General features: G+C 38.6%; 2 protein-coding genes across 2 annotated transcripts; both read right to left on the bottom strand.

Annotated features, from left to right (window-relative positions):
* Positions 1-20,865: 20,865 nt before the first annotated feature.
* Positions 20,866-24,950, bottom strand: LOC111909003 (protein argonaute 2). The gene is made up of 3 exons (XM_023904804.3): positions 23,989-24,950; positions 22,624-23,839; positions 20,866-22,537 (listed from the first exon to the last, which is right to left on the bottom strand). The coding sequence occupies exons 1-3, from the start codon at positions 24,803-24,805 to the stop codon at positions 21,112-21,114; spliced, it is 3,459 nt and encodes a 1,152-aa protein (XP_023760572.1). The 5' UTR covers positions 24,806-24,950; the 3' UTR covers positions 20,866-21,111.
* Positions 24,951-50,433: 25,483 nt separating this feature from the next.
* LOC111908980 (uncharacterized) lies at positions 50,434-50,901 on the bottom strand. The gene has a single exon (XM_023904775.1). The coding sequence runs from the start codon at positions 50,899-50,901 to the stop codon at positions 50,434-50,436; it is 468 nt and encodes a 155-aa protein (XP_023760543.1).
* Positions 50,902-72,089: the final 21,188 nt, after the last annotated feature.

The raw sequence follows: 72,089 nt of genomic DNA, 5'->3' as shown, positions 1-72,089 counted from the left end.
CATTCAATGCAGTTTTCACCACCTTGGACCTTGTGGGGAGATGCTGTGCTCAAACTGCAACAGAAAGGGGCACACCAGATGTTACTACAAGAGCCTAACAAGGCCGATCAACCAAGTTCCTAGCACCGGTGTGAACCAGGCTTGCTACGGTTGTGGCATGGTAGGTCACTACAGAAGGAACTGCCCAGAGGCAGCAAATGCTGGCACAGACGGAAGTATGCTACCGACCACCGCCGCAGGAGAGTCTACTCTGGACCCATGTTAATGTAATTTAGGCATTTCGTTGTAACAGACTTATGAACCGTCCCAAAACTAGTGCAACCAGAGTCTTATCTTTTGCGAGATCCCGTCCATTTAGGGATGCTCGTGTTGCGTATACTTGTCTTTTGTAGTATACCTTGTTCGCAGCAATAGTCTTGTAGTGAATCTTAAGTACAGTAACTCTGTTAAAGGTTGCACTGCTGTGTTTTGTCTGTAACGCCTTATGTTCAAATCTAATGTCTTTAGTTTCCATATGTTTCCGACTTTATCATACGACTCGAGTAAATTCGATCCTCGCAATACTAGCTTCATACGTACATCTCTTTCTCAGTAAATCGTCTTTTAGCGAAGCCGTCATATCAGAACACCGAAGTACTCATACAAGGAGTACCTTATAGTTCTTTTCCTTTCTGAAGGAATCCCCACGGTATCACTCGTACAATACGTCAAGTTCAATCCAAAGATTCATACGGTCGAGCTATCACTGAAGTATATATACATGAGAGTATTATAAAATCAAGGTTCTACAAGTTTAGAATTGATGATTCCACTTTAACTTCTTTTCCCTCAATGGGATGTGAGCTTAAAGAAGAATCAGTTATTCGACTACCTTTTCAATCTTAATTATATACGACTCGTATACACGAGATTGTGATCGTTGAACCAAGTATGAATTCTAATATGAACTTCAGGACGGAGACTGCCCAAGACTACGAGTAATTGCATTTGGCATGTGAACAAACTTAGAACCCAGTATGACTCTTATAACCAGATCGCCTTACAGTCTAAACACCTACAGAGATACAAGAAACAGCTCGAAAAACTCAGCGAACTACTCAGCAATAGAATTGGAAGACTAGGCTTCTCACCCTTGAGAACCCCGGTCTTATTCTTCCAATAGTCGACGGAGTGCATCATATGTACCTCGACGACCGAGGACTTCATTAAGATTTCCTTTAGAAATCGTTGTCTCTGCCTCGCATAGATGAGTTGATTGAGCAAACGCAGGGAAAGAATTACTTTCAGAAATGGATCTGAGATCCGAATATCACCAGTTCGAGTGTTAGGGAAGGATGTTATAAAGACTACCCTCTGAACTTGATACAGACACTTCGAGCCCGTAGTGATACCCCTCGGATAGAACCAATACGCCCATAATATTCATAAGTTAAATAAGTAGGGTACGTCTTTCTTACTGGGATCAGTTCGTCATTTCTCCATGTAATGACTTACTTATCTACCCACGTAGTAAAAAGGAATCCATGGAAACATTACCCTTGGAGATACTTTTCGCAAAGTTCTCTGATCTCGAGTTTTGGATTTAAAGAGTCAAATTTCCTGAGACACACTATTAGTGATGTGGAAATTCTTGAGCACTCTGGCAAATTATCCAAAACCGTTGGGAATTTTTCGGCACCGTAGTCACCGACAGAAAATTCGCCAAATCCTAGGTCTTACAGACCTACTATCCTAGTCCATTCAGAACTCCTCGCAAATTACAGAAACCCTTTCGACTTTGACCCAGCAAGGGGTGGCCCTTGACTGGGAAGTTAAGCGAGAGAAAGAACCTTTGGAATTCCAAGTGAGAGACCAAATTCTTTAGGAAACTTCACTCTGGGAATGGCTTAATACGCTTCGTAAAGCGTGGAAGGCTAAATCCAATATAGTTAGGACCTCCCAGATTCTTACCAGAATCAGTCCTGTATCTCACAGACTAGACCTACTCCGCGAACTCAGTAACGTACAAGTTACCCTTCGCATCTCGGTTTTTAAACCGTACCTTTCCGTTAGGACTCTCGTAAGACCTCTCGACGAGATTGAGATTAACGAGATCCTCGCTTTCGTATTAGAACCGTAGTGACCCTCAACAGAGAGGTCAAGCGGACGAAGCAACGCCGATGCCCATTAGTGAAGGTTCGTTGGAATACCAACTGAGAACCCGATTTCACTTGGGAGCGCGAGAACCAATCGATTACGAAATTCACCTAACGACTCGATCACTTCTACCTACTTCCTTGCCTAAATTCTAATTTCGGGACAAAATTCCCTTTAACAGGGGGATGATGTGACAACCCGAAATTTCCATTCTGAACAAACCATATCAAGCCAATAGAAGTTAGAACAGTTACAGAGAAATTCCAGACTTTGGGTATAAGTTTGAGTATTTCAGGTTTAACACTTAAGGAGATATCAGGAGAGTGGATGCACTTAGGTTTTGTGCAACACTGTTATTCCAATACTCTATGATATTAGAGTTCATTCCAGGAATAAAATATTTTCTGCCAAAAATCTCAGGACTATATATAGAAATCTGAGCCATATTCATTCATTAGTTACATTTCCAACTAGAGAAAAGCCATTTTCTCTCTCACGGATCTTCGGGTTTTTATCCCAAATCGTGAGTACCTCTCTCTAGTTGTATTATATAGCTTAGATTGTGCTTAATAACATCAAAATCATGTCAGAACAGCAATATTTGTGAGTTTACCGCCCAAGAACACCTTGGGGAGTAAACTCCTTTTTAAGGGCCAAATGGTGCCTAGTCCTTCCTTCAGCCATGAAACTAGTTTGGGCTTGTACACTAATGAGTTTAGGGATAGAAAACAACCTCAAAACACCAAGGAAATGGTAATCACGGCCCAAGATCTTCTTGGACCGTGAACACTAAATTTAGGGCCAAAAGTGTGCCCAATGTCCCTCCAAACTTTAAAACTAAACCTAGAGACTACCCATGGCTTGTTTAGACATCCAAAACATTGAGAATCAAGGGTTGAAAATGAGTTCACGGCCAAGGAAGTTCTTAGGCCGTGAACTCCATATTAGGGTGCCAAAATGCCCTAAAGACCTTCATTAAGCCAAGAGACAAACATAGCACTTTACCTTGATGTGTCTAGGACCCAAAACAATAAAAATATCAACACCCATGAGTGTTTATGGCTGCAAACACATGACCAAATGTTCCATGGGCCGTGAACTCAAGTTAGGGGTGTTTTGATGCCACAAACACTTCCAAAGGCTTAGGCTTGAAATTAGAACCATGAGTGTTTATGGCTGCAAACACATGACCAAATGTTCCATGGGCCGTGAACTCAAGTTAGGGGTGTTTTGATGCCACAAACACTTCCAAAGGCTTAGGCTTGAAATTAGAATGCTTCCTTATGACTTTTAGGACCCTCATAAACATAAATGGCCATGAGTTTATGGTAGTAAACTCATTTGGGCCGTGAACTCCTCAAAAACTCCAAAGATGGTGGTCTTTTTCATCCTAGGTTAGAGCTAATGTCCCTACATCATTCCATAGCCTTCAAACTTGGATTCCCACATGAGTAACCATGAGTTTACGGCCGTAAACTCCCTTGGGCCGTGAACTCATGGTAGTAAATGATGGGTTTTAGCAATAAGAACTTTCCTATATGCGCATGCAAAACCCTAATGCTTGGATCTAGGCTTTCTAATTAAACATGCTTTGAATCCAAGACTTCTAATGACTATTTAGGTGTAATAACAATATTGAAACAGATCTAGAATAATACCTTTGAATTCCTTGTTGATTTTGTTGTCTTGGAGCTTCTAGAGTCACAATTGCCACTCCTCTAATGGCTTACAAACACCAAATAGCAAGGAGGGTGATTTGGGAGAGAGGAGAGGGGAGGAAATCGGCCAGGGTTCTCTTACTTTTGATGAAGTGCCGATTTCCCTTTACCATAGGGTCTATTTATACTTGTAGACTCCTTAAGGGTTACAACCTAAACCCAATTGGATAATCTTCTCTTAAGGCTATCCAAATCCATTCCTTAGATAAGAAATGAACGATTCAAGCTATCCTTTAGCTTCTAAAATCCGTCCAATCCATATCTATATGGATTTACAATCTAAAGTTTAACTATCAAACAATTGACAGTTTATACCCTCTTATTTAATTAATCTCTTTAAGTCACCAAATTAATTCTATGACTTATATTAATCAAATAACAATATATTATTCTTTATATTATTCTCATAATATACTAATAATATTTACTCTCTCTTAATAAATCATCCTATCAAGTTGCTATGGTGAAGGCAACCCAAAAGGACCATGCACAACCGGTTCAATTACTTGCCTAATATAGTTGCAGCCTTAGACACTATTCCAACATTCTCCCACTTGGATAAGTCTAGTAACTATATGCACAAGTACAATTCAGTTTGCAATCGTAGCTCTCAAAGACGCTGTCAAACTCTGATCTAATCAATCTTGTCCTTTAGATAAGGGATCGTATAATCCTCTGTTAGATATCATGCTGACAATCCTATGGAATGGTTAGTCAAGCATTTAGGTTTCTCGATCTCTGATTTATTCGACATAGAACTTAATCGAACACATCAATTCAGTTCTGACCGGGCCCGACACATAAGTCAAATCAAATCATCGGGCGGCCGAGATATCGCTTTTACCTTCTTAGATAAAAGTTACAGATAAACTTCGACTTATATGCATTTACTTATTCATTAACCAACTATACACAACAATGCATTTTATAACACCGAGTTACTGATGCGTTTTCGCATTATCAATGTACAACCAATTAACAAATAACAAACCATATATCTAGGTTTTAAGACTATATGATATTATCGTCTTGCGATCACCCTTTTATATCTTATTCCATAAGGTGATTCCAGCAAGCGTGGGTTTGTTCCAATGCTCAAAACTAGTTCATAAGCACTCATGAACGTTGCAGCAACCCTTTCCTATGTCTAACACCATTTAGACAATCTACACACCAATTCATGACAATCTTCATTCATATCTACTTCCAACATATGAACGATTGTGGATAATTTGAACAATTCTATTATTCCTAATAATTTCAATTATTCTGGAAATCAAAACATGCAAAGTGAAACAATAGTTAAACAATTAACATAAGACAGTAACATTACTCATAAATAAAACTCCTTTATTTAATCATCAAATGTTAATTACATTTATCTATTACATGTTTCTAATACTATCTAATCTATGCTAATATCATCCTTCAGCCCAATACTCCTAGCATGCTGTAAGTGCTTAACCCTACTCAGTCCCTTCGTAAGCGGATCTGCTGTGTTATCTTCTGATGATATCCTCTTCACTACGAGTTGTCCTTCTTCTACACGATGTCTAATGAAGTGATATTTTCTGTCGATATGTCGTGATCTACCATGATCCCTCGGTTCCTTGGTCAAGGCAACCGCTCCTTCGTTATCACAGAAAATCTCCATGGGCTCCTTTATGGCAGGTACAACTCCAAGATCACCGATGAAGTTCTTCAGCCATATTGCCTCCTTCGACGCTTCGCTCGCTGCAATGTACTCTGATTCGCATATTGAATCAGCTACGGTTTCCTGCTTGGAACTTTTCCATGTCACTGCTCCTCCATTCAGGGTAAAGACCCAGCCCGACTGTGAACGGTAGTTGTCCCTGTCGGTTTGAAAGCTGGCGTCACTATACCCTCGCACCTTTAAGTCATCACTCCCTCCGAGGACTAAGAACCATTCCTTTGTCCTCCAAAGGTACTTAAGGATATTCTTCACCGCAATCCAATGTGCTCTGCCAGGATTCCCTTGATATCTGCTAACCATGCTCAAAGCAAAGGCTACATCAGGGCGAGTACAAGTCATAGCGTACATGATTGAGCCAACTGCGGAAGCGTATGGAACTCGGCTCATTTCTGCTATCTCAGCATCGGTACTCGGACTTTGAGTCTTACTCAACTTGGCATTACTTTGTATCGGTAATTCTCCCTTCTTTGAGTTTTCCATACTAAACGTTTTAGTACCTTCTCCAAGTAAGTGTTCTGACTAAGTCCAATTAGTCTCTTACTTCTTTCTCTTACTATCCTTATTCCCAAAATGTAAGAAGCCTCTCCGAGGTCCTTCATAGCGAAGCACTTCCCGAGCCAGGACTTAACCTCCTGCAGAGTCGGGATGTCGTTTCCTATGAGCAATATGTCATCGACATATAGAACGAGGAAGCTTACTATACTCCCACTGGCTTTGACATATACACAAGACTCATCTTCGCTTCGTACAAATCCAAACTCTTTGACTTTCTCATCGAAGCAAAGATTCCATCTGCGAGACGCTTGCTTAAGTCCATAAATGGACTTCTCAAGTTTACACACTCTATTCGGATGCTTTGGATCCACAAACCCCTCTAGCTAAGCCATGTAGACATCCTCAGCCAACTTTCCATTAAGGAAAGCGGTCTTGACATCCATTTGCCAAATCTCATAATCATGAAATGCGGCAATCGCTAGCATCACTCTAATAGATTTTATCTTCGCAACTGGTGAGAAGGTCTCATCATAGTCAACTCCAGGAGTTTGAGTAAAGCCCTTCGCAACCAATCGCGCTTTATATGTGTGTACGTTTCCATCCACGTCGGTCTTTTTCTTGAAGATCCATTTGCACCCAACGGTCTTACGTCCGGGCACATAATCAACCAAATTCCAAACTTGGTTATCATACATGGATTGGATCTCGCTATCCATTGCCTCTTTCCATTTTCGCAGACTCCGGGCCTGCCATGGCTTCCTTATAGCTATTAGGTTCATCAAGATTTATTAGTGTACCATCACTAATATACGTGTCCCCTTCGGTAGTAATATGAAAACCATAAAACTGGGGTAGAACTCTAACTCTATCGGAACGTCTAAGAGGTAAGGATTCGTCAATCGGTTCAACCAGAGTTTCCTCCTCGGGTTGAGTGCCAGCGGTAGAGGTTCCTTCATCTATCGACTCTTGAATCTCTTCAAGCTCGATTTACCTCCCACTGTCTCCTTGGCCTATGAGTTCTCGCTCTCGGAAAACTCCTCTCCTCGCAACAAAGACAACATTGTCCTTCGGTCTATAGAAGAGATATCCAAAGGATGTCTACGGGTAGCCGGTGAAAATACATCGCTCACTTCGGGGTTCGAGCTTGTCGTGAGTATCTCGTCTTACGAAAGCCTCGCAACCCCAAACCTTGATATGTGCCAACGAGGGAGCTTTCCCTGTCCACATCTCGTGAGGTGTTTTGGCAACCTTCTTAGTAGGGACTCGGTTAAGGATATGGGCGACAGTCTCTAAGGCATATCCCCAAAAAGAGATAGGTAGTGAAGCACGACTCATCATAGAGCGAACCATATCGAATAAGGTTCGATTACGCCTTTCTGCCACACCATTCAACTGCGGTGTCCTAGGAGGCGTCAATTGCGAAACTATTCCACACTCCTTGAGATAATCGTGGAATTCAAGACTTAGGTACTCTCCTCCTCGATCGGATCGAAGCATCTTGATTTTCCTGCCCAATTGATTCTCCACTTCATTCTTGAACTCTTTGAACTTTTCAAAAGTTTCTGACTTTTGCTTGATTAAATAGATATACCCATATCTACTATAATCATCGGTAAAAGTCACATAGAAGCGGTTCCCATCCTTCGTGGTTGATCTAAACGGTCCACATACATCGGTATGTATTAAGTCCAATAGACCCTCACCCCTTTCACACGTACTCGTGAAGGGTGACTTAGTCATCTTTCCAAGTAAACAAGACTCGTATGTGTCATCTTCCCTAAGGTCGAATGACTCCAACACTCCATCCTTTTGGAGTTGGGCTATGCGTTTCTTGTTGACATGTCCAAGACGACAATGCCACAAGGATGCTTTATCCATACTAGTGGAAGAATCTATGTTCAAAACATCATTTCCTAAGTTATCAACAATCATAACAGTTTCATAAATTTCATTACATGGTATAGCTTCAAAGTAAAAAACACCATTTAGATAAGCCAAAATAGAACCATTCTCATTATTAAAAGAAAATCTAAAACCTTGTCTATATAAACCATGAAATGAAATGATGTTTCTAGCCATTTCTGGCGAATAGCAACAATTGTTCAAATCTAAACATAAATTATTCCTAAGAACTAAAGAATACACTCCAATCTTGGTCACAGGCGACGATCTTTTGTTCCCCATGATTAGATTGATTCTTCCTTGCTCCACATCCCTACTTCTTCTTAGTCCCTGCACATTAGAACAAATGTGATAACCACAACCGGTATCAAGAACCCAAGAAATAGCATGGTTACAATCGTTAGATTTGATTGTATATATACATGCGAAAGATGGCTTGATCTTTCCTTCCTTGATGGCTTGCAGGTATTTCGGGCAGCTTCTCTTCCAATGTCCTATCTTGTGGCAGTGGTGGCACTCTGCCTCCTTCGGGTTAGGGCAGGGCTTAGCGGGATCAACTTTGGTCCCACTAGAAGAGGCACTATCTCGGGCTTTAACCTTGCGATAGTTCTTAGACGAAGCCTTCCTCTTCTTTCCCTTTCCTTGACCAATAGCCAAGACAGTAGCAGCGGGTGGATTGGGAGTTGGTGCAACAGACTTGTCTTTGAAGTTGCTCTCAGCGACCCTCAAGAGACCTTGGAGTTTGCTTAGGGTGAGCTCCTCTTTGTTCATGTGGTAGGTCATCCTAAATTGATTGTACATCGGAGGCAAAGAGTGAAGCACCATGTCGATCGCCAAGTCTTCCCCAAAGTCAACATTTAACTTGCGAAGGCGGTCGACATACCTTTGCATCTTTTGCAGGTGCACGGTAAGAGATTCTCCATAACCCATCTTAGCGGAAATCATGTTAGTGAAAATCTCATAACGCTCTTGTCTCGCGTTTTGGTGGTATCTCTCCAATAAGTCTTGATGCATCTCGTACGGGTACATGTCCTCGTAGGACTTTTGAAATTCGGAGTTCATGGTGGCTATCATGATGCAATGTACCTTCGTTGCATCTCACTCATGAGTTTCAAAAGCGGTAATTTCAGCCGGAGTAGCGATTTCAGGGTTGATCTTCTCGAGCTTCTCATCGAGGACATACTCCTTATCCTCATAGCGAGCAATGGTGCGAATGTATCTTATCCATTCGCTAAAGTTCGTTCCATCGAAGGTGACCTTTTGGCAAAGGCTCATCAACGTGAAAGAACTAGCAGCAGCGTTGTTTGCGTTCGACATCTACAAATAGAAAGGACAATGATAGATTAGAATATGAATCCCTAATTATCACCCAATAAGAAAAATTAGGGCTAGGATCCAACAATAACATTTACATATGAGAAAAGGGATGCCGTAATCTAACATGCAAATAAATTGAAGGTAAGTGAATGACCATTCACTAATTCTCCACCATAAAACCTAACTATTAGTTCTAAATGTATTGAGAATTCCTAGGTTCGGATGAGATTCATTGAAACTATTCAATGGCATGTTTAAATCTCGATATGCCCCTCTAGTTTGTGACTGGGATACCGAGGATCACAAAGCGGGTGTGAATTACCATGCAAATTCACATGGTGCCTTCATTGTAACGATCACCTATTCGATGTGTCGGTAAACCACACACGCTCCATCGAACTATGATAAACAATGAATCACCCTTTGCCACCTTTGCTTAGAACCAATTAGTGTGCCAGTAAACCACACACGCTCCACTAACTTCTTAGCAAGGATGCAAAGTGTAATTTCATGGGATTGCATCAATTCACTTTTCCTAAAGTAACTAAGATTGGGAAATTTTAAAATATGTGTAGTTACTTTGTATTTCCTATTATACTTTTAATGAGAGGATAAGGTTACCCTATCCTACCCGTTCGGATAACGACCCTCCACCGATCAAGCAAGCGGTGGGTGTGAGTGTACACCCATTAAGCATCATTTTACAGGCCGCAACCTTATACCCACCTTCTAGATCGGCTTCGTGAATGAGGCCTACTAACGGTAAGACTAGCATTTTAGTTATACATATATATATATATATATATATATATATATATATATATATATATATATATATATATTAATCTTGTAATATTATATTAGTATAGGGTTGTATTTTAAACATTTTAAAATCTAGGGTTTGAAATTTAAATTGTCTAAATTAAAACTTTTAATTACAAAATATAAATTTCAAAACTTGAGGACAAGTTTTAAACATTTAAAACATGGAGGATCAAATAAAAAATAATTTCAATTAACAATTAATTTCCTAATTATCTATATTTGATTTATTCAAGATTTCTTGCAAGATAATCACCAAAATAATCAAAATAATTAATTAATTATCATATAAGGAAATTAAATATTTTATTAGTTGATAAATATCTTTAATTAGATCAAGATAATAGTCATATATATCAAAAAATCATATTAGGGTTGATCTAATATGATTAAGGTAAGTTTCCATAAGATAATCATGAAGAAATCCCGAATCTGGCCATTCCTGACGCTTGGACTCGCCGAGTGCACAAAGGGACTCGTCGAGTCAGGCCAACTCGCCGAGTCCACTATGGAACTCGCCGAGTCGATGACTCAAAAACACAAAAGTCGAATTTTGCAGTTTAGTTTCAGACAATTAAGCAACAATTTAATGAAAACCAAGCTAGGCTCTGATACCACTGATGGGTTTTAGCCATAAGAACTTTCCTATGTGCGCATGCAAAACCCTAATGCTTGGATCTAGGCTTTCTAATTAAACATGCTTTGAATCCAAGACTTCTAATGACTATTTAGGTGTAATAACAATATTGAAACAGATCTAGAATCATACCTTTGAATTCCTTGTTGATTTTGTTGTCTTGGAGCTTCTAGAGTCACAATTGTCACTCCTCTAATGGCTTACAAACACCAAATAGCAAGGAGGATGATTTGGGAGAGAGGAGATGGGAGGAAATCGGCCAGGGTTCTCTTACTTTTGATGAAGTGCCGATTTCCCTTTGCCATAGGGTCTATTTATACTTGTAGACTCCTTAAGGGTTACAACCTAAACCCTAATTGGATAATCTTCTCTTAAGGCTATCCAAATCCATTCCTTAGATAAGCAATGAACGATTCAAGCTATCCTTTAGCTTCTAGAATCTGTCCAATCCATATCAATATGGATTTACAGTCTAGAGTTTAACTATCAAACAATTGACAGTTTATACCCTCTTATTTAATTAATCTCTTTAAGTCACCAAATTAATTCTATGACTTATATTAATCAAATAACAATATATTATTCTTTATATTATTCTCATAATATACTAATAATATTTACTCTCTCTTAATAAATCATCCTATCAAGTTGCTATGGTGAAGGCAACCCAAAAGGACCATGCACAACCGGGTCAATTACTTGCCTAATATAGTTGCAACCTTAGACACTATTCCAACAGTAAACTCATGTGAGTGCCTTTATACCTTCCTATGTTGAATCACATGTGATTCCAACACTTGGTCAAGTTGTTACCTAGTCCCGGAAGGTGTTTCCTTTCATATAGAGGTTATAAACACTATATTCATGTCAATATGTGTCCTTATATGTCATTTAGGACTTATTGTGTCTCGGGACTTCATTCGTGGAACTTCTCATCCCTACACGCATACCCGCTAGAACCACTCACAACAGGTGAGTTCATACCCCTTAATCAATGTTTTAAATGATTTTAAATGCTTTAATGGGGGGGGGGGATACAAGTAGAAAATAGTATGTTATTAAATCACTCTTATGTATTTTATAACTGTGTTTTCATCCAGCAGATTTCACATACTTCAGAATGTGATGCATGAAATGGTTTTCTATCTTAAAAATACTTTGTTATCAAATGTATTACTTTTGAAATGTTTATTAAATTGACATCAAGTCATTGTTAATTATTGTTCAAAACTCTTAGATGTCTTACAAAACCATTTTTACCTTCTTGAACAAAACTACACTTATACACATATGTTCTTATATATGTATTGATGTTATAGTTTTCATCCTTCATTCAGTTTCCCACACTCTTGTGTAGCAAGGGTGTATAAACCTACTTGAACAACCAATTACCTTCCAGTTACTATCATAGGGATAGTTAGAAGATACACAACGTTATTCCTATTACAAGGAATCACACAAGAGTCGGTTCATTCATGAGTCTATAACAGTACATTACATGATACACAAGTACATTTACATATGCTTACATGATACATGAGTACGTTTACATATGCCTACTTGATACATGAATACACTTACATGAATGCCTTACATGAGTACCATTACATAGATACATTTTCCTGTATACACTTACATGGATACTTGTACCTAGAGTTACGAGGATGATTTATTAGTACATTCTGTGTAAATTGTCCTGCCTATCCCAGTTCAAAGGGATATCTAGACGAGACTAACCATTCCGAATACCAGCTGATTAGCACCAGTGGTTGATGAACATCTACGGATGCCTACGGTTATTACTTATATTAGAATACAGCTACGGGACTAACCATTCCTCGAGCCTACTATTCGCTACAGAGGTTGATGAACATCTACGTATGTCTACGGTTAATACTTATATTAGGAAGTCGATTACGGGACTAACCCTTCCTCCGCCCTGCTGCTGCTACAGAGGACAATTGGACAATCTTCGGATGTTCATTAGGTTATACATTTCGCTTACCGCGATGTTGTGTTAGTCCTAGTACCAAAGGATAACACTTATATCATATCATTTTCCTATTTTACTTTATTTTGTGACACATTCACATAAACGATGAGTTAGACTAAGTACTATTTGTAATAGTCAAAAAGAAGGAAAAACTATCATTTTTATAACAGAACATTCAGGTCATGGTAGAAGACTATCATCTCATTTTCCTATTTTACTTTATTTTGTGATACATTCACATAAACGATGAGAGACTAAGTACTGTTTGTAATAGTCAAAAAGAAGGAAAAACCATCATTATCATAGCAAAACATTCGGGTCTTGGTAGAAGACTACATTTCATACTAGTAGGAAATAAGGGATTTTCTAGGGTTTTCATACTTATATCAATTGTTTCATTTAAAGATTTACAAGGCATTCATAATAGCTTTCCAAAACAAGACAATGACACTTAAATACTTATGAATTCACCAGCTTTAGGCTGATACTCTCTTTCAAAATAACTTGTATTCTCAGGTCACCAGTTAGACAGGTACGATGGCTAGGCCTTGAGAAGACGGAGCATAGACAAGACTCGTCTTATTTTGATTATTCATTTTATTGTTGTACAACATGAAAGAACACACATGTATTAAAACTTTACTTTAATGCAATGGATGATGTTGTTGCTTGTTTACTACTTTACATTGTTATGATACTTCACATGACGTCCTCCACCCCAGAACGTTTCCGCCATTCTTGGTTTTGGGGTGTGACAACAGGCGTTACAGGTGAGGTACATTGCATATTTAATAAGGAAATCCCATGGAAAAAGCATAAACCAATTTTAGGAATGAGATTTGAGAATCCAAAACAATTGAAGCACATGGTATTTAACTATGCAGTTGCTAGTACATATCAATTGTGCTTAAAAAAATGATACCAAGAGATTGTTAGTATTATGTTGTGATGGAACTTGTTCATTAAGACTTTGGACATCATGGATGAGTGATGAATAATATTTCCAAATAAAATCATTGAATCTTGATCACAATTATGCTAGGAATTTCCAGATAAATCATATCACAAAACATGTATGGGTATTTTGGGAAAAACTTACTTAAGCTTGGTTGTTTGCATGCACCACGCCCTTTTCTTTTATTAAAAAAAATCTTTTGTAAAACATTTCTCCTTATGAAAATCTATCAAATCCTCAGTCAGGCACACCCGAGAGTATGCTTGAATCCCTCAAACCAAGGCTCTGATACCAACTTGTAACGTCCCAAAACTCATAACCAAATATTTTTATTTTTATATAAATAGACCATCATCCAAACATGTTGTCAAACCATAAAGTATTAAAAGTATATCAATAAACATCTCAAAAGTACACCAGAGTTAAATAAGAAAAAAATCATGGTATATGCAATACGATCATCTCGATCCCTTCACCTTCAAACCGGAAGTACCCGAAACACCACACAACATACATACAATGGCCCCCACCCACCATCTAGCCCCGCTCGGCATCGGGCCCCGCTCGTAACAGATCTGTCAGTATTCATGCGATAGACCCCGCCTAGCATCGGGCCCCACCAGGTATACATACAAACACATACAATACATGAAAGAGTCACAAAAACATCTAGCCTATAACATAATCCAATGGGTCGGTATGGTGCCTTCGACCCACAAGTACTGTGAGATTACTCACCTCGCAAAGCAACTCAAAAGTCAACACGTCCTCAAAATCCCAAAACATGTGCTAGGCGCCACGTAGATAATTACACGAGGCACAACCTTAATCTACCTATTAGGACATTAATAGTTGAACAAAGTCCATAAATCAAAAGTCAACCCTCAAGGTCAATGGTCAAAGTCAACATTCAATGTCGACTCCAGCTGACAGCCATGATGTGGTCTTCCTTAGCCACCTCGTGGTCTGCTGACTACCAAACAGTCGGGAAAATCCCTGCAGCCATGTCGTGGTGACCTAGGACCATGCCGAGGTTGCGAGGTTTCCAACAGCTTAAGGCATTTAGTTGATTTCTCCGATTCCAAGAGCTCTAAAGCTCAGATCTGGTCCAAAATGTGACCTCAAGGATAAAGTTACTTACTTTATCCATTAGGACCACCCAAAAAGGTCCAAAACCTAAATTTCCATGTCCTAAAATGCTTAATAAGGAAAGAACTTAATCAATAAGCACTTATTCCACAAAGTACAAAGTCCATCCTTTCCAGAAGTGCTTCTAGCACCAAAACTAACTTAAAAGTTGGTGTTGTATAGACATGCATGTCCAATTCATGTCTTGAACCCATAGTAGGTCAAAAATGAGGGTTTTATGACCTAATCTCATGCATGGATCAAAACCCAACCAAACTCCAGATCCATGGCACAAAATACACCAAATGTCCTAGAGATTTATAAAGTTGCAAACTTTATGAAATCGCATCATCTCAACAAACAAGAACAAGAAGTTAATGGGACAAAACTAAAGATCTAGCAACCTAGCATGATAAAAATCGAGTCTTGGACATTTATAAACGTACAAAAGAGTGCTAGGGTGAAGAATGGAGACTTTCTTGCTTGATCTTTGCTTCTTTCTTCCTCCTTCTTCCTTCTTTGGCTTCAAGGAACACCAAAACTAGCTCAATAATGGAGGAAAGTGATCAGGGTTTCTTTGGGGATTGAGGGGACTGAGGGATAATGAGAATGAGCAAACCCTAGCCTCCTCATTCCTTTAAATAGTGAGAAAACCCAGAAAAATAGTGTTTGCATGCCATCCGCCACCACATTGTGGCGAATACTGCCATGTCGTAGTGACTCGAATACACGCGACCCATTTTCGCCTCACCATGTCGTGGTGGTGCCTCCACCACACTGTGGTAATCCCCAACATGATAGATTTAAATATGAAAAACATACTTCAAGATCCGGGCGTTACAACAACAAAAGTAAATGTAAGAATATGGTTTAATTATAGCATCCACACAAGTACGTGATATCTTAAAGAACTCACTAAGCTTTATGCTTACTCGTTTAAGTTTAAATATTTTATGGTTGTTCTGACAGCAAAAGGAAGAGCACATTTTGATTGCATCACATCTATGGATCTGTTTTGGAGTGTTCCGCTGATTTGATTTCACTATCTGAATTATTACTCTGGTTTTTTATTATGGTTTGATATGTTTGAACAAATGGTTGTTTTTGCGCATTTTTTTGGGAATGAGATTTGAATGATTACTCTTACTTAAAAATGAAAATTTTGGTTTGAAATTTTAGATGTTACACCAACCGGTTACAATGCAACTTTGAGGCACAATGAATTGGATGACAGGTGAACAATAAAAAATGCTAACCAAAACATTAAACGTGATCATTAGACACCCAAATGTAATGTGTAACCACAATCAACCGAAGAAGCGCCCACAACTAAACGATGCATCATAAAACAAGACCTCTAGAGGTTGTTATTCCAAAATAAAGCTCAATTAGTTGATCTACGTGGTCTTGAAACCCTGTCATTGCGACACATCAACAAAATTTTTCTTAAATTACGTAGATTGCGACACATCAACAAAAGTTTTCTTAAATTACGTAGGATATATATATATATATATATATATATATATATATATATATATATATATATATATATATATTGTGAAAAATTTATGAATGGTCTCATATAAGATAACCAAAATAATGAAAATGCAAAAAAGAAACTGACACTATCCGAGAAGGAATTGTTTGAAGGACAACTAATGCAAGCTGCTAAAGAGGTTTGGTGTAACGCTCTATTCCAAACTTACTCCTAGTCCGAGGCGGTGGCTCGAAGGTTGGTCATTATAGGGATTATGACTCTTGGGAAGGTAATATCTAGCCCCTTTTGGGTGCGGGTGATGTATTAGAAGTGATTCGGGTGTTCGGTTCGTATTTTGGAGCCTAGGGGTATTTCGGTAAAATGGCAGTTTGGGTTTTTATGGAAAATGGACTTTTGTTCGTAAGGTATTTAGGTAGATATGAGTTGATAGAAGTGTATGGATTCTCTTTATGTTTCCGTGGAAATAAGGATCGTCGGAATCGGGCTTGTAACGAAGAAGTTATGGCCTTCGGAAGTTTCATCGTTTTCAGGCTTAGCCGAGTACGCGGGGCATACACAAAGTGTATGCGGGGTGTACTAGTAAAGAGGGTAGTACACTGGGCGTACTGACCAGGATGGTCGCGAAGGTTCCCAGGAGTACGCTGGGCTTACCATATGTACGTTGGGCGTACTCCAGTCAGATCTGAACCCTATTTTAGGGTCTTGGACCCTATTTAAACTCCTTATCTCATAACCTAACCCTAATATCTTCAGCCTCCACCCCTCTAAACCCTAGAAATCGTCATATATCATCCATGGTGGCATTTTGAGCTTATGGAGTCCATTTTTGGGGTGTTTGACCCATTTTCAAGAAGATGAAGTTTGATGTAAAGATGGGAATCAAGGAGGAGCTTATGGATATGGCTTTTAGGACTCATTCACAACTTGATGAAGGTATAAAGCTTTAAACTTGACCATTGAATGATTAGATCTATTATGTTGAGTTTTTGGATCTTTTTGGTCCCAAGAATGGAGCTTTATGGTTCCAAATCCGTTTTTAGGCTTGGGGTTGCCACCCTTGATGCTATTTGAGTCCCTAAGGCAGAAAGTTGTCATCTTTATGGTCTTAATGGGTTCATGCTTGAGTTAGGGTCACTTTTATGGAAGTAGAATGCCATTTTTGGAGTTTGGGTTTGTTTGGGGAATGCAAAGTCACCAAGTCAGTGACTTTATGGGTTTAGACGTTAAGTATAGGTCAGATCTGTGATTGGACTTGTTGGATCAAGTATTAAGCACTTCATGGATGTTGTGCATGAGCTGTTTGTACGTTGGGTGTACTATGTAGTACACTACGCGTACAGTCTATTTGCTCAGTACTCTAAGTGTACAGAAGAGGTACGCTAGGCGTACGCTCTCAGGAGGACTTGGGCCTTAGTGAACTTCGGACCTTTGGGCCCTAATGGTTTTGGGCCTAAACTTGCGGTTTGTTGGATTTGAATGTATCTTGGGCTAATATTGGTATAGTTGGGCCTATTGGGCCTTGTGGCCCAATATAGAAATGGACTTCACATTTGTGGGCCTCGATTTGGGCCAATTCTTGGAGTAGGTTGTTGTGGGCCTTCGTGGGCCATTTGGGGTTAGGATTATTGACTAAGGAGAATATTGGGCTTTAGTATAAGGTCCATTGGAAAGGTCTGGGCCCAATTTGGAAAATTGGGCCATTGATGGTTTTATGGACATTATAATGTTGGACTTTTGTTTTGGGTTTGGGCCCTTAGTTTTGGATCATTTTGGGCCAGGGGTAAAATGGTCATTTTACCCCATGCATGGATTAAGGATTATGGTATGGACCCAATTGCTAATTGGGTATATTGATTGGTAGTGACAGCTCGGGTAGCTGGTGGGGCAGCAGCTAAGGATTTCTTCAGGAAGCTTCTGCCTTTGAGGCGAGTCTTCTCACCATACCCATGGGTCAAAGACACCAAGGCCGGCCCATTATGTAATTATGGTATATGTGTTAGTCATTCTGTGATTTGATATGCTATGTGATTGTGTGTTATTGCATGGAAGACCCCGGGGAGAGCCTGTGGCACAATGGTGTAAGACCTTGGGGGGAGCCCACGACATCCTTACAGGTTTATGTATGCATGGCTTATGTGTTATATGTAGATTTTATAGCTAGCAGGAAATGTGATACAGGTAGCTTTTATAGCAACAAGATATGTGATATGTGGTTTGTGTGTATGGTATGCTATGGGAAACTCACTAAGCTTCGTGGTTATAGGTTTTGTTTATGGTTTGGAAAGGAATGACTCGGATTGATCGCAATGCACACACCTATGATTTCCGCAGTGAATGATTTTGGGATGAACTCTGATAAATGTTTTACTTAATGACGATTTGAATTGTTTAGAATAAATGGTATCAATGTTTTAGCTATATTAAAAATGAAATTTTTACCCTTGATTTTTGGATCGTTATATTTGGATTCATATATAGGAATTATATGCTTTTCACTTATCTCTGCAGGTTAAAATAAGCTGCTAAAGGAACTACCATAGTTTATTTACGAGTAAAAGATATGTCTTGATGCTAGTTTAGAAGTCTTGAAGTCCTTGGTTTGGTCGGGACAATAAGTATCATTATGTTTGACGTAGTTTAGAAGTCTTTGATTTGGTTGGGACAATAAGTATCACTATGTTTAACACTATGACTGTCGGTCCATGCACTACTTCTAACGAGTTGTTCTAAGATTGTGAATGTTGATATTGGTTTTTATCCTTTTAAACATATTTTTTAAATTAAAAAAAAATAAGTTTTATATATTTTTAAATTAAAAAATATGCTAAAATGTACATTAATTTTTAGCGATCAATAAATAAATAAATAAATAAATAAAATAAGATATTTAAACTTTTAGTAATTTTAAAAATACTCTAATCTGGTTATATAAAAAATTTAGTTTTAATAAATAAAATTCGAGTTGCATAAAATTAACAATGAACCAATAAAAAAATGAAATTACTAGATTGTGTATAAAATATAATCTTAAGGGAGAGTAATGTTTAAGTATATTTGGCACAACACAGTTGAATATGTTTAGGCTGTGAAGTTTCACAAACTAAAATTTAGCTTCTAAGATAGTTTTAAAAAAATATATATTCAAACTAACTTTTCACCGAACTTATTAATTGGTTTATTTTTCCAAATATACCGTTTATTAATTATAAAAACCTTAATATTTTTTGTCTTTTGTCATTTTACATATTTCATATAACTAATTAACTAGTTTTATCAAAAATCATTTTTTATAACTACAGACTATTACTATTGGGAACTGATTTTTCTACTCCAAGTTTTTGATATTTCAACTGAAAAAATAATATATTGACAACTATACCCTTAATTTTAATTAGTAAAGAACTTCAAAAACAGAAATCTTGCTTTTGTTTCTAAAAAACGATAAGAACTCCAAAAAACACAGGATGAACATCCGCTTCTTCCCCCTTCGTCACTGCATCTACATCTTCAGTCGACTTGCTTCAATTGCTGCTTCCTCGGACCACTAAATAATATTTTTCTAATCTTTTCTCAATCACCCAGGATGATTATTTGATAGTTGACACCAAACATGGCCTTAAAGATTTGGTTTTTCATGCTATTGATATATCAGTCCTCCAATATACACCCTTAATCATGTCGAATTTTATAGACCAGTGGATTTTTAACCAGCGATTTCAATGGACTTAACATCTAGCTTCTTCACTTCTTCCTTGGGCATAGTAATCACGAGTACTCTGTTTTCCAACGTTGCTTTCACCAGATCCGTCTAGCATTCTCCGGCAACGTGAACCTTCTTGTGAACTTCCCACTGCTTCGTTTGAAACAATGTCATGTATTGTTTTTATCTTTTCTCTTTATATTTTTCTAGCCGTTGATTTGTAGAATCCCGCCACCTTGTACATCCACCTTGACTTCTTGTTTTTTGATCCCAGGAAGATCGGCCTTAAACACATGAACTTCTAGGTTTTCCTTTGAATCAACACATGTCCTTACCAAATGCTAATGAAATCAGTTAATTTTTGAAAGGATCTTAGATTTAAAACCGAAAAACGATAAAAGATGTTGATTCATCTCCCACGGAAAGAAACTCTGAATGATCTACACAGTCTACCGGCTCTTTTAAGTAGTATATATTTACAAAATAAAATAGGGGCACAATTGTCAATATATTATTTTTTCAGTGGAAGGATCACAAATCTCCGTGGAAATATCCGGCTCTTTTAAGTAGTATATATTTACAAAATAAAATAGGGGTACAATTGTCAATATATTATTTTTTCAGTGGAAGGATCACAAATCTCCGTGGAAATATCATCTTCCATTACTATTTGGCCCCACTACTGGATAGGATTTTCAGCGTTACTGGATCGGATCAGATTCAAATCAATTTCAATAAATAGAAACCCGTTTCAGATTATCTGGTTTTATGTGCACCTCTGAACCTAGATATAACATTTTATTTTTCGCTTCTCCACAAAACAAGAAAATCACCAAAAAGAAACACATAGCACAACGGTCAATCTGTGATTAATAGAAGCAAATAACCAACAATAATCGTTAGAAAGTGATAACGGTTTACTTGCAAATTTGCAATTACTAATCCTAATTGTCAACAACATAACTTCAACAGCGAATATAAAGAAACAACACTGAAAAGGCATGAAACGCATTAGATTCACGCACAAACTCCTTCACTATTTAAGTTTAGAAAAGGACATTTGACCTCCACAAGTATCGCCCCCTCAACACCCCTATATGAAAAACATAGAATCCCTAAGATGATCCTCAAGATTATAGAAAAACCGATCAAACGAAGACGATTCCGACCCACCCATTCCCGATTCGGATTCCGATTCCGCCGCCACCTCTTGAAACATCCGACCGCGATATGCCACAAGATCCGCGTAATACACCGGCGGAACCAGCGATACCGGTTTCGTACACCGCGCAAAGATAAAACACAAATGGTATATCAACTTTTGCATCTCATCGGATGTAAACCCGTTCTCATCCCAAATCACCGAGTAATGAGTCGGCTTACTCGTTCCCATTCCACCGAAATGAGAACAAAGATAGAAATCAAACTCAAATGGTTGGACAATTGTCGTGTCGACAACCGTCCCTGGTGGGACATTCCCGATTCCATTCCCGTTGTTCAAAAACAACCGCGTCGTATGCCGCTTTTGCGCCACCACAAACGTAATCGCGGGTCGGTAGTTTTCGGTATAAAGCGATTTCTTCATGTCGACCATTTCTTTATTCAAAACCATATCGAACTGTCCATCGCTAACACCGTCACGGAATACGACAATCCGGTTTGGTCTGATTCCATTCCGGTGTTCGTAAGTGTTGACGAGATCCAAACACAAGCTCCCGAAGTTAACGATCTCTTCTTTCCGGTGGTGCTGCGGGGAGACACGGGCGGCGTAACGCGTGGCAGCGGGCCAGTTTACGGAGCCGACAACGGCAGCAACAGATGGCGACGATTGGTTGGCGGCGGTAGGATGGTTTACGTCCGCTCCGATGAACATGAAATGATCTGAACCGTTGAAACGCGGGAACCGTTCGATTAATTCGACATTGCTACCTCCTAATTTTGCGTTTATCTTCATTCCTAAATTAGCAAGAAACTGATCGTTTGCTTTGTTGGCATTGAAGGATAAACAACATTGGGTTATGACACCGATTTGGGTCTCGGATACCCATTTGAGGTATTTGTATCCATCATGTTTTTCAGCCATTACACAAACAATCATTTGTAATCGTCTGTTGTCTCTTCTTCTACATTCATCCACGATTTCTTTAAGAAGACGATTGAGTGTGTTAACATCTGAAAACTCTCTCATTGTGGTTTGATGAACCATGATTGGTTCTTCCATTTGTATCCCTATACTTTCACATCTTTTCATTAACTTCCCAATGAAGTAGTTGACATTTAAACTGTTTCTTCGATCATCACGAGTGAAATCCATCACTGCCCATCTTTCTGCTGATTTTCCAACTACTAAAGTTTTTCCTTGAAGAAGATTCCAATGACATTTCATTCTATCAACCGTTGTTGCCATTGTTTTTCCATTTAAAGAACCGAGTTTCAGTTGTGGTGGGGCCATCACACGTCCATCCACTTCTGTCATGCTCATCCCAACTTCCACTTCAAAATTCTTAATTGCATTCGCACTACACATTACATAAAAATGTATAAAATATAAAAGAAACATCAAGAACATTAAAAAAGAAAAAGGGAAAAAGAGAAAAAGACATACCCGTTTTTGCCAGGTGCGTATTCATCATGAACCAAGTTGTGTATCTCTCTTTCTCTACAATTTGGATTGAGAAGAGATAACTCTTTTAGTTTTCTTGCAGCTTCTTTACCTAATTGTTCTTTTGGAAACCTTTTATCTTCAGACAAGATACAGAATTCAATCGGGACATAATTCGGTTTCTTACTATTTCCTAAATTTAAACAAGGAACCCCTTTGTGTTTTATCTCTTTACCCCATTTTTCTCTAAAGTAATCTGTAAGCATGATAACTTCAGGTTCTTTCTTCCCTTCAAGATCTTCAAGAACAAAAGAGAGATCCCGTGTAGCTTTTTCAGATAATCCACAAACAGTGTACTTTTGATTTGTCCTACGATGAATCACACCCACTTTCAATCCTTTCAATGCGCGTATAACTTGGTTCCCAAATCTTTCAATGTCATTTACTTCACGAATCCCTTGAATGCATTCTTTGAGAAAGTCAAAAACTGGCATTCTTTTACGAAAAGGGACAGCTGAGTAATCAAGACACATTACTAATCCATTTGAAGTGACTTTTAGGCTTTGTTGTGAGCCTCTGAATGCAGCAACACCACCATGAAGATCATCTTCTTTTCTATGGACTCTTGGGTATAAACCTCTTCCAACTGGAACCTTTTCCCGAAAAAGATTTGCTTTCATTACTACATCAAGAGCTTGCAATACATCACGAGGGATTTGTATAGCGTTTCCTTTCAAGAAATCTTGAAGCTTTGAAAGACCTAATTTGGTTCCATATCTGATTTTGCAGGTGTAAGATCGACCATGTAATTGGACATTGTAAGTTCCTTCAGGTAATGAAACTGAACTGTAGATGTTTTTTTCACCATCGTATGCAGTTTGGAGTAGGGGGAATTGATTAGGATTATCAGAACATAACTGCTCCTGAATCAATCGGAGGTCTGATTTTGGTATTGGTTTTTTCAGAGATCGAGAAGAAGAAGAAGACGACATCTCTGGTTTAATGTCGACATCATAACGTAATATAGCTTTTGATGGATCGAACTTCACAGGGAAATGATTAACAAGAAGCTTCACTGATTTCATGGCAAGTTTACCATGGTCAGGACGTTTAATGGGTACATACGCATATTCTTCATCATCCATCGGAGATGGTATACATTGTATCTCGCGATGGTGAACTTCTTCTACCTCGCGATGGTGAACTTCTTGAATCCGATCTGAAAATATATCGATCGAACCAAACATATTCATAGAAAGGAAACCAAATTAAACAATCGATTGTAACAGAGAAGAATTAACTAGAAGTGATTTCAGAGATAGGAAAAAGTTAACAAATGTAAAAACCCCCCAAAATTTTCGTACGTACCGGCGAGGCGGAGCTGAGTTTGAGTGATTGTCGGCGCCGGAGACCGAGACCGAGACCTGACCGGTTGACTATATTCAACAGGGCTCGCCCTTATTTCTCTATCGCGAGCAGAAAGATCGTGTACACGATCCGTATTCTGCCTATGGTAAGTAGGAGTTCTGTTCCTGTACAACTGCGAACCACCACCTCCTCCGCCGCTAGATTCTCTACGTCTACTGCCTCCGTATTGTTCCTGATGTCGATTGTTGTAAGGATGCGAGTAATTTCTATCTCGGCTACCACGACGAGAAAGGTAACCAGCATCAGCTCCACCGACATCTTGTGCGCCTCCATAATACCGGTCGCCACCATACCCGCCGCCTCTACCACCATCTTGTGCGCCTCTATAGTACCGGTCGCCACCATATCCGCCGCCTCTTCCACCATCCTGTGCGCCTCCATAGTACCGTTCGCCACCATATCCGCCGCCTCTTCCACCATCTTGTGCCCTTCCATGATACCGGTCTCTACCATATCCGCCGCCTCTACCACTCTCTTGTGGGCTTCCATGGTACCGGTCGCCACCATATCCGCTGTCTCTACCACCCTCTTGTGGGCTTCCATGGTACCGGTCGCCTCCATATCCGCTGTCTCTACCACCCTCTTGTGCGCTGCCATAGTACCGGTCGCCACCATATCCGCCTCTACTACCATCGTGTTCGCCTTCATAGTACCGATCGGCACCATATCCGCCTCTACCACCATCTTGTGGGTCATCATAGTACCGATCGACACGGTTACGGCTGTAACCACCGCGATTGTAGTCCCTCCGCTCCATTAAATCAGATGTATGTGAATTTTTAGGTTATACAATTTAGAAATGAGAAGACTACAGGGACTGTGAAAGTCTCACGATAACGAAGGGTAATTGACAGTTGTACCCTTTACCATGTGGTCAGGCAAAGAATCCAATCTACGATGTCTATCTTAGCAACTGTCATCAATGCCATAAATGGTGTATGAGGATAGGATATTTCTACAAGGTAAATTTTACATGTTTTAGGATAATATTTATGAGGATAGGATATTTCTACTTGGTAAATTTTACATAGCTAGATAGGTTTTTATTATATTTATTATATTGTTGTTTTAGAAAAAAAAATTAATATAATCTTCTTTATTGTTATTTACATATAGTTATTGTTATTTACATATAGTAATATGTATATGTAATTATTATTATTATTATTATTTTTTAAAACGATAATTAACAACCACTCAAAAAGTTTTTGTAACTTATGATACTTAATGGTATTTATGACATAATTGATTCATATATATATATATATATATATATATATATATATATATATATATATATATATATATATATATATATATTCTATTTGGTAAATTTTACATAGCTAGATAGATTTTTATTATAATTATATTGTTTTTATAGAAAAAAATTAATATAATCTTCTTTATTGTTTTTTATATATAGTAATATGTAATTATCATTTTTATTATTACTTTTTAAAACGATAATTAACAACAACTCAAAAGTTTTTGCAACTTATGATACTTAATGATATTTATGACATAATTGATATATATATATATATATATATATATATATATATATATATATATATATATATATATATATTGTATATATATATATATATATATATATATATATATATTGTAACATCCCAATTTTCAAGACCAAAAATTTTGTTTTTAATTAAGTAACTTATAAAATAGTTTACTGAAAAACATCATTGATTCATATCATTTCGTAAAACCATAGACACGTGTCTCAAAACCATGTCATAAAATAATAATAATGTCATAGTACAATCTCAAGAATCTCATAATGCGGAAATCATGTGTGTGTGATGTGCTGCTACCGTGTCGGCTCTTTCCTCTTCGAAGAAGAGGTACCTGAAAACTGTAAGCACAAAGCTTAGTGAGTTCTCCCATCATACCACATACCATATAACAAACATACTGGCGGACAATTCTGGGGTACCCGACCTACCTTGTCTGGCAATTTTGGGGTGCCAGCCTACCCTGTCTGGCAATTTTTGGGTGCCGACTTACCCTGTCTGGCAATTCTAGGGCGCCAACCTACCCTCCGGTCTATCTCAACCGGCTACGGGGACTATTTCACCCCTACTACTACCACGTACTAACATAGCATAAACATATTGCCAGACATATCTGGGGTGCCCGACCTACCCTTCGGTCCTTACGACCGTAACACGGGGACTATTCCCCCCTACCAACTACTATCACATAACATCATATCATGTTAGCACATAATCATAACAGATAACAGCATGCCAGATAATTATCACGAAGACAATTATCTCTACTATAACTCTTACTAGTGGGCTGACCTTGGTGTCTTAGACCCACTTCTACTAGAAGGCAACTCACCTCAATGTCGTGTAGTAACTGAACTGTCCTTAGTGATGGAACCGACTCCTCTCAAACTCCTAGACATAACAACTTTCCTTAATTATCATTTCATACTCATAATCCTTTCAAGGCTTACTCGGGTCAAAGTCAGAGTCAAGGTCAACACCTTGGTCAAAGTCAACATCTGGTTGACTCAACTCGCCGAGTTGTCCCAACAACTCGCCGAGTTCCCTAATCCTTAAAACGCTAGAAATTCAACCATACTCATCGAGTCTTGCACGAACTCACCAAGTTCTCCTTCGTACAAAGTCGGGACTTTCTACAACTGACTCGCCAAGTTCATCCTTGAACTCATCGAGTCCTTCTTCATGCAAGAAGACACGGCTAGTCCTGGACTCGTCGAGTTCCTTATGAATTCGTCAAGTTCTTCTTCATGCAGTTGGGACTTAGTCTTGAACTTGTCGAGTTCCATGATCTTCTGTGACATCCCCAATTTCACGACCAGAAAATACCGATTTGTTTATGCTTTGTTTTAAAATCAGAGTAATCATTTGAAGAAAACTGTTGTGGAATTTGTTCCCAAAACAAAATGTGATAAGAATTTATCAAAGCATTTATTTAAAGAAATGTATTTTGCATTATATAACAAAAATCTCGGGATGTCATGTTCCGATACATACCAAAAGCATAAATAGTACAAAATAGACCTTACAACAGTTATTTACAACTACTGATCTATAATCAAAAATATCTTGATAATTCATCCAACTTATGCTCTCGCGCCACTACCTGTAATACCAAGAAACTAAGTGGGTCAGGCTTGGGAGCCTGGTGAGCATATAGGGTGTTCAACCCACAATAATATAATTATGATATTTAATCATCAAACAATCAACCCTATTACCCATCCCCATTATCTTCTTTATTTCTTAAGGATTTACCCTAAGAATCAACTATCCTTCATTCATTCATTCCTAAGGATTGACCTAAGGAATTGGCACAAAGTCCATTGTTGCCCGAGGTTCATACAATAAGCACTAAATCCATAGCTGCCAAGGTACTAAGTCCATAGCTACCAATGTTCATCTACACAGTACTAAATCCATACCTACCATCGTACTTATATAAGACACTAAGTCTATACCTGCCAAGGTTTTTAGAGTACACCGATGAACATCAAGTTCACATCACCTACAAGTTGTGAGCCTGCTAGTGTTCCACATGACTGTCTAGAATAGTTCGTGGTTGCCATCCCTACTTTGCTGAATGAAAGGGGCCATCGTTTGGGTAAAGGTTTCACTCATTTTTCACCTGCCACCCTCATCTCATGATCTATATCATATTTTGTCTCATACTCAAACTCATCCTTCATCACACACCAACTATTTTGTCTACCCATGTTCTACCCAACATATTTGTAGATAGAAATTACATATATAGTTTAAACCATTTTGATGATATATGATCCATTAGCATGGCCTAGACAACTCTAGAGCGCCAGCATGGCCTGGCGCGCCCCTGCCAGCCTTACCTGTCGTTCCCTTGTCAGCCTTGTTGGGGACTCCCTTGCCAACCTTGTTGGGGACTCTCCCGCCGGCCCGGCCTGGCGCTCCCTTGACATTCTTTCTTGGTGCGCGCCCGCCAGTACCGCTCGACGCCTCCGGGCGGCCTTGCCCAGCTCCTTGCTAGCTGGGCCTGAATTAGGCTGGCCCAAGGCCTGCCCTAATTCCCCTTGACCTAATTGTCCACTATAAATAGAATAGTGCCTCCTTCATGAAGGGGGATTCCTTCCCAAGTGGTTCAACCACCATTAGGACCCTTTTCCCTAAGACTTTTTCCCTAGACTCTTCCCCCATGACTCAGCCGCCACTATACTTCGGTCGGGTGGCTCAGCCGCCACCACCACCGTCAGCCACCATACACCACCACTAGCACCAAGATGGTTCCCTCCAACTATGGAGGACCATCTCAGATCTATTAGCTGATCTAACTTGATCGTTGAAGTCCGCTTCCGGGGCACAATCCCTGGGACGGCTCTAATGCATCTCTCTGATCGTGACTAGCAGATCTCCGCCGCAGCAAAAGGCCAGAAGGCCCGCCGGAGGTCCATGTCGCATCATTTGGCGCCATCCGTGGGACTCGAACCCACGACCACGTGGTGTACAGACAAATGACAGAGTTGTCAACAAAAGTCAAAAGAAAAATCGGGCCCCACTTGGCTTTCTCTCTTTCCAATGGAGTAATGGCCTCTTCGTTTCCGATAAATCACCAGCGACAACAACCGGAGCGTCGCCATCGCCAGTCACCGTTGTGCCACCTCTAACCCCAACAAAATAGTCCAACAGCTATCATTGGTTCCCTGTGCTCAATTAATTGTCACCGACTGAAGCCACAACACCGCCAGAACCAACATCACCAGTTGCTCCAACTAATCGAGGTCATCTCCGACAGCGACCTTCACCCCTACCGTCAGTTGCTTTCCTTCTTTCTCAACCCATCGCCATCCTTTTCCACCTTCAACCGAGCAACTCCAATTGTCGACCCAGCAGCTCCAGACCTCCAATCGACGATGGCAAGGCCATCAGCGCAACCTTTCGCCAGACCATACCGTGACCCCCTGTGTTTGATTAATCGCCACCTGGGGGAGCACATCCAATCTCCTCTACATCCATCGACACTCAACAAGCATCACCTCCAACAACGATCAACAAACTTTTTCCCGATCATTGCTACCAACTGAAACCAAACCCATGGCGCCTGACGCCACCCCCGCTTCCTAATCGGAGCCGCCACTGGTCACGGGACTCGTGACCCCGTATACCTCTACATATGGCAACCTCCAGGCGATGCTACAAACCCGTCATCGACGAGCCATATCACCAACCACCACTAACCCTTTTTCTCTTGGGTGTCGTTGTGACATATCGTATAAGGAACTGATGAGAAAGTGGTGTGGGCCCATGTGTACCCTAAAACCCTTATAGCTCGTCTAAAAAAGGGAAAGAAAGAATTACAATTGAGTTGTTTACCTTTTTAGGTGGGCTTGCATACGGGTTGTCATTTATCATATTGGACTCTAACCATTTTTAAATGGGATATAATACATTCGTTTTGGGTTTTTCATGCACACCTTATTGGGATATCCTAACAAACATAAATTATCAGCTATTTATGTTCACATGTCACAAGCTCCGTCAACACAAGATGTTATCAGAAAATGCGTTGCAGCATGCATAGTTGGTCTTTTCAAAAAAAAAAAACATTGAAGCTCGGACACTCCAATTCAATAAAAATAAATCCGTTTCTGATACAATCCAACTAGCTTGACGTTCTCATCAAAAAAGGGGGGGAGGAGAAGAGTAGTGTGCTACTACTACTCGTGAAGCGTTTCGAAATAGCCATCAGTAACTACACTGCGCGGTCACCAGCAGCCGTGTTGACCAATCCCGGGAAGTCTCGCTAATCAACTCTCACATTCATGTTAACCGACCCCCGCTAGTCTTACTGGCCAGCTCTTAGTACCACACAGCTCGACCTTTAGCAGCGACACGACCTAGCTCAGCAACTGTAAAGCCTAACTATCAGCAGCTACTTTGACTAACTCCCAGCAGTCGCGCGCTGCAAGCTCTCGCCAGCCATGCTACCCAGTCGATGCGACATCGACCTCCGACAAGGCTTCTGGTCTTCTGCTGCGGCGGAGATCTGGACATCACCGTGCAAACCCGTTAGAGCTGCCCAAGGGACTGTGCCCCGGGAGCGGGCTCCGACGGTCAAGTTAACCAGCTAGAAGATTTGAGATGGCTCTCTTTAGCTAGAGAGGGCCATCTTGGTGCTAGTGGTGTCTGACGGCGACGAGTGGCGGCTGAGCCACCCGGCCGGAGTATAGTTTATTATTTGCATATCATTTATGATGATGCATATGCATATATTCTTATGAACGAAATATTGAGTATGCAAAATAATAATAAGGACGTTACTTAGATTTGATACCAATTTTAAAGACATGACGGAATTAATAAAGGTTAAGAGAAGATTATACCTGAATGATGTGTTGGATTATATTGATGATGGATTATGTTGAGTAATTGGATGATTATGTGGATAGTTTTGGATAGGGCTCTGCTATTCAGAAATAGACAAACTATTTCAACAGAGGAAGAACTTTGAGATTCAACTCAAGTCTTAAACACTCAAGTATCTCTTGTTTATTTCTTATGGTCAAAGGCCCTATTTATAGGCTCGAAAGAGTCGGTTACAATTATTGTTGCAATCATATGATTGCAATACGACAAACATATATTTACATTTTAGACCCCTAGACTGTGGAGGGTCTTACACTTTATGTTACATCCTACCGACACTACTTTATATCATATTCTACCGACAAATACAAACAATAATTATACAATGACAAATAACAAATAATAATTCCTTGGGGGGAGTGGGGAGCCATTCGCCATGCTGTACAAATCCTTTACTGATTTCCAACAAGAGGAATAAAAGACGTGACTCCATGAGGATTTGTAAAAAAAGAAACCAACTCTGGAGCCTTTTAGGGTGTTTAGTTGTGTTGCTCACACACATATACCTCTAAATAAACTCATAAATTAAGCGATCGAAGTGAGATAATGATGTATCTCGGAAACGATGAAGGAAGCAGGGCAGTTCGTTTGTATTGCCCTAAACGAAATAAAACACGTGTAGCAAGAGAAGTCGTATTCAAAGAAAAGAGAAATGGGGTTGGGCTAAGGCCCAAGATGAAGGCCCAATTTTAAAGGATTGAGTTAGATTTTGTAGTGTATGTATAGTCCAAGAAACTGTGGTGGGGATCGGTCTAGTATAAGAGGAGATGGGATGCCCTAATTCGCAATCAATCGGAGGCCACTCACTATCGACTCCACCTGATCAATCGCAAGTTGGTAACTATATTGGTGATTCACCAAGTAGTTTTGTTGATATAATAACCCCATCATCAGATAAATTTTCTAGTCTCAACAGATCAGTATAAGATGACACACCTGTTCAAGGTTTTTGAGCCTTGACGGGCATCTACGATGAAACACAAGCTTTGGAAGATGATTCAAAAACTCTAATGTATGCAGGTGAAGACCCAACAACTTTTGAAGAATCCTATACAGATAAAAAGTGGAGAACTACATTAGAACTACATTGAAACATGAGATGGACTCGATTGAAAGAAACAATACATGGAAGCTGACACATCTTCCAAAAGGGAAAAAGGCGATAGGATTGGAGTCGGTGTTCAAATTGAAGAATAATACAAAATGGTGTTGATTTTGATGAAGCTTTCGCACCAGTGGCTCGTTTGGAAGATAATACGGATGTTATTGGCATTAACAGCAAGTGAAGGATGTAAAGTCCATCACTTGGATGTAAAGTCTACATTCTTGAACGGTATCCTACAAGAATAGGTGCAACTAGTTTCGTCATTGCATGAAAAGAAAGCATAGTCTACAAACTGAACAAGGCCCTTTATGGTTTGTGCAGGCTCCAAGAGCTTGGAATGACCGAATTGGCAAAACATCGAATGAGATTGGATTCCAAAGATTTCCACAAGAGCATGCTTTGTAAAACTACAGAAGTCAAAGATGATTCTAATTGTTGGTGTCTATATGGAAGATGTAATCGTGATAGGTACAAGTGAGGAGCTAGTGGTTGAGTTCAAAAGACGGATGCTGAAGATATTTGATACGAGTGATTTGGGAACTTTATCTTACTACCTGGGGATAAAAGTTTAGCAAGATAAGGACAACATTACAATCAGTTAATCTAGATATGCTAAGAAGGTTCTTCTGTTAGCAACAATGAGAGAAAGCAACCCATCGAAATACCCAAATGGATCCAAGACTTGGGTCAACATAGGACGAAGACGGAGTACCGGTCAATGCTACTGATTACTGAAGCCTTATTGATAGCCTTCGTTACCTCATTCACTTGAGACCAGATTTGAGCTACTCAGTTGGAGATTTGAGCTACTCAGTTGGAGTAGTAAGTAGGTACATGGAGTCATCGAAGGAAAGTTACCTCAAAGTAGTCAAACACATCTTGAGGTCTATAAAAGGGTCTACAAACTAGGGTCTAGTGTACAAAAAGGGTGGTGATAGAAGTTGATTGGCTTCGGTGATAGTAGCTATGGAATGGATGTTGATGGTATAAAGTGTACAACAGGAATGGTTTTCTACTTTTTTGGATAACCAATCACTTAGTCATCCCATAAACAACACACAATGACCTTGTCCTCCTCCTAAGCATAATTCATGGAAGCAACCACAATATCATGTCAAACACTTTGGTTAAGAAGTTTGTTGAAAGAGTTGACTGGTTCGAAAGAAGAAAGTGTTAGAATGTATGTGGGCATCAAATATGCCATTTCCGTCATGCAGAATCCAGTTTTTCATGGAAGGAGTAAGCACATCGACACCGAGTTTCACTTCATTTGAGGTTATATTGAAAGAAAACATATTGAAGTCAGACACATCAATGGTGAAGAGAAAAGAGCCGACCCCCTTACCAAAACATTGCCCAGACTCAAGTTCATTGAGATGAGAGATCTTCTTGGAGTTGAAATATTTGAAGACCCATCTCAGAATTAAGAAGGAGATCGTGGGGAAGTAACTCTGACCTGGTCTCATAGTTGACCAAGTTTTATGGAATAAGGTGGTTTAGTTGCCACCACTTTAGGAACACATGTTGCAATTTTTTAGCTCTTTTTTTTTCAGTTTTTCCTTTTTCACATTATTTAATAACTATACTCTCCTTTTTGTTTTTTTATCAATATAAGAAAATTGGAATCTTTTCGTGCACCTCTATCTCTTTCTACTTTGGGCGTGAATTTGTATCAGATCCTAGAGGGGCTTGGGCACAACAGTTTGTATGGCTTCATAACAACCCTAAATCTCAGTTTTGTGTGTGGCCGGTAAGAGAAACCGAGAGAAAGAATGTAAAAGAAGGACAAGGTCGATTGGAAGGAAGCTCATCGAGGATTTTGTTGCCGGCGGTTCTGTTGCTAGGGAAGGAAGGAGTTGGCGGTGTAGGGCGACAATAAACTCCTCTACGTCTGGAAGGTATTGTGTAGCCTTGGTTTTTTTTTTCTTTCCTTTCTTCTTCCTTCGAGTATCACCACCATCTCCATGGACGACAGCGTAGACTGTTAGCGTGCTTTTTTGCCACTACAGACCATCGTAAGGTAGCTGTGTGTGTATCCGAGTATATGTGTGTGTGTATGATGGAGTTAATTTTAGCCCATGTCGTTTCTATTTTTCTGTCTAGAGTTCTAGTGTGTGTAGTTTTCAAAAACACCTCCCATCACCACCACTGACAACCTTATGTTGATGATGGTCCTCCTAACACCACCACCAACAACTATATTGTGTAGCTGTGGGTTATTTGTTCATGGGAGTCCTAAGTCTAAAGCTCATGAAAAGAAACCATATAAATTGTCCTTTGGTTGCAAACCTTTTATATCAACCTACTTTGTTTGATGTAAGTTTGACAACCATAACTTCTCCATCAAACCACTAGTAAGTGGTGGTGTTATGAAAGACTTAAAATTTTCAGTTTTTGTACCATAAAGATCTTAAGGGGTTAAGATGGAAACTTAACCCTAAAATATACTAAAGTTGATGTTTTATGTTTAAAACCTAGTTTTATGTCTTCATTAAGTCGTGCTTCAAGTCATTGGAATGAAGTTCATTAATACAACTTAATAACCTCTTAAGTATCCAATTATTATGTCTAAGGTTCTAAGACTAAAGCTTAATTGTTAAGTCCTTAATAGGACACATAAGTGACTTAAAAAGCTATTATGATTAATTTTTCCAAATCTGTCCTTCAACTTCTAAAATCCATGAAAGAAAATCAAAACACCTAAAAATCATGAGACTCAGTTTTCTAGAAATCTTAGTGTCTAATTTCTGCAAACTTTGAATCACTTTTCGTAATTCTAACTCCTTAAGGGGTATAATGGTCAATGTTCTCGGACTGGTCTATGTTGTCACAGATTTCATTCATTGTGTTCTCAAAATCATAATAAATTCATCAGAACTCCAAACGACAAAATCCCAAAGACTATAATTAGATATGAATGTCTAGTTTCCTACATATAAAGGGCTTTATGTAATTCGTAGTAGATTAGTACAATTTATTCAAAGTAACAAGAAAGTACCAAAATAAAAAAATAAAAAAATCTATATCATAACCATAATTCAAAGCAACAAGAAATTCCTTGGTATTATTGGGTTTGCAACATATCATAACCATAATTCAAAAAAGTTTATATCATAACCCTAAAAAAATCTATATCATAACCATATGCATGTCTATATCACCTGATATTATTGGGTTTGCAAAAAGCAACAAGAAAGTACCCAAAAAAAATCTATATCTAGTCCAAGTCCTTGGTGCTTCTATCTCCTATCGTACGACGAATACTAGCTGAACTTGCAACACATGAAAATCTACATCATCAGACAACAAGTCCGGTAAGTTATAAAGTAATCTATTTTCATGTTATCATATGCTAGCTCTTTTCTTTCCTTCTTTTCATACTTTATTATTATGTTCTCTTCTTCACGTACTCCTCCATTCTACAATCTTCTTCTTATACTCATTCATTCTAATATTACTTTTTTTCATACTCTATTATTCGATTCTCCTCTTTCCATGCTCTTCTAATCTATCCTTATCTCCTCATACTCTTCTAATATTTTCTCATCTTCTCATCTCATTTCATCTCATCTTATATTCTCACCTCTTCTCGTCTCATCTCATACTCTTACTATATCTTCAACTCATCTCATACTCCTCTTTTACTCCGCTCATACTCTTTTCATACTTTTACTCTATCTTCATTTCATATCTTCTCACCTCATCTCATACTCTTACTCTATGTTCATCTCATATCATATTCTTTTTTACTCTCCTCATACTCTTTTCATACTTTTACTTTATCTTCATTCCATATGTTCTCACGCATCGCATACGCTTCTCATACTCTTATTCTATCTTCATTTCATCTCCTACTCTTCTAGTACTCTCTTAATCTGTAATCACTAGTCAATTAAAATATAATAAGCTATAAAAATGATATTTTATAGAAGATTATTTGGAATAAATAATCTTAATCAAATTTATAGTATATGTGACAAGGATTTTGTACATATAAGGAACCTTGAAATCCAACTTCGTATGAAAAAGTTATGCTTCTTCGAAGTTTCACGATTAAATTGACATGACTATTTGTATTGTAAAAAGTGATTTTTTGATAGATTGCTTATTATCCTACGTAATTTAAATGAAATCCATAGTAGTCATGAAACCGAGAATGTGCATATAGAGAACGTTCAAATATGAGGTTGTGAGAGAAAGTTATGGTTTTTCGAAGTTTTCGCGCAACAGTGTGGGCATAAAAATCGAAATTCAAATCGGTTGATTATTAGCTAAAACAATCTAAAGAATAATTGAAGATCTAGTAAATATGAAGACATGGATATAAAAACAATAAATAACCGAGTTCGTATGAAGTTTTAACAGTCTAAATCGGTCTAAACATAAGTTTTAATTAAAGCAAGAATTAGCGGATGAGACCTTAATGAAAGTTGTAGATCTCGTCTAGAGGATTCTGGGGATATAAAGAACTTCGAAAAATGGAGTTTGTATGTGAAGTTATGGCCATTTGAAGGTCTGCGAGAAAATTCTTGGGCTAATGACGTGGCACCACCTGGTGGCGCCACATGGCATGGTCAGTCGCCCACTACTCTAAGAGACAAGGCGACGTGGGACGATGTGGACATGACATGTGGCACCATGAATTCATTACATGTGGTGGTCTTTTAGAATCAATGAGGTGGCAAGATCTAGCAACGATACATGGCTACGGCTGGGAGGCACAACAAGATGGTGCATCGCACATCTTGTCTATGTGTGGTGCGCGCTCGGCAGTTGTATATACCCCTTTCGATTTCACTTCATTTCCACACAAAAATCCTCTTAAACACTCTCAAACCTACAAAATTCATTAGGTACGATTTTAGGGGTTTTCATTAGTCAGTAGTGGGGCTCTAGTGCGTTTGAGGTTCCGATAAATAGAAGCTTTTGGGTCAGGATTCTGTCCACGCAATTTCCTGGTTTTCACTAAAATCTTTATAAGTTAATCTTCACTTATCTTAATTCAAGTGTAACTTATATTTATGTTCATAGTGGTTATTATGAACCTGTAAATAAGATTTATCAGTGATTCCAAGTCATTATACTGATTGATCTACCTACGGGGATCATGTCTAAGCTAGATTTAGTGGAGTTTTTAAAGTGGGATGTCTTTTTACATGGGCGGCTTTTTACATATATTGCCAAGTAATCCCCATTATTGTTCATTCATGGATCCTTTAGGATAGATTCCCATGCGAATATCATTTTAGGATCAGGGAGTGAGAATAACATGAATGCGGAATTCATGTTAACTGTTTGGTGTGTAATATATATTTAAAGAATTTTAGTTATATTATTGTGGGTTGAAAACTATATGTACTCACCGGGTTTTCCACCTGACCCACTTAATTTCTTTGTATCACAGGTATCGATACAAAGGTTCTTGGATAATAGTGTAACTATTTTCTAAGAGATTAAAGGAGTTTGTTGGCCACTACTGTAATTACTCTAAGGCATGTCAAATTTTATGGTTATGTACCTGTAGCAATTACGACATCCCAAGTTTTGTAAATAGAACCCATTTCTTCGGAAATACTTCAAATAATGTTTTAGGACAAATTCCAAACAAATAAAAGAATACTTTATTTTAAAATAAGCATAAATAAAGTGTTCTTTTTAGCTGTGAAAATTGAGGATACCATAGTTGGTATCAAAACGTGAATTTAATCGAACTAGGAATAAGGATCTATTTCTAGACTTAAACTTAGAATGCTAAGCAATGATTGTGAGGTGAGTGACTATTTTATTCTAGATAGCATACCTAAATTGACACAAGCACTAGAATACTCTAGGGAATGTACCTTAATTTCGATTATGTGCTTAATTATTTATATGGTAGCATGCTTTAGGATAGATGCCTAAATTGCTATTGTCATGAGCACTAGCACACTATAGGGAAAAGCTTTACTAAAATGCCTTATTAGGTGCCAATTAAGTAATTATATATATATATATATATATATATATATATATATATACACACACACACACACATACACTCAAACCTACAGGTTTAGAATGACATGCCGATCACAAGGAGTGGTAGAGTCGTCAATAACGAAGGAGGTCCAATATCTCAAAACATCATAGCAGGATTTGCTCAATTACCGATGGTTGAAGTTCGATTAATGATGTTGAACATGCTAGATCAGCAAATATGTGGGTTTAGAGAGCTCCTAACCCAAGACCTAGCTAAATGCTAGGGGTGGAGTACTAGTGGTCAACGAACCAATAATCATTGATCGAGTTAATCATGGGTCGGGTCCTTTTCATGTAACAATGGTCTAGGAAGGAAACAATGACTTTTAGAGTTATCAAGGTCCAGAAGAACCATAGGTCCGAAAGGATGATGGACCTATACCCTACTGCAAGTATTAAGATTTTTTATATCTTGTAAGCCGTCCTCTTTTAACAGAAAAGAGGATCCAGTTAGAGTCATGGACTGGATTTCAAGAATGAATCTAGCCTTCATAACGTGTGGTTGCACGGGCAAGTTGCAAACCACCTACGTTGTGAGGCGGTTTAAAGGAACAACACTCCATTGGTGAAATACGTTAGGAAAAACGATTAGCCCTAACAAGTCGTTGCAGCTGACATGGGATGAATTCTTGATCCATTTCAAGTGAATTTTTTTTCAGTTAAGAACATGTTAGAATTGGAGAATCAATTCCTAACTTTAAAGAAGGGGAGTATGATTATAGATGAATACACCAATGTTTTCACTAACAAGATGGAGTTCGCCCTACATATTGTCCTGGACGAACTGACCAAGATTGATAGTTACGCCAAGGGGCTACCATGGGAGTACATTGTGCTAGTTAAATAGACACCTAACATTGATGCAGTCGTCTAGGCTGTAAGATTAGTTGAAGGCATGATCAAGAAAAGAACTGCCGACAAGACTGAGGTTGGCGAGAAAAAGGAAGAATGAAGGACTCTCAAAGTCCGATAAAAAAAAGTAAATTCTCAAAGTCTGACCCCAACAACAATATGTATGGGGTGACAACAAAATAACTTGCTTCAACTATGGAAAGACCGACCTCTAGGCTATCAAATGTACCCAAAGCGTGTGTTTTAGGTGTGGAAAATGAATGTTATTCCAACCCTAGTGGTCATAGCAAATCGATTCCAACTATGATAAAAGCTACAAAGTGAGTTAGTCGGTTTAGAGAACCAAGCTCGATGTAGCATCCGACTTTAGTCAAGAGATTGAAGGGAAGGGAAATCGAAGCGATCAAGAAAAGTATCGTAATCATCGTTAAGACTAAGCAGCCAATAGCTAGAAACACTACCTACAAGAATATGATTATACCACATTAGAACATGAAGGAAGGTATCCTCCATGCAAGAGTCTGAATCAAAGAAACCTGAGTATGACCATTGCATCATGCGATGGAAGGTCTTTAGAGAGTGACCTATCGGTCTATTACGATAGTCAAAGTAAATACCTACTCATGTATCGAGTCCGTTTGAGTTGGAGCAGTAGCCTCTGATAGGTCAAGCATGAAACTCGAATGTTAGGAGTTAAGGTTCGAAAGAGAATGAAGAGCGGGTACAAGGTTGAACACCGCTAGCAATTAAAGAGTCCAAAGTTTAGAAGGACGTAGGAGTTATTGTTATTACATAAGATGGAAAGGTAACATTCATAACTGTTATACAAATCCTGTTTTGCTGATGATTCTAGGACGTAATCATCCTAAGGGGGAGATAATTGTAATGTCCACACATTCGAACTAGTAAATTAAAATAGAATAATATATAAAAGTGGCATTTTTATACACGATTAATTAGGATAAATGATCTAAACCAAACTTATAGTATATGTGACAAGGATTGCGTACATATAAAGAACTTTGAAATCCAACTTAGTATAAAGAAGTTATGCTTCTTTGAAGTTCCGCGATTAAATCAACACGGTCGTCCGAAGATTTGCAAGAAACCGCCTAGGTTGATGACGTGACACCACCTGCTGGCACAAGGAGGCCTGGTCAGCTGCCCACTCCTCTAAGAGACAATATGACATTGCATGATGTGTATATGACACATGACACCACAAATTCGTTACACATGATGGTCTTTTAGAATTAATGAAGTGACAAGCTCCAGTAGCGACATGTGGCTTCGGCTGTGAAGGGCCAACACGACAAGAGTGTGCAGCGCGACTCTTGTCTATGTGCGACGCATGCTCGACAACTATATACACCCTTTTCGATTTCACTTCACTTCCACATCAAAATCCACCTAAACTCTCTCAAATCTATAGAATTCTTTAGGTCCAATTTTAGGTGTTTTCATTAGTCAGTAGTCATAATGCGTCAGAGGGTCCGGAAAATAGAAGCTTTCAGGTCAGCGTTCTGTCCACATAATTTCTCAATTTTCGCTAAATTCTCTGTAAGTTAAGTTGCACTTATCTTAATTCAAGTGTAACTTATATATATATATATATATATATATATATATATATATATATATATATATATATATATATATGTTCATAGTCGTTTTTATGAACCTATAAATAAGATTTATTAATGATTCCAAGTTATTATATTGATTAATCTACTAACGGGGATAATATCTAGGCTGGATTTAATGAGGTGTTTAAAATGGGATTTCCAAATAGTATACTCTGTATACCAAATAAACCCTACCTCCGATATGATCCTAACTGGTTATTCCTTACTTGATAGATCTTTATGGAAACATTGGGATTGTTGGGGAATCTAGACTATCATTAGTCATAAGGAATATCAGACTAAGACTTAGTAATAGTCATACCTAGGTCACGTCAAGGGAAACATCAAACTACTAAGGCGAAAGGCTGTCCAAATTTTGAGGTTTCCACTTTTAACAGGTGAGTGCATAGTTACTTTCATCTTACACATATATATGAAGTGCTTTAATTGCTTAGATGCTATGTATGCCTATTGCCTATATTTTGTAATATTTTTGCTTAATGTGGCTTACTTGGTTAAACCTTATAAAATATTAAATTACTTATTTTACCTAAATTATATTGGGTAGTAAAGGGGTGAGGAAAGTAAAATACAATGTGAGGTTGTAACCAACATTGTAGTGTGTACTGTTAGGGAATTGTCATCTAGTAGAATTTAGGTGACAACCATAGACTATTTTAGACAAGTATGGCGAACATGGGCAGGCTTGCAATCATGTAGATGTGTAACACCCAGATTCCAAGTATTTCTTATTTTATTTTTAACAATTGATATCAAATTAGTTTGCAAATTTGGTCCCAAGGGGCGAAAGTGTAAATCTTAGGGAGGAGGTGCGTACTCGGGGTGTACTCTGTCCGAGGTTAAACCTTAATTTTCGGGGTTTGGACCCTATTTAAGCGTCATTATGGACCCAAGACATTTCCCCTCATCAGCCACCATACCCTAGAAGATCTCCCATAAAACCCTAGCCCTCTTTTGAGTGTTCTTGAGCTTTTTAGTGACCTTTTGGTGCTTTTGGGTGGTTCTTGGTGGTGAAGGAAGTTCCTTGAAGATATAGTGGTGCATTCAAGTCCTTGGATCAAGATTCTACACCTTCTTGTGCATCTACAGAATGTATCAAGTTCACACCTTGGAGTTCTTTATTCTAGATCTCATTATATCCGTGTTTATGCACTCTTTCCCCAAAACCTTGGTCTTATGGAGTATGGACTACTCCAGACCATTTGAGTTATCCTTTTGGGCATTTAGGAGTGTATGAAGTCATAATAATCAGATCCTGAGGGTTGAGGTTCACCAATGCTTGAGTTGTTGGCCTTTTTATGTAGTTTTATACCTAGGGTATGGTATTTTGGATTAGGTGTCTAAGCCTATAACTATAATTGGTATATACTTGAATTGATAATAGCACAGTCCTTTTGGGTTGCCTTCAAACCTGTCAATTGAATAGGATGACTACTAGAGAGAGAAGAATGATTTATTAATTTATTACTTGGTTAATAAATTAATTAGAAATCAAAATAAATTATTTATTAATGTATTATGGAAATAATATATTAATCATATTGTTTAATTAATATTTAATCAGAAATTAATTTGGAATTAATTTTGGGATTAAAAGAATTAATTAAAAGTGCTGGGACTAAAGGTGACAATGTTCACTAGTTGAACATTGGCCAATTCTAGAACCTCCCTAAATTAGGGGGAATGAAATCTAGAGTATCTCTAGGGTTTCCTTGGGCTCTAAGGGTGCCTTGGATGCCTTAGGGAAGAAGTTAAGAGATTAGGGTTATTTTGGATACATCTGCCTTATCCAATACCTTCCTAACACCTATATAAACCCTCCTTAGGGTTAAATTTTGGCTATGAATCCTCTAAGAGCCTAAGGGCCTAAATTTCTATTCTATTACTTTCTTTCTTTCTCTCTCTCTCTCTCTCTCTCTATATATATATATATATATATATATATATATATATATATACCATTAGAGGCGTGACACTTGTAGCGCTTGCTACCAAAGGTCTTTCAGACAAGGATTCAATATTGTTTACAATAACAATCTAAAAGGTATGTGTAACATCCCAAAATTTAAGACCAAAAATTTCATTTTTAATTTAATAATTATAAAACCATTTGACTAAAAACATCCATAGTATCAACTCATATCAAAACCATTGTATCAATAGTCAAAATATGTCAATAATATCATAGTAAAACTCCCAGAGATCTCATGTGCGGAAAATGTAGTGTGATGTGCTGCGATCATGTCGGCTCCTTTCCCTTCGAAGAGGAAGTACTTGAAATCAAAACTAAAAACTGTAAGCACAAAGCTTAGTGAGTTCCCCTATCATACCACATAATCACATACTTCCAGGCATATCTGGGTGCCCAACCTACCCTGTGAAGCATATCTAGGTGCTCGACCTACCCTGTCAAGCATATCTGGGTGCTCGACCTACCCTGCCAAGAATATCTGGGTGCCCGACCTACCCTCCGGTTTATCCCAACCGGTTACAGGACTATTTCACCCCTACCACTACCAGATAATACATAGCATAAACATATTGTCAGGCATATCTGGGTGCCCGACCTACCATCCGGTTTATTTCAACCGGTTCCGGGGACTATTTCACCCCTCCTACCACTATCACATAATAACATAACATACTGGCACATAAAGTATATCATATAGTGACATACTAGACAATTATCACAAAGAAAATCATCTCTACTGTAATTAACTACTAGTGGGCCGACATTGGTGCCTTCAACCCACGTCTACTGGAAGGTAACTCACTTCAAATGCTATAAGGTAGCTGAACGACCCTCGGCTCTGAATTCAACCCGACTCAAACTCCTACACATAAAATATTTTTTTTAATTACCTTTTTGTACTCATGACCCCTTAAGGGTCAACTTTGGTCAAAGTCAAAATCAACATTCTGGTCAAAGTCTACATTCCGAGTTGACTCAACTCGCCGAGTTGGCCCTTCAACTCACCGAGTCTCATAAATCATAAAACCCTGAAATCGCGATCTAACTCATCGAGTTCTTTCACGAACTCGTCAAGTTCCTCCTATCAACAGAATTGAGACTTTCCCACTCAGCTCTTCGAGTCCGTCCTTGATAGTCCCGATTCGACCCAACTCGTCGAGTTCCTCTATTTAAGACCTTATTTAGTTATAGATCTGAGGTTTGGACGCTAAGGTCTTAAGAGATTAAGACCCTAGGTTGGTTTTTAGGACTCTAGCCAGTAAGTTGGGGGTACTGGATCAGCAACCCGCTTCCGGGTCAGCGTGCATACCGGGGGCGTACGCCAAGCTGTGGACTTCCTTTGATTTTGAGTCACTTTTGGGCTATATGATTTTGGGCCTTGAATATCTTGTAGGCTTGGGCCTTATTAGAGATTTGAGTGCTACTTAGTTTGGGCCATTTAAGGAAGGGTAAAATGGTCTTTTATCCTGGTCCGAGCATTCATCTGATTTTCAACAGTTTGAGGTGAGCCCCTCCCAGTGTTTCGCAGGTCGAAGGCACCAATGCTAGACTATGGTTAATTTTTATTTGTATGCTATATGTCTGTATGACTCTTGGATGTGTTTTATGTGTTTGTATGTATACCGGGTGGGGATCGATGCCATGCGGGGCTTGATGAGTGTGTTGGGTGGGGCCCATCGCATGTTACTGACAGATTTGTATCAGGCGGGGCCCAATGAATACCGGGCAAGACCCGATGTCGGGCGGGGTCCTGATGAATGTCGGACAGGGCACTATATATGTTTGATATGTATGGTATGTGGTATTTTAGGAACTCACTAAGCTTTGTGCTTACGGTTTTCAGTTTATGTTTCAGGTACCTCTGGATCAAATGGGAAGATCTTGGGATGATCACATGGCACACACCATGATTTTTCCACTTATTGACTCTGATGTACTTTTTGGGATGTTATCTGGTTACTTTGAATATTTAGTGGTTTGATAAAAATGTTTGATTGATGGTTAGTTTACTATAAAAACAAAAAATGATTCTGAGTTTTGGGATGTTAGATGATGTTTATAAAGTCATATACGGGCAGGTTTACAACCTGTAGGTGTTAAGGAATCTAATGTGGGCAGTTTTATGACTTGCAGGTGTTAATGATAATTTGTAGATGTTTAAAGACCACATACACACAAGACTTCGACCTTTAGGTATAAATGAACTTTACAAAGGGGTATTTTATTCACCCTCATGGGTGCCTTTCTACATATATTGTTAAGGAATCCCCAAGACAATTTTGTTAACTTAGGGATCCTTTAGGATAGATTCCCTTGAGGATATCATTTTAGGATCAGGGAGTGGGAATAACAGGAATGGCTAATTTAGGTTAACTTTTTTATATGGAATATATATATTTAAAGAATTTAAATTATATTATTGTGGGCTGAAAACCTTATGTACTCACCAGGTTTCCAAACCTGTCCCACTCAGTTTCTTTGTATCATAGGTAGCGATACAAAGGTACTTGGGTTATAGTGTAATTATTTGATGAGGGATTAAAGGAGTTTGTAGGCCACTAGTGTAATTATTGTAAGGTATGTCAAAGTTTATGCTTATGTTTCTATATCAGTTACAACATTCAAAGTTTTGTAAATAAAACCTATTTCTTCGGAAATGCTTCCAATAATGTTCTGGGGCAAATTCCTCAAAAATAAAAGAATACTCTGATTTAAAATAAGCATAAATAAAATGGTCTTTTCCAAGTCATGAAAATTGGGGATATCGCATCATCCCATCTCATACTTTATTATCACCTCTTCTCATACTCTACTCTCATCTCTTCTCACATTATGTCATTTTATTCTCATATTCTCATGCTCTACCATTATATTCTCACCTAGACCCAAATGGACTAATCACATATGATAGATTCACTTATCATATAAGGGGGATAACACAATTTTGATCTTAATAGAGTATAATCACCCAAATTTGGTCCCTTCACGGATCCTTTAACCCTTTTCTTCTCACGAATCCCTCACGAATTACAATGATCCCTTATGGACCCTCTACACTTAATCCTCCGCAGATTATATCAAGGTTCGTTAGAAGGACCTTCTTACTTTATTCCATTCATGGAACTCTTTCTCAATCTTCTCTAAAAACACATAATTGCATTCTCGGAGAAATCATCTTTCTACATTCCCACAGGAATCATCTTTCTACTATTCTCAAAATCTTTCATGTAAAGGATACGGTCTTCCCAAGTCTTACATATCAATTAACATATAACAATCTATCACATCATTTCATTAAAAAAACTTGAACTATCAATATAGTACTTAATTCATTAAGTACTTAATCTAAATCTTCATCTAATAACATGTAGGTTTTTAACACAATACCACTAACATTTAGTCATACATTCTTACTTTGTCTTCATCTAATATATTATGGGTACTTAACACAATACCACTAATATCTACCATACATACATACTCATTCAATATATTATATTCATATAATCATACTCTATCTTCATCTATTAGCTTGTAGGTATTTAACATAATCCCCTTAACATCTGATCATACCTTCATACTCATTTACAAGATTATATTTCATATTATCATATTCTATCTTCATCTAATATCTTATGGGTATTTAACACAATAGTATTAACATATAATCATGCATACATAATCAATATGAGATTTTAGTACTTATAATCATAATCTAGTGAGAGAGTTACAGCTCGCGTTATTAGTTAGTGAAAACTAACTACTCCTTGGCTTCAACTCTCCACTTGATGTTCTTGATCCTTATTCTTTGCCCAAGCCCTATTCAAACAACATATCAAGTTCCTTAGAACTTTTCTTAGCCCATTAAGATCTTAATCACAATCCATATCAAAATGATCACTCAATTGGTTATAATTCTAACATTTCATTTTCTACATTAAAATATATTATACCCCATGAGTTAAACATCCCATGCTACATAATTCATTAAACTCAAAACTCTATTGCGTCAATTCATCTCTCTCACTAGTTAGGGTTTGAACCCCTAATTATCCATATATGGAGTTCACCATGGAAATCACATTCAAAGCTTGTTCAAAGCTTCTAAACGATCTTAATAACATACAAATCGAGATATATACCCATTAACTCAAGAAATATAGTCAAATTAAAATTTTCACCATTGAAGCTCAAACCTTCATCAAAGGGAGAAATCATTACCTTTAGAGGGAAATGATGTTAATTCTTTCAATCTTCCATCTCTAGCTTATATTGTCTCCTTCTTGGCCTCAAAATCACCATCTACCGGCTCTTGAACGACTTGGGGAGGAATTAGTTCGAGAATGAATCCTTAATAGATTTAAATCTGTCTTCCAATTGTGAAACCGTGTCACGGAAACCTGTTTACCGCACCGTGGTGTGCCTAATCCCTCCAACGGAGTCGTAGTGTCTTTCTCTTCTAGTATCCTACTTTTTCCACCATGTCGTGGTAACCCATATTATTAAGTCTCAGTGAAAAGTACATTGCTCTCTACTTATAATGAGACTTTCATCCATTTTTTTGCTTAGAAAACTGCACCGTAGTATAGCCCTTACCGCACTGCGGTTTTTGTACTTCAATAGGTCCTTAGTTGATTACATTCCGATTTTGGGACAATTTTTTGTCTAACTTCTAACACTTATAACTTCTTCGTTTTAAACTTGTTTTCCTTGATCTTTATATCCATGTAAAGGTATGGATAAGTTCTATAACTCTATTAAGTTACTTCGGATGACTACTTATGGGTCTTAATATATTAAGTCACAAACATGGCCCATAAAGCATAAAATTCCCATTTAACCTTTATGGCTTAAATACACAATCTCTTGCATTTCATCTCTTGAACCCACTTATCTTATCCTATAAAATTCATTTAGGCTTTTATCGACTCGTTTTATGAAGTTACATCTTCTCAATTCATGAAATTCCTCTAAATTACCAAATTGCACTTTATGGCCAAAAACTCTGTAAAAGTCAAATATTTATAACTTTCGGGATCTTACACCTTGAGCCGACTATGTTGGACTATATAAAGACTAATCAATGTAGGGCCGATTCGTTTTCGTTGATTTTAGGGGCCCAATGTAAAGACTAAAACATATGCCCCCCCCCTTTTTTTTACTTATAATCAAATTCATTAATAATACCATAATTATTATAACAACAATCAAAACAAATGAATGATGGTATAATTGTAACGTCCCAAAAATAAGACCCGAAATTTTTTCATTTTTACATTAATAAAAACAACAACCCAAAATTGTTATAAAACCATGATTATAAAATGTATCGATACATCATCAATATCAGAGTAAATCACAAAGATGCGGAAACGAGTGGTGTGTGCTCTACAATCATCCCGAGCTCTTCCCTTTGGAACCAGAAGTACCTGAAACATAGACTAAAAACCGTAAGAGCAAAGCTTTGTGAGTTTCCCGAAATACCACATACCATACATAAATTAACACATAACGGACCCCGTTCAATGAGTGAATCGGGCTCCGCCTACACTGGCATAACGAGCCCCGACCACTGAGTGTAACGAGCCTAGCCCAAACTCACATATCGGTCCCCGCCCACTGAGTATAGCGGGCCCTGCCCAAACTCGTATAATGGGCCCTGTCCAGCATACAAATCATATAAGCACATACACATACAGAACCGCACAGACATCTAGTATCCTAGCATCACTGATCATGGGCCGACATTGGTGCCTTAGACCCGCTAAACATGGTGATGAAACTCACCTCGCACTACCGAATCTCACAGAAAGAATCTCTGGCTGCGGGCCCGTTAAAATCCTCGCGCTATCAATTACAAAATAATCATCCAATCAATAATTGGATCCCAACTCACACAAAGAGTCTAAATTAGGGTAAAATACCTTTTTACCCTTCCCTATGTTTGGCCTAAGGCCCAAGCCCAATCCAAATTGTCCAAAACCCCAATATTCCAAAATAATCATTCCAAGCCCAAATATGGACCAATTTTCCAAATTGGGACCAAATCTCTTTCATGGGCCTTTTCCAAGTGAACCCAAAACAAGCATCATCCCAAAACCCGATGGCCCAACATGGCCCTCAACATCTAAGTCCAAACATGGACCAAATCGAAGCCCAAGCGTCCAAAGACCAACCTGCTGAGCATGCAGGGCGTACTCAACACGTACATGCATCATACTTGCCTTAGGTCTTGTACGCTAAGCGTACATGCTTGTATACCCAGCGTACTCCCCCATTTGGCAAACTTCCATTTTTCCAGCTCTTAATCGATTAAGACCTCAATCCAAACTCATATCTGACTTCCTTAAAATGGTTTATCATGTAAAGTTGCCAACTTTACATGCATGCATGGCTTAAAGGGGCATTTAGAGCTCAAAAGAGCTTAATAAATGACTTAATGTATGCATGAGACCATAGACACCATAAAGTTTGCACCTTTAAGCTTAAGGAACCCTCCAAACATCCAGATCTAAAAGATTAAGCTTCTAAAGAACGATCTTAACTCATCAAGACCAACCAGAAGGGAGTAATATGGCCATAAACAAGTCCAAAAGAAGATCCATAAGAAAACTTTTCAATATAAGATCTTTATACCTCAAATGACTTGCAAAAGGAGGGATGATTCTGAATCTCTAAGATTCACACTAAGCAATGAACCTTCAACCTTCTTCTATCCTTTCAAAATGAGCAAATAAGCATCAACTTTCTTATCAAGAGCTCGAACACACAAAATGATGGCTAAGGGTCGAAATTTAGAGTTTAGGAGGTATGGAGGCTGGTAAAGAGGCCATTCCTAGGGACTTAGGAGTTTATATAGGGTGCAATACCCTAAAATTAGGGTTTCGTTAAACCCTCGTACGCCCAACGTACGAGGCTCGACTCCGCAATCAATCTTCCCCCTTAGTACGCTAAGTGTACCATGTGGTACACCCCACGTACTAGCTTCTCAGCTAGCACGCTAAGCGTACCCAATGGTATGCCTCACGTACTAACCCCAAGGACTAAATTGCAATATTTTGAAACAAAAAGGGCTAAAAGGGAATGTACGCAATTCAAGTGTTACAACAACTGATAATCGTACATAGTTAATTACATTGTCGGTAGATTCTAATTCTGATTTTAGATTTTAGTAAGAACAATGGCGTAAATATTAATTTGATTTTATAATTAAATAGATAAATAAGTAAATAATAGAATTCAGATTTCATAAAGTAATAAAGAAGCAAATAAAAAAACTATTAGGAGGAAAGAAAGAGATGAAGTCGCTTGACTTATGCGATTGCCAAAGTAATTTAAATCAATATAAGCTTATAAGGGTAAAGTTTGGGGGATTGCTTTTAGTGGCCGAACAAAAAGAACATACAGAATCGCATTTTTGCACACGACATGACTCTAACGTGGGACAATAAATTGTAGTGTCCAACGCCTTATCCAACAACCTAACTAAATTCTTGTGCTTCTCTCTCACAATTCCAATATACAAGAGTATATATACTATATGATACTAGAATACTCAACCTCGCTAAGAGGGCATGCGACCATATTCTTAGAGCATTATATGTGGGCAACTAGATGTAATACCATTTTGGTGCCACATCAACAATAGTGTTATAACACCAAGTGGTGAAATGGTCACCATGTTGTATCTTGTTATGACACCAACTTTTTTTTTTTTCCATTTTATAATTTATTTTTTATTTCATTTTGATTTTTTTTTTAATTTAGACAAATATTTTTTACATATAACATAATAAATAAAACATAATGTTTAAAAATTATAAATAACATATAATAATTTTTAAAGATTAAAATTAACATAGAGATTCAATTACACATAACATCCAAATTCAATATATATATATATATATATATATATATATATATATATATATATATATATATATATATATATATATATATATAACGCTATTCGTTATCGTTATTGTTACCATAGAAGATATAATCTGCCAAGTCTTCTCGAATTTGTCTGTGTTTATTTGCGTCCTGAATGTCAACAAAGCGACGCAAATAATCTGCTATTCCTGGTTGAATCTGAACGTGTCTGGGCTCCGTTGGGATATAGTTTGCAATATCTCACACTTTATCTTCTACTACCATGTTATGCATTATGATACATGCATATATGATATATCGTAGAGTTTCTAAATCTAATGGTCGTGCTGCATGTTTGACTATATGTCACTTCGCCTTTAGCACTCCAAAAGCACGTTCTACATCCTTACGTGCTCCTTCTTGTCTTCTTTTAAAAAAATTGTCTCGTTCTTCAACCAGGTGGCGGAATGCCTTCACGAATGTGGAATACTAAGGATATATTCCATCTGTAAGGTAATACCCATATTTGTATTCGTTTCCATCCACCATGAAAGGAGCATCCGGGGCCTTTCCATTTAAAAGATTGTCGAATATTGGCGACTGATCAAGAACGTTGACGTCGTAGTTGGAACCCGCAACCCCAAAAAATGCATGCCAAATCCATAAATCTTGAGAAGCAACAGCCTCTAAAACTAACGAAGGTGATCCATGATGGCCGCTTGCGTATTGCCCTTTCCATGCTACCGGACAATTTTTCCATTTCCAGTGTATGCAATCAATGCTTCCGATCATTTCGGGAAACCCATAGCGTTCTTCATGTGCCGCATACAATTCTTGCAAATCATGCAACGAAGGTTTCCACAAATACACGTCTCCAAATGTTTCAACAACACCTCTTGACAATGTAAACAAACTCTCTCTTGCGGTTCTTTCGGACATTATCATATAGTCGTCCATGGTGTCGAGTGACTCCCCCATAACCATCAAACGAATGGCCACAACACATTTCTGCAACGTTGTAAACCCTCGTCTACCTCTAGCATCATATCTTAATTGAAAAAATTTATACCTAAACATAAATTAACTACAGTTTAAAAATATATTGCATATATTGTAAAATTAAAGAAACATGTAGTACATTTTTTTTATTTTGTATAAAAGTATAGTAAAGAAGCGATATCGGCTTTCCAAGGCGTTGGCGATTCGTAAGAACACATCCCTACTCAAACGAAATCTTCTTTTGAAGTCCTTCGCCCCGTATACACAATTATCTGCAAAGTAATCGTGATATAGATGTTCGTGTCCTTCCTCGCGATTTCTTTTTAACATCGCACGTCTTGATAGTAGCGGGGTTGGGTTTGGTTGTAGCAGGTCGGTAGTGTAATAATGATACATCATCCAGAAGAAAATATCGTTATCTGAATCATCGGACGAGACAAAAGGGTCCGTATTTTTTTTTGAAGATAATTGAAACTATGTAGAGAGGAGAAGAGAATTTGTGTGAAATTTTTCATAAAATGGTAGGTATTTATAGGGTAAATGATTTTTTTTAATAGTTAAATTTTTTATACCGTTGTCATTTAATGTTTGAAAACGTTTAAATTTTGTGTGTTTCATCTGGTCGCGACAGCAACGAGATACAACCTCGACGAGCAAAAACGAGTAGGGGGCGGTGTTCCCCCGTCACGACGCCGTTGAGGCGTGCCACCTCATCCCCATTGCTTCTCGTTTGGCCCATACCACATAGACTTGGACTAAACAATGTTGATAATTAATGAAATATACTTTGGACATCTTGCTTTGTAGAATTTCTTAATAATTTTTCTTTTATAAAAAAGATATACAAGTGATGTACATTAAACTGCAGGGAAACTGGGCCATTTTTTATTCATTTGTATTTTTTTCATATAGCTTTGCTTTAAGTATTGTTGTATTTATTGTATCATATGTGGAATACAATCTAGTTATGGATAAAATGTCTTGTCGTGTGCAAAAAAAATTGTCTGTTTTTTAACATCTGCAGTTAGGATGAAAGTGGATCCAAACCCAAAACGAATGGACCCAGACCCGGAAAACCTTGAACCGGTTAACGGGATTTTGAAGAACCCAAAACCGGACCAGTATATAAGAACCAGTACCGGGTAAAGTGGGTCTAGAACCGGAAAACCCGAAAACATCAAAGTGGGTAGGTTGGAACCGGATAAAGTGGGTTTAGACCCGGAAAAACCGGAATTTTTTGGTAATTACTTACTACTTAGTAAGTTGAACTTTCAAATTTTTCATATTGATATGCCGACTTTGGAGGACTGTAACTTATTGAATATGAAACCAAAATTAACAAAATTATAATCTAAAATCATGTACAAAGTCTAAAATACACTTTGCAAAAAATTGCATGTTAATCCGACTTTAAACGAATGAGATATGCGTGTGTTAACATTTTCACAGAATACAAAGTACAAAAACAAATAGCTGAAAAGTTGAAAATTTTCAGTTTTGATATCCCGACTTTGGAGTACTGTAAATCATTGAATATTAAACCAAAAATGACAAAAGTATAGTCTAAATTCATGTACAAACTGTAAACTACAAGTTGGAAAAAAGCACATGTCAATCTGACTTCAAACGAATTAGATATGCATATTTTAAAACTTTCACCGAATACAAAAAAACTGAAAAACTAAAAACTTTGAACTTTGATATCTCAACTTTGGGGGACTGTAATTCAATGAATATAAAGCTAAAAATGGAAAATTTATAGTCTAAAATCATATACAAACTCTAAACTACATGTTGGAAAAAACTGCATGTCAATCGGAGTTGAAAAAATGAGATATGCATCTTTTAAACGTTTCACAAAAACCGGTTCCGGTTCTAAAAGTGGTTCCGATTCTGGTTTTTAAACCCGGTCTACCTGGACTCAATGGACCCAAACCCGGATTACCCGGAACCCGGATAAAGCCAATTTTTAAATCCGAAAACTGAATCGGTTCTATATATTCCAGTCCTATTTTCCGGTTCTAAATTTCATCCCTAGTTTGCAGTCCATTAATATAAACTAAAATTTAAATAACTAATATTTTTAAACTTAAAAGAGTTTTTTTTCAAATATTTCTAGTTTTATAACATTAAAATATTCCATCAAATTCAAATTACTTTTAATTTCAATTCATTTAAGGGATTTAATATTGGAATCACTCGAATCCTTTGTAGTTGGTCAATATTTTGTATAAAAAATATCTATTGAACTTAGCTTTGTCATAAGTCAATATTTTGTATAAAAGATTATCTTATGAACTTAATATTTCAATATCAAATTTTATGTAAGTATTGTTGTATAACATTTTTATTTTTCATAGCCATTTTTTTATGTTACATTATATTATGGTTAATGTGTCTGTCTAGCTTATTTTTTATTTTAACGACAATAGGATAATTAGGTCATTTTTAAAACAATGTGTGGTAATATAAACAATAAAAATAAAATGATATGAATCAACAGATATATTTGATATTTATTGTGTTTCATTGTAGTTAAAATGCAAAAATATTAAAAAAATGCATTCAAATTAAAAACATTAATGTTTGAAGAGTTTACAAAAAGGCATTTAAAAGAGAAAAAAAACACACATTTGAAAAAAAAAATAGTATTTTTTTAGCTAGGAAATGTCTGAAGAGATTAAAAAACTCTAATCCGTATCTACAACAAAAGGAGGGACACACATTAGGTCTCCAGTTCTCTATAAAAAAAAAAACATTGTATAAATACTAATCTTTTCATATGTTCCATAAGCCATAGACAAAACACAAAAAAAAAAAAATATATGTACAATCAAAAAACAAACACCACCAAAGTGTGGTAATAAGGAGGGGCATATTATTACACGACGACAAATATAACAGAAAGGGTAAAACACGAATGGTTTTTATGATTTAGTGTAATCTGCGTGTTTGGTTCCTAACAACTATTTTTAACTCGAACATTTCCTATTTTATAATTTTGTTGCATGTTCGGTCTTGTCCGCTCTTAAAAGACTAATTTACCCTTGTCCATTTCTTTTTTTAATTAAACTTTTTCTTTTTAATTAATTTATTATTTATTAATTATCAAATAAATTGAATTATTAATATATTATTTGAAAAATGACCCATCCCGCATCAATCCTCTTACAACTCCTTCCACTACCTCCGGTTACTATCTCCGGTAACAGATCTATCCAGCAAATGCACCGGTCATCATCTCCGGCTATAGATTAAATGTAACACCGTAAAAATTTACAACCAATTTAAACTTTTGGAAAACAACCATATTCATTAAGTTATTACAAAAAGGTTTTCAATTCATGTATTATCAGAGTATCCCAGAAACATCAACAAAAAACTGAGGAGCGGTACGATCACCTCTTCGCCTTGCCACGATCTCCTAAAATACCTGAAACAATACACTGAAACTGTAAGCCCAAAAGCTTAGTGAGTTACCCCCAAAATACTACATACAACACATACGCCCTTCCAGGCCATAACATCACGTACGCCCTTCCAAGCCATAACTCCATAGGATCTTCCGATCCATATGTCTCAGGAGATTTCCATCCCATAACTCAGTTGACCTTCCGGTCCATATCATCTTGACCTTCCGGTCCTTTCCATACATAGCATACATAGCACATACATAAATATAATCTTAACCACATATAACATGATGACCTTCCGATCCATAACATACTGCTCATATCGTAGCATAACACATACCGCTCTCATAACATCTAACAACATATACCTCATACTCTTCATAGCACATAAGACCTTCCGGTAACACATATACCATCCTAACTATCAGGATACTGACCTTAACCAGGTCCCTAACGTATACCATCCTAACTACCAGGATGCAAACATAGAAAATCAATAAAATAACAACAATACCCGGATTTCCATCCGATAGAGGGTCGGCCTTGGTGCCGTAGACCCTGTCAGTATAGTGAGGATAACTCACCTACAACTGCCGACTGAAGAATAAGATCATGCTGCTCCGACCACCGACAATAACCCCACCACTGAACATTACCAAATAACCAAATCCAATAAATACCAATAATTACCAAAATACCCCTGGAAGTCAACTGGCCAACCCTTGGTCAAAGTCCAAGTCCTCAGTCAAAATCAACCTTTCTGGTTGACCCTACTCGCCGAGTCAACCCGTTGACTCGTCGAGTTCCCATACTTAAAACTCTCATATCACGACTCAACTCGCTGAGTCGCCCCAAGACTCGTCGAGTTCAACAATCTCTGAGTCCCATCCTGCTCAACTCACCGAGTCGTCCCTCGACTCACCGATTCACGGCTTAACCAAAAAAGGTTATGGTTCCACAACCAGACTCACCGAGTCCAAGGCAATCTCGCCGAGTTGTTCTTCCAACTCGCCGAGTCTACACGGGACTAATCGGGCCAAACCCTACCTGAATCGCTGAGTCCTCTCCCAGACTCGTCGAGTCCACACGGGTTATTCCATAATCTGAAATTACAGAGCTTCTCCTTTGCTCCAAACAATAGATCAGGGTCCCTATGGTTCATTAGCAACACAAAGTTGCTACCTTTACGTGCTTCCATGACCCATTCACCAAAAACCAAGCTATAACGGAACTTAACTCATTAGGGTTGGCTTTTGCATATCTAAACAAAGGGCTTTCTTCACATAGAATCCATATAGAACTCAAATCTGGAGTTTCAACTCCAAATCTAGCTCATGCATCAAGATCTCATCATAAATTCCTCCAAACAAACCCTAAAGCTCCATGAAAGGTGGATCTAGAAGAAATAAAGCCAATATGACGAATCCTTACCTCAAAACAACCTCCAACTGAAGAGTAAACCAAATCTCCTCAAGCCTCCTTGATCCAAGCTTCTTAATCTTCAAGACTTCCTTCCTAAATCCACTTATCTAAGCTCCCAAAATCCTCCCAAGGCTCTCACTTATGATTTTAGGGCTACTGATTCTCAGGGGAGTAATAAGGGGCCGAAATGGGGGCTTAAGGCTCCTTAAATAGGGTGCAAACCCTAGGAATTAGGGTTTCTCATTCCAGCACGGACTCGTCGAGTCCAACCTCCGACTTGGCGAGTCCGGTCACTTAAGATGTGCCCGACACACGCTTAGACTCGACGAGTTGCAGCTCCTACTCACCGAGTTCCTCTTTTCCAAACTTACACTTTACCCCCTAAACTCTTGATTCTGACTTGGGATGTTACAATTCTCCCTTACTTAAATTGGGCTTCATCCTCGAAGCCTGCTGCAACACACAATTCCAGATACTACTCCCACAATGCACCTCCTGGCCTCAACCGACCCAGGTTCCTCCAAACACTGCCATCAAACCCCTATAAAGTCCAACTCTTTCTCACAGAGTTATGACAACTGCTTCAAGCGGACCACCGACTTCCTTCTATGATAACAACACGTATCCACCATTGATCACCTGATGATACTTCCATCATTCTAAATCACATAAATACTTGTCTCTTACAAACTAGATCTCATCCTGAACCACTGGGTCCTGGCCCGGTACCAACTGCTATCCCTTTCCTCGACTGTCATATCCTTTATCGAATTCACTTCTGGGACTTATCCTGCTTCCTTTCCGAATCCAACTCTTTTCTTTCCGTGCTGACAGGATGACACATTCTTCAGTTCCTAAGCAACTCCCTTGAGCTCTCATCTGCAATCACATACACATGCTGAGCCTGCTCTACATCCTCGGGTTGGAAAACCCGACACACTGACGATATCACCGACACACTAGCACAATCACGATGCTCAACAACCATAATTGAAATACTCTCAATCATCCATTCTCACTACTGCTTTCACTTCCGTGATCCAACACTCCTTCCCGGAGTTACATACCTTTCCTTTTCCTTATCCAAGGAAATCTACTTGCCAACCTTGCCACTTCAGACAAGTGCCACTGTGCTCACACCCCACTCTACATTATCCCTTGTAGAGTAATCGCTATTTTATGCATCACATATACTTTGAATTTGATCACAAGAACTATCGAAGTCCATACCCCACCTTTTACTAACATGATCAATACCCGGGGACAGACCTAGTGTTTGCTATTGCATGGCGACATAATCACCCATTCTCCGCATACAGGTCCACTAACGCATACAGAGTCTCCAACATGACTGGACCACCTTACTAGGCCTTCAGCCTGACTGGTACGCCTGATCGGTATGCCTTCCGGCCTGACTGATACGCCTTCTGGCCTTCAGTCTCCCCGGTCCGCTCAAACTATCCACACATCATCCCGAGCTATTCCTCCTGGGAATCTCTCCCATACATACTGTGACAACCCGACATTTCTAGCTTTCAATCTTCATTGTTATTAAAGTTAGCTTCGATTTGCTATTTTATAATGAAGTTTTGGGTCTAAAAGAGTGCTTAAAGCTTAGTATAAGTGAGATACGTGTCGGAGGATGGGTTAGATTGGGTGTAACATTGGAAAAACGGGCCAAACACACCAAATCAGGTGTGTGCGGCCGCACACTAGAGTGTGCGGCCAGCCAGCCGCATACAGGCCAACCACACACACCTCCAGCCGCACTCACTCCCTTATATATACTACCCTTAGTCATTTTAATCATTTCTTACACTTCTACAAAGCAAGGACCCGAAAATCCTCTCAAGTATCATCCAGAAAGGTAACATCTTTCACCAAGAACACCAAGAACACCATGTTTTCTGGCAACACACACTTCTAGCAGCACACCTGGATGCACACAGGATCGCACACACGTGCTAGCAGCACACCTGGCCGCACACACACATATGGTGTGTATTTTGGCCATACACTCTCTTGTATAGCCTTATAACCCTTCATACAATCATATGGTTGTAACACTTCAATATAAGTGTTTACTAGTCCCTAAAGTGGTCCCAATTCATTAATTAGTTGTTCATAACACTAATTATATTCATATATGTGCCAATATATGCTAAATAGGATTCGCGTGTGTACTCAAGTCACCACTTGGTACTTAGCAACTGATCCAACATTGTCATCAGAACCACTCACTACAGGTGAGTTCATACCCCCAAATTTACCTTTGAAATGTTTTTAAATGCTTTTATGGGGAGGAATAAAAGTTGAACAATTATAGTTATTACATCAATCACATGTGATTAATGACTACCAAGCAAATGGTTTTCTTACTTTCCAAACTATTTATCAAACTGTTTTACCTCAAACTATCTTACAAACTCCTTTAATTGTCAAATACTTTTACTTAAACTCTTTTAAACTTATATTCTGTGTATCTGTATAAATATAGTTATATAAGTAGGATTGAAAGGACTTAGGACTGCTAGTCTACCCTGCTTCCTGTTCTTGTTTGATGTGGTCTTAGGGTATCAAGGTTATTTGTCCGAAGGTCGTTTGAATCCTAGTTATATATTATGTATATGTATATAGATATAAAAGGTTATTTCTTTCATTCAATTCCATGCCCTTGGGTAGAAAGGGTATACAAACATGTTCATACTTTACTAGTAAGCTACCATAGGGGTAGTTTAGGAAGATATTATTACTAGAACAATGAAACATAAAATGAGTCAGTTCATACATGAGTCAATACATACTATGATGATAATCAAACATGAAATAGAGTGATGAGAAACAAACTATAGACACTATGATGAGAAACAAACATACAGGCTAGATAGAGAAAGAACACAATACAGCTAGTACACAAATCACATTTCATATACATTAACCACATTTATGTGAGCCACTAAGCAGGGCATGGCACTACCTGCCATGACTGTTTTTGTATCAGAATCTCCTTCATTGGGGAGCGTATTGAGTTTGCGTATAGATCTATACTGGATTGACTATCCTACACCTTGTTGCTCGATACAGTGGGACTTGCAAGTCTACGGGTGCCAAACGTCATTTTTACGGCATCTTACATTGTCGTTTTTCAGCTAAGTCGGTAGCAAGATACAGGCCGATCACATGTTACCTTAAATTTTACATTACGTATAAGGTAGTTAGTACAGTAGTAGTTACTAATTACTACATTACAGTACTATAACATTTTCCCTTTACTTTTTTTACTTTGTGATATTCACACAATAAGTAATAATGTAACAACTATATTTTGGTTAAAAGTAGTCGGATTTGGGGAAAATACACACTTTTACAAGAGACACACACACAAATAGAGGTGGAAATCGTGTCGGGTTCGTGTCGTGTCGAAACACTAAACGGGTTGAAAGTGCTTGACCCTAACCCAACCCATTTAATTAACGTGTCGTGTCGTGTCAACCCGTTTATTTTCGTGTCGAGTTCGTGTCGGGTTTCGGGTTAGGGCTATACCTTGAAATATGTCGTGTCATGTGAGGTTAAAAGATTGAGCATGTTGAAAAAGTAGAAGTTGGGTAGGCGGAAATGAAAAACTAATAGTTTAGAGGCAGAATAGATGAAGTCATAACAAGTTCAGATGAAAAAATTAAAAGAGTGGGAGTTGGGCAGGCGGATGACAAAGTCATGAGGATGTGAGATTGGTGAAAGAGACTGGATAGTTTGGGAGAGAATGGAAAAACTGAAATGAAGTCTTGATCTAGACGGCTAAGTCATTTCAACATTATAAAACAATTCAATTTGAAGGTTTTCTTTTACTTATGGTTTTGGTTTTGTATCTTTCTAGTTTATTAAATAATTCAAAAAACTTGTATATAAATGTAACGCTTGTGTTTCCGGGCTTGCCATTTTTAGCAATGTAATAGTCTAGGTTAACCTTTGTAACCCGTTTTGAAATAATAAGAGTGTATTATTTAAGTATTATGTGTTTTGTGCTTAATTGCTTAGTTTGATTAATTAAGAATAAAAATAAGCGTCAAAATTTAAGTGTAAAATAAACTTAATATCTTTGAATAATGTTGTAGTAGTTGAAACGAGGTTTCCGAATATATTTAGAACGCCCAAATCTGACTTCGTATGAGGAAGTTATGATTTATCGAAGTTTCGGCTTAGCGGTGTGCAACCTGTTTTACTCGATTTGAGATCGAGGGGTTTTTTAGCCGAAGCAATCTAAATGAGAATCGAAGATCTCATTGTTGGTATCAAAGCGATAAAAAGTTAGGCGAGAACGGACGTCAAACGAAAAAGTTATGAATTTATAACGAAGTTTTTCTGTCGCGGCCTATTAAAAATAAATAATAAAAATAAAGTCAAAATTAGCCGACGGAGTCTAAACGAAAGTTGTAGAGCGTAGTCTCACCTTCGCGTGGATATAAAGAACGTCGAAAACAGAGTTCGTATGAAGAAGATATGAATTTCTGAAGTTTATTTAATATTTTGTATTTATTTTTAATCTTTTAATCCGGCATTATCCGAAGACGAGTCACCGGTCCGATCCGACGTACGCCCCGCGTACTCCGAAGAGTGTCGACATTTCGGATGACGCATGCAGTGACGATTTCGGAAGCAGTACGCGCTGCGTACTGCAGTACGCCCCGCGTACTCCGAGGCTCCAGCCTCCTATAAATAGAAGTGCGGTTCCCGAGCCGAAGCTCTGCCCGCGAGAAGTTCGATTTTTGTGAAGATCTTTCAGATCTGCTGAGGATTGCTACTTCTGCAAGTCGTAGTGCTGTCCAATCATCTTCTGATCATGTGAGTGTATACTACCTTTCATAAACACGATAATAATACAAGTTTGGTTCGAGTGTATTAAGTATATTGTTGTTTATAAGTGTGAGTGTGTAGTTACCTTCTTCCAAATACAATAATATGAAGTATTTTAAATAAAATACGTGCTATGTGTATATATTTGGTTATGTTATGTGTGAATGTGTATTCACTCTCTTCTATCTCATAGATATGATTTATTCTCTATGAGATATGTGCTATGTGTGTGTGTGCCTCATCTGTTATGTGGATTATGTGTTGATTAAAGCATGCTATACAGGTTTTCAAAACTATGTATAAAAATGTATATTTTATCTACTAATATGTTGGGTAGAACATGGGTAGATAGTTGGTGTGTAATAAACAGATGAGAGGCCTCGTTGTTGTTTGATTTAGTCATCTAGCGGAGTTTAGATGACGACCACTGGCTATTCTAGACAGTCTTGTGGAAACATTAGCAAGTTCGCCACCTGTAGGTGTTAATGAACTCGGGTGTTCATTTGTTGTACTCCATCCCCCTCATGGTTGCCTTATTTGACTTATATTGCTGAGGTACCCCCGAAGCATGTGTTGTCGCCCCGATGAAATATTCTTAGACTAGGTCCCTTGTGTTAGCTGTTTTAGGGACATAAAGTGAGAATAACGGGAATGGGTAATTGGGTTATTGTTAGTTGGTGAAAATTAAATATGATTATTTATTGTGGGTTGAAAACCCTATATGCTCACCAGGCTCCCAAGCCTGACCCACTCAGTTTTAATTGTATTACAGGAAGTGGCGCGAGGGCATGAGATGGATGAACCATCAGTTGTTTTGATTGCAAGTCTGTATATGTTTATAGTTGTTGAATGACTTGTAATGTATTCGTTTATGCTTATTGGTCTGTATCGGAACATGACACCCCGAGTTTTGATTATAATGAAAATACGTTTCTTTTATGAAATGCTTCGGTAAACATTGTTTTATCATGTTTTGTTTTTGGGAACAAATTCTGCAACTCTTTCAAATCAAAAGGATTTACTCTGAAAATATTTTAAAAGCATAAATGAAAATCGGTCTTTTCTGGACGAGATTTTGGGGATGTCACAATAAATAAACGGGTCATTTTCGAGTCATATTCGAGTTGAAATTATCAACCCTAACCTTACCCATTTAATTTTCGTGTCGTGTCGTGTCAACCCGTTTATTTAAATGGGTTGAAATATCTTACCTAAACCCGTTTATTTCGTGTCGGGTTCGTGTCGGGTTTCGTGTCGTGACAATTTTTGCCACCTCTACACACAAATACTAGATGCCTTGGTAGAAGGCTACTGTTATTCGAAAACATAGGGGTTTCTAGGAGAGTTCAATCAAATACAACACTTTTACAAACATACACAGTACATCTTACAAAACATCTTACAAATGCTTTCATACAAACACAAACACTAATATACTTATGATCTCACCAGCTTTAAAGCTGATACTCGATTTCAAAATAACTTGTATTCTCAGGTCACCAGTAGACAGGTACAGGTGCCAAGTTTTGAAAGAAGGAGCTCGTTCAAGACTCCTCTTTTATTTTGATGTATATAATTTTTGGTGTCTATATAACTTGACAGAACACACTTGTATGAAATTCTACTATTAATGCAATGGATGATGTTGTTGCTTGTTTACTACTTTGCATTGTTGTGATACTGTACATGACGTCCTCCACCCCAGAACGTTTCCTCCGTTCATCGGTTTTGGGGGTGTGACACATACTGTTCTAGCCCTCTAGGGGTTCCGAACTCCAACTCCATTCCATATACCCAGATCCCGGCCTAATCCTAGGCCTCACAACAACCAATCACCCTATCCGGAATCCTTGGTCTGTACTCCGCCCCATCGATCTGTCACTCACTCATACCAGCCTACACTCTAGGCTGACTAAAACACTGTTGGATCCAAACAGCTAATCAAACTCTAATGCTTATCGATCCTCTTGAGAATTTTCCAATTCTCCCCACTTAGAGCACTGACTTCTAACCAATGGTGACGCAAACGACATCACTTAAACAACCCTACTCAACATATTCCCCTTATCCAAGAACTGATTCCCCCTAAGACGAGCTCCTCCACAAAATCACTCCTCCGACATCATACATCTTGAACTCTAAAGGAGTTCGACTCTACGCTGAACACTTCTCAAATCGCAATTGCTATATCCGGCAACAAGACCATTCAACCAATTTCTGACCATCAATCCCTTGGATGCTAACCACTTACAACTCTTGAATACTATCGCTTCAACCAACCCATGAAACACGTAGAACGGCGAATAAAATGCAACACCACAAAATAACCAGATAACCAGACAACAATGAAACGAAAACATACCCGCAACCGCAACCGCATCTGGCTCTGCCCTGACCTCCTCTGCTGTGAACTGAAAAGCGTGCCCCTGAGCCCTCGGAGGCTCTGCTCCACCCTGACCCCCGCCAGTAGTCCTCAAAGTGGCCGGTGCTGGAACCTGCACTGGCCTGGAAACTAGATGTGGACAGTTGGCCCTCATGTGGCCAACCTGATGGAACTGATAACAAATCCTCATATCCTGAACCGAGGCTGACTGACGACAATCCCTTGCATAATGACCCACTCTCCTGCACTTGCGGCACGCACCACCGGACTTACAAATTCCGGTATGACCCTTCCCGCACTTCTCACAAGTACGGCCGCTCTGACTGTCCAACCTAGAATCAACGGTCTTGGACCGTTTCGGCATCGACTACGACTGCATCGGGGCCTGCCTCTGCTTTCTCAACTATAACTCAATCTCCAACTCACGCCGCTGAGCGGCCTCCTGCAACTCCAGTAAGGTCTCGCACCTCTGCGTAGACACAACCTACCTGATATCCCTTTTAAGCATACTCAGATATCGGAGCATTTGACTCTGCTTCGAAACAAGCTCAGGGAAAAACATCGCCCTCTCAGTGAACATCCTGGTGATCTCCGTCACTGAATCTGAATCCTGCTCCAGTTCCAAGAACTCCCGAGCCAACCTCTCCCTCTCAACCCGTGGAACATAACGGGTACTGAACATCTTCCAGAACTGATTCCATGTAACCGCAACCCGCTGCGCATCAAAATATGATCCCGTAGTCAACCTCCACCAATCCTTTGCCCCGAGCCTTAAAAGGCTCAGAGCACACCTCACCCTCTGATCCGCAGGGCATGAACACGTGAAGAAACAACCCTCCACGTCCGACAACCACCTCATAGCAATGATCGGATCCTGAACTCCATCAAAAGTAGGAGGCTTCGTATTATCGAAGTTGTTGGGTCGTGTTTTGTGTTATGTATTGCGTCTATTGGGCTCGTTAGCTAGTCCATTATGTATCTCCGGTATGGGCCTGTCCATCCGTGAGTTTAGTAGGGTTTAATTTATATATAGGTGCTTGCATGCTCCTAGTATGAAAAGATAGAAAAGAACGATCAGAGAGTCATTATTCAGCAAGTTTATCGTTCTTGTAACCCTAGAATCCTCTACAGTGGAAGTTCTTAGTCGAGCTCTGCTGAGGATTGTTTGATCTAATCATTTGACACATCTTGATCTATACTTGTGTTATTTACTGTTTTCACTTTATTGCGTTACCTGTTAAGAAGATCTAATCGATCATCAAGTTAATTAATAACTTATCAATTGGTATCAGAGCAGGAGGTTGTTTAATTCATACACATCTTTTCCGTGAAAAAGGTTGCGACTAGGGTTATTCCGCATTAACTAATATTTATTGAGCCGTCATCCCATAATTGACGTAACTCAGTATTTATTTGTTTTGCCCTAATCTCATATATTACAAGTCTGATCTTTCAAACAGGTTATACGATCAAGCATGGACGAGTCACAATCAAATCCCATAAACATCTCAAACAACATTGGATCAACGACGAAGATTCCCATCCTTTACACCCAGGATTACGAAGTCTGGGCACATCACTTTGAAGATTATGTCATTGGATCTGAAGACAATGGATATCTTATTTGGGAAGCAATCGTGTCTGGACCATTCGCTCATTTAGCAACGTCTAAAATCATTAAAACTCAGAAAGAGTATAACGATCTGTTGAAGGACGTAAAAGATATTGCTCAAGACGAAAAGGATAAGTTTCAGTGTAATATTAAAGCGTTGAGACTAATCAGATTCGCTCTTCAATCGGATACTTTCAGGCTAGTAAGTTCATGCAGCACTGCCAAAGAAATATGGGATCAGCTACGAGAGTTATATTCCACAGACGAAGATCTGGAGCATTCCATTCAGACCTTACTTTTATCTGAGTTTGGCGAATTTAAACAGAATCCTGAGGAAACTGTTACTCAGACATTCGATCGCTTCAATCATCTTCTCAGTAAGATGATTAAACACGATATTAAAAGGAAGTTGATTGAACAAAAAGTTACGTTTTTGAATGGTCTTAGATCTGAGTGGAGAGCGGTTGTGTCCACTGTTAAAGCTCATGAGCAATTCAAATCATATTCATTGGCTAAACTGGTAGGGATTTTGAAATCCCAAGAAAAGATTGTCTTGCAGGAGAAAAATGTGGTTTCAAGCTTGGGTTCCTTGGCCCTTCAATCTAAAAGCAAAAGTGTAGTAGAAGATGAAGATCTTAACTTAGAAGACTATGACCTTACCTCTGAAGATTATGCAATGATGGTGTCAAATCCAAAGAGGTTTATTAAGAAAAGGTTTCCTACCAATAAGAACAGAAATTGGCAGGGAAGCTATAGTTCTGAAAAAGTGAGGGAGGAACCAAAGGCAGAAGAACCAAAGAAAGAGCCGAAAGCTGAAGGAGATTCAGGTGTGAACTGCTACTACTGTGGATGAAAGAACCACTATGCCAAAGACTGTGTCCTAAAGAAAATGGCAGAAAAGGATGAAGAAAAAGATGAAGAAGCTGTGTTGATGAAAAAGCTGGAAGAGATCAAGAGAAAGAAAACTACTGCTAACCCTTCTATGAATGCCTTAATTGTGCAGGGTTCGGTAGCGATGATGAGTTCGGTGGCGTGGAGGTCTGGTCAACCGACTCTGAGGATGATGAAGTCAGAAAGCCATCTCATGGAAAGGCTTACGTTGCGAAAGGTGAAGGAAGCGGTGGAAAGTGTTTGATGGTGTCGGATGTATCTCAAATGTGGGGATACAACACAGACGGTGGGAATGAAGACACGAAGGAGCGAGAGGACTTGTGCTTCACAACAAAACCTCTCAGCGTGCAGTTTAATGAGCTTGATGAATTAATCAAGAAGGTACAATCCATTTTTGTCTCATTCAAAGTCCCACAAAATTCATATGAAAAAGAATTAAAAAATGTAAATTCAAGAATCTCTCATCTAGACAGCAGTTTAACTCAAACACGGGTCACCAATTCTAACCTAACTGACCAAATAAGCAGGGTGTCTTCAAAGAGTGAGGAATGGAGGATGTGGATAGAGCTGAAGGAGTCGGAGCTGATCAAATCCAAACACGAAAACATTTATTTACAAATAGACAATTTAAAACTTTTGAAACAAAGAAATGTGTTTTGTTTGATTGCTAAGCGTCTTTATTCTAACATCACTCAACTTCATCTTAACTGTGAAATAGGACAGAAAATTCATCGCATGATTTTGCCCTTCCTTGAGTTTAAGGAAGATGAAATTGATGCTGAAGCATATAATTGCGAAAGTGTAGTTTTGTCTGAGGATGTAAATCCGACTTATATGTATGGTCTAGACAAAATCGAATCTTTCATAAAGTCCAAGGACCATAAGGACATGCTGAAAAATCTTTTGGATGAAAATGATAAACTGAAACTGAGGACCGAAACCATACAAAAGTTTGACTCATTGAATGCCAACCTGAGCTCAGAAAATAAAATTGATGTTGAAAATGCATCTAAGCTTAACGAGGATGATGATATGAGTGAAATTTCTGTAGAGGATGAAGTTGACTGTTCTGAGTTTGTCAAGAGTGAACCCGAAAACCACAAAAATCTTATTTTAGAAAATTCTGTGGAGTTTGCTCGTCTGTCCCAACAAAAGTCCCCGATCCTTAAAGAAAAAGCTGTTGTATACCAAAAGATAAGGACGACTCCAAATCAGGTGTATTAGGTCATAGGAGTAACCGAACATCAGACAGCCGAACTCACAGCCATTGTAAATGAAGATAATGCTGATGGTTGTGATGAGTTCTTCTGGTCCGCCCCTATCGATAATGCTGACGAAACCGTTGGTCTGTCGGAGCGAACGTCCTGGAAAACCAAAGGCAGATATGTTCCAGAGCCACTAAACAAGCCTGACAACTTCGATGTGCCAAGTACTAGTGGTACAAAAGAAGTTCATGAAGAAAAAGGAGTTCCTGTAGAAGAAGTCACTCCTTCAAGCGAAACATCATCAGTTCAAAGTGAACCGGCCGACAAGAAACAAAAGCAAAAAGCCAACATCCACCGACAGCCGAAGCAAGTAAAGGATCAGAAGCAGCAAAGGAATCAGAGATACAAGAAAAATCTCTCTGAACGAAAACATTTTTGGCGATCTCAAAACGCCCATTTCTCTTATCCTGACAGAAATTCAAATTCAGAGAAAAGTGCTGTTAGGCAGTAAGAAAGTAATAATAACCGAAAGGAAAGGTTCAGTTCAATGAACACCAGCTACCGAAAGCATAAGTTCGGTTCCGAGAGCAAAAGCAATCAAGGTTCAAGGTTCGATCCCACTAATGACCAAAAACAAAAGGGACACCTAGAACCTCAAGTCAAGAAAACTTCTCAGTCTAACTTCTCTCGTTCTAATTCTTCTCAACCCTATTCTAAATCCAATTCTATTCATACTCAAATTCTAAAATCTTCAACAGATTTGAAAGGAAAATCGAAGGTTTCCTCAGTCAAGACTGATCAAATTCATTCCAAAGTCCAAATGTCAAAACCTGAACCCAAACCGACTGTAACAAATCTCAACAAAATTAAGGTTTTCACCATTAAAAAGAAAGATGAAACAAGTTTAATAAAAAGAACATATCTTGTTGACATCTCTCTTACTATTCCTGTTCCTGTGAAAGGCTCACGTGGACCCAAGAAACTTTGGGTTCCAAAATCTGCTTGATTTTTGCAGGTTATCAGTGACGAGCAGTTCGACGAAGAATGGTATATTGACAGTGGCTGCTCACGTCACATGACAGGAAGAAAGGAAGAGCTGAGGGAATTTCGGTCTCTTTCAAATGGGGGAAATGTCAAGTTCGGAAACAACTCATTCGGCACGATAAAAGGTTATGGAATGACAACAAATGGAGATTTCACGATTAGAAAGGTTGCATACGTTGAAGGACTACAGCACAACCTCATCAGTGTATCTCAGCTCGTTGGAGGTACCGGTCTCAAGGTCTCATTCGACGATGAGGGTTCGGAAATAATAGAGAAGAAAAAAAAAGAATGATTCTCAAATCGGAGCGCAAAGGCGAAATGTTTCCTCTTAATCTCAAACCTATCAAAGGAAATCCAGCTATCTGCCTTTTGTCCAAAGCACAATCTGACGAAAGCTGGCTGTGGCACCGAAGGCTCTTTCATCTCAACTTCAAGGATATCAACAAACTTGTCACAGGAGGTCATGTTAGAGGTCTTCCGTTGCTCAAGTTCGATCGCGAACATTTATGTGCTGCGTGTGAAATGGGGAAGCAGAGTCGTCAAAGTCACCCATCGATTGTAAATACTAAAGTTGTTGAACCACTAGAGTTAACTCACATTGACTTGTGCGGTCCATCTTCTATCGAAAGCATCGACAGCAACAAGTATATTCTTGTCATTGTTGATGACTTTTCACGTTTTACATGGGTGTTCTTTCTGAAGCACAAATCTGAAGTAACTCTCAAGCTAAAGATGTTTATCAAGCAGGTTGAAGTGCAGCTGAGGAAAGTCGTTCGCAACATCAGGAGCGACAATGGGCTGGAGTTCACAAATAAAGAATTCGAAGACTTCTTGGCAGAAAAAGGAACTAGTCACAACTTCTCAGCTCCCTACACCCCTCAACAAAACGGGATTGTCGAAAGACGAAACCGATCTTTGTGTGAGGCGGCCCGAACCATGCTAAGTTTTGCTTCTTTACCTTTATACTTTTGGGCTGATGCTATTGCTGCAGCTTGTTTTACACAGAACGGGTCCTATCTCAATAAACGCTTTAATCTTACTTCTTATGAGATCATCAACAACAGGAAGCCAAATGTCAAATTCTTCCACGTATTCGGCTCACGGTGTTTCATCTTCAACTCTAAAGAACATCGTAACAAGTTCGACGTCAAAGCCGATGAAGGGATTTTCCTGGGGTATTCTCTCACTTCGAAAGCCTATCGAGTATTAAACAAGCGTTCGAGGAAGATAGAAGAAACTTATTATGTGACTTTTGATGATAGCTATGTCAAAAAGCTAAAGGCCTGTGAAGACACAGTTGGAGATATTTTTTCTCAAACAGGCCAAGTCACAGCCTCGAATGCAAATCTGTTTGAGAAGTTTGTTGAGTTATTCGATGAACCAGAGAAGGCTACTCTCTCGGAAGCTAGTGCAGCAGAGAACAAAGTAGATCATCTGAAGCAACTCATCGAAGATGCTGCCAAGCAAATGAATGAAGGGGGATCAAATTCAAACGACCCGCCACAACACGGTGCTTCAGTTGAGGGGGAGAATCCACCTTCTTCTTCACATCCGGGCTCACATGTTGAGGGGGAGAACTGCTCTTCAGCTGCTCCCGAAAGCCAATCTGCACCCGAAAGTCCTGTGATACCCGAAAGCTCAACACCACGCGAAACTCCTGTAGCTCCGGAAAGTCAAGATACACCTGAAAACTCATCTATCGAGGGGGAGAATGCTGATATGTCTTATGACGATGATAGTCAATCTGAACTAGAAGAGATGGTAAATGCTGAATTGGATCCATCCTATGATCCAAATTACCCTCCTCTTGTCAAATGGACCAGAGATCATCCTGTTTCACAGGTTGTCGGCAATGTCTCTGAAAAGGTCCTGACCCGATCTCAACTAAAGGCAAAGCAAACTTCCTTATTTTCAAAAGTAGAGTTCTGTATGTTTAACTCCTTCGTCTCAAAAGTTGAACCAAAGACAGTTAACACTGCTCTTGATCACTCTGATTGGGTTCAAGCTATGCAAGACGAACTTAATGAATTCGAAAGAAATAAAGTTTGGCGCCTCATTCCAACTCCTCAAGATGCCTCGGTTGTTGGTCTCAAATGGGTCTTTAGAAATAAGATGGACAAGGAAGGCAATGTGATAAGGAACAAAGCTCAACTTGTGGTGAAAGGATACTGCCAGGAGGAAGGAATCGACTATGAGGAAACTTTTTCTCCTGTGGCTAGGCTGGAATCTGTTCGAATATTTCTTGCCTATGCTGCACACAAGAACTTTGAGGTCTACCAAATGGACGTAAAGTGTGCATTTCTAAATGGAGAACTCGAAGAAACGGTGTACGTGGAGCAACCTCCTGGATTCGTCAATGAAAAATATCCCAATCACTGTTATATTCTGGACAAAGCGGTATATGGACTGAAACAAGCACCGAGGGCCTGGTATGAAATGCTAACCAAGTTTTTAAAGATGTCCAAATTCAAACAAGGTTCGGTTGACCCAACCTTCTTTCGTAAGAAGGAAGGTAACCACCTTATGATTGTTCAAATCTATGTCGATGATATCATCTTTGGCTCAACGAATCCTAGCTTAACGGCTGAATTCAGAAAGCTGATGGAGACTAAATTTGAAATGAGCTCAATGGGTCCTATTAACTTTTTTCTTGGTTTAAATATTAGACAGGGACCCGAAGGCATCTTTATTAACCAGGAATATTACACCAACACTCTTCTTGCGAAATTTGGCATGATGGGAGACTCAAAGGTTAAAGTTCCAATGGCGTTCGGCACCAAGCTCACTCCATCCTTGGATAAACCAGCAGTCGATATTACGCTATATCGCCAAATGATCGGTTCTTTAATGTACCTTACTGCTAGCAGGCCTGATATAATGTTTTCTGTTTGTTACTGTGCTAGATTTCAGGCAAATCCTCGAGAACCTCACATGCTTGCAGTGAAGAACATACTCCGGTATCTCAAGCGAACTACCTCGCTCGGCTTATGGTATCCATCCAACTCAGGTATCTTCGTTCAATCCTATTCAGATGCAGACCTTGGAGGTTGTGGACTAGACAGGAAAAGCACCACTAGAGGCTGCCAATTCCTTGACGGGAAGTTGGTTAGTTGGCAATCAAAGAAACAGACATGTGTATCTCTGTCTACCGCTGAAGCAGAATACATCGCAGCTGCCTCCTGTACATCTCAAGTGATTTGGATCCAAAGCCAGCTCCGGGACTATGGACTCAATATGAAAAAGATCCCACTATCTTGCGACTTTGAAAGTGCAATTAGGATCTGTCATAACCCAGTGCAACACTCGAAGACTAAGCACATAGCACTGAGGTATCACTTCATTAAGGATCATGTGGAAGATGGGAATGTCGAAATTCACTTTGTTCGAACCACTGATCAACTGGCTGACATCTTCACCAAAGCTCTTCCTGAAGCATCTTTTAACAAAATACTACAAGGGCTAGGTATGATGGAATCGGAGTCAGTACCAAAAATTACCTCTCAAGATCAAAAGTAAGAAGCGAAATAGACCGAACGTTCGGGTTCAGGTCTTGTGCTCATGTACCGAAATGAACCGAACGCTCGGGTTCGGTTGTATCATCTGATCTTCGCTTATAACTCAAAGTTTTTTTTGGTCGTATATCTTATGTATAATTTTTCCAAATTCATTTATCTTATTGTCAAAGTTATTTTCTTTTTCAAACCTATTTTCTTTGGTAACCGAAATAAACCGATCGTTCGGGTTCGGTTCTAAAATTTTTCTCACCCGAAATAGACCGAATGCTCGGGTTCGGTTCCAAAGTTTTTCTCAACCGAAATAGACCGAACGCTCGGGTTCGGTTCCAAAAATATTTTTTTTTCTTGTAAATTCAAAAACTCGAAAAATATTTTAATTTTTTTTTTATTTTGGCTCTTATTTTTTTCTTTCGTCTACTTGTGGGTAAATTATTTCACTAGCTAAGTGTCCCTCGAAGCATGCTGCTGTATGTGTCCAAAGCCTCACCTGATTCTGAATAATAGCCTTACTGACCTGGTATAAACAAACCTTGTCTTCCCAATTAGGCTATCATATTTATTCTAATCATGAGCTACCTAACTCTCTTCTCACATGAGATAAGAGTTTTCTGCTTGATCTTATTTTTATAGCAGAGGTACTTTGGTTTCTTTATACCATCTCCATCATTTTTCTCCATCTCACTCGTTTCACAAACTTAACCCTTGAGACTCTCAGACATTACCACTGAGGTTTATGGTTGCACAATTTCTGTGTTCATGATCTTAGCTTCGTGTCACTACGTGCTAAGTGAAATCCAAAATTCAATACCC

This window comes from Lactuca sativa, chromosome 4 (genome assembly GCF_002870075.4).
Source record: "Lactuca sativa cultivar Salinas chromosome 4, Lsat_Salinas_v11, whole genome shotgun sequence".
Taxonomy (NCBI): Eukaryota; Viridiplantae; Streptophyta; class Magnoliopsida; order Asterales; family Asteraceae; genus Lactuca; species Lactuca sativa.
The sequence above is the reverse complement of the archived record's forward strand: the minus strand, read 5'-3'. Positions and strand labels throughout refer to the sequence as shown.

Coding starts and splice junctions, on each gene's coding strand:
- LOC111908980 (XM_023904775.1), bottom strand. CDS start 50,901: ATGGACGACTATATGATAATGTCCGAAAGAACCGCAAGAGAGAGTTTG.
- LOC111909003 (XM_023904804.3), bottom strand. CDS start 24,805: ATGGAGCGGAGGGACTACAATCGCGGTGGTTACAGCCGTAACCGTGTC. Junction 23,840..23,988: donor AACTCAGCTCCGCCTCGCCG/GTACGTACGAAA, acceptor ATATATTTTCAG/ATCGGATTCAAGAAGTTCAC. Junction 22,538..22,623: donor TACGCACCTGGCAAAAACGG/GTATGTCTTTTT, acceptor TGTAATGTGTAG/TGCGAATGCAATTAAGAATT.